This window comes from Panthera tigris, chromosome X (genome assembly GCF_018350195.1).
Source record: "Panthera tigris isolate Pti1 chromosome X, P.tigris_Pti1_mat1.1, whole genome shotgun sequence".
Taxonomy (NCBI): domain Eukaryota; kingdom Metazoa; phylum Chordata; class Mammalia; order Carnivora; family Felidae; genus Panthera; species Panthera tigris.
In genome coordinates, this window is record NC_056677.1 from 83,492,173 (window position 1) to 83,564,261 (window position 72,089).

The following is a 72,089-nucleotide window of genomic DNA, read 5'->3' on the forward strand; positions in this document are numbered from 1 at the left end:
AATAAAGCTGGGGGAAAAAAAAAAAAAACAACCACCATCCTGATTTGTCTCCTAATGTGTTCAAAACTGAAGACTGATTTAATTCACAGTAATTTACATCACATATTCCTCACAATAAATATTCCTACCGGTTTCATCCTCCCCCCCCCACCCCGCAACATACACACATTCACACATGCCTTCCTTCTCTTATTCTTGAACCAAAAGCTCTTCAGGGTGAGTTTGTTTAAGGATAAATAAGAGGGGCACCAAGGTGGCACAGTTGGTTAAGCATCTGACTTTTGGTTTTGGCTCAGATCACGATCTTATGGTTCCTGAGTTCAAGCCCTGCATCAGACTCTGTGTGACAGCTCTGGAACCTGCTTGGGATTCTCTGTCTCCCTCTCTCTCTCTTCTACTCTGCCTCTCTCTCTCTCTATCTCTCTAAATAAATAATCTTAAAAAAGGAGGGGCACCTGGGTGGCTCAGTCAGTTTAGTGGCCACCTCTTGGTTTCAGCTCGGATCATGGTCTCAAAGTTCATGAGTTCAAGACCCGTGTTTGTTCAATCCTGATTAGGATTCTCTCTCCCTCTTTCTCTCTGCCCCTCCCCTGCTCTCTTTCTCTCTAAAAATAAATAAATAAATAAATAAATAAATAAATACTAAACAAGGATAAAGAATAAATATATGTATATATATGTATATATATGTGTGTGTCTGTGTGTATGTACATACATAACTGAGCCATGACAATGAATGAAAAAAGAATATATATATTTATATATTGGAATATTACTCAACCATTAAAAAGAATGAAATCTTGCCATTGCAGGGATGTGGATGGAGCTAGAGAGTGTTATGCTAAGCAAAATATGTTAGTCAGGGAAAGACAAACAGCATATGATTTCACTCATATGTAGAGTTTTTTAAAAAATGAGCAAAGGGAAAGAAGAGAGAGAGGCAAACCAAGAAATAGGTTCTTACCTATTGATAACTGATGGTTACCCGAGGGGAGGTGGTGGGGATTAAGGAGTGCAATTGTGATGAGCACCAGGTGATAAATGGAAGTGTGGAATCAGTATACTGTACACCAACACTAATATTACACTGTATGTTACCTAACTTGAATTTAAATAAAAACTCAGAAAAACCCTCTATCTATATATCAATATCCTATTGGTTCTCTTTTCTGGACAATCTTAATATATGTGTTAAGTGACAAGTAGTTTCTCTGTTCTAGAGTAGCTTGTATTTTCAAACAAAAAGTTTCCCCAGCAACATTTGGCTACTGATAGTTCAGCAAAATATAATTCCTGGGAATTGTAATTAAAAATGCTGTCATGACAATAGCATCAAAAATTATGAATGTACATAATGCATGAGGCACATCCATGTCTACAGATATGCAAGGCCTGCACTGTGAAAAGTGCAAAACATTACTGAGGGAAATTAAGCAAGGCCTAAATAAATGGAGAGACATACTGTATTCAGGGGTCAGAAGACTCAGCATTGTTAAGATGTATATTCTCTCCGAACTTATCTATAGATTCCATGCAATAGCAGTGGAAATACCAGCACACATATTTAAAAGAAATTTACAGTCTTATTCTAAAAGTCATGTGAAATCTAACAGGCCTACTATGAAAATAACATTGAACAATAAGATTTAAGTTGGAGAATAAGCACGACCTCACTTCAAAACTCATTATAACTTGAAAGTAATCAAGGCAGTTGGTATTAGTATGAAGGTAATAATGTTCAAAGGAACAAAATGAAGAGTCCACAAATAGACCCCAACATATATAGACAACAGAATTTTGTGAAAGCTACAAGGGCAGTTCAATGGAGAAAACATATTCTTTTCAACAAATGTTGCTTGGACAAGTGGATCTCCATATACACAAACATCAACTGTGATCCACGTATCACACTATATGCAAAAGTCAACTCAAAATGAATTACAGACCATACTATAAAAGCTAAAAGTTTATAACGTTTAGAGATAAATATAAGAAAATAATCTTGTAATCCCATGTTAGCTAAAGAAATTTTAGGTATGACATTAAAGTCAAAATCAAAACCATGAATGAACAAATTTCAAAACTAGATTTCCTCGAAACAAAAACTTTTGTTTTTCCAAAGACACTATTGAGTGAATGAAAAGAAAATCCACTGAGTAGGAGAAAATATTTGCAAATCATCCATCTGATAAAAGATTTGTATCCTGATTAGAAAATATCACAAAGGAGAAAAAGAAGAAACAGACACTTCAATGAACAATTGGGCAACATATTGAAAAGATACTACCCCCCAAAAGATATACAAATATCACATAAGGATATGAAAGGATGCTGAGCATCATTAGCCATTAGGGAAATGTAACCCACCACACCCCTCTGAGACTAGCTATAATAAAAACACTGACCATACCAAGTCCTGGCTAGGTTGCAGAGAATGGAACTCTCATACACTCTTGATGGCAATGAAAAATGGTGTGACCACTTTGGAAAAGAGTTTAGCACTTTCTTACAATGTTAATTTGATTTCTCCTCTAAGTAAATACACCAGAGTATTAGAAAAATAAACCATATGTCCAAGAAAAAAAACTTACACCTAATGTTCATTGCAGGCTTATTGGCAAGGACCCAAAATGGAAACAACCCAAATATCCATTACCTGGTGAATGGAGAGACCAAATAATGGTGTATACACATAACGGAATATTAATTATATGATAAAAAGAACGACATAGTCATAATGCAACAAATGCATAAATGTAAAAATAATCGGGTTGAACCAAAAACTGATTAAAAATGCACATCTTAGAATTCCATTCACATAAAATTATAGGAACAGAAAACTTATCCATAGTGACAGAAGATTGGTGGTTGCCTGGGAATGAGGTAGGGTGATGTGACAGGGAGGTTGGAGAAAGGTAGATGGAGTCGTTACAAAGGGGTCAAAGAAGCTTTTTGAGGTGATGGATATGTTCATTATCTTGAGGTAGTGTCAAATTCACAGGTATATTTAAATATCAAAGTTTTAAAGCATATACTTTAAATATATGCAATATATTGTATGTCAGCCATACCTCAATGAAGTATTTGACATATATCTATATATTCATAATTATATGATGCAATTAAATAAATCAGGTGAAATATTCTCATGATTATAGTATGAACAGACACACATTATATCTAATCAAACTTGTTCACATTACCCATCACCAAAGTAGAAATAATCATTTGTAATGAAATTTATCTAAATACGTAGAGACAGTTGATGTCCATTTCCTTCTGAAGTACAGAAATAAAATTGTATATATTAGAGAAATAATCATAATGACATTTTAAATAACTCGTAATTATATCAAAAAAGGTTGAATATCATTACAGTTGGGCAAACTCAAGGATAATAAATATTTTTAAAACATTAAAATTTATAGGGGAGTGGGAGGTACAGGTTTCCAGTTATGGAATGAATGTCACAGGAATGAAAGAGACAGTATAGGGAATGTAGTAACAATGGTATTGTCATAGCACTGTATGGTGGCAGGTGGCAGCTATAACTTGAGGTGAACACAGCATAACTTATAGACTGGTCAAATTACTATGTTGTAAACCTAAAACAAATGTAACATTGTGTACCAACTGTACTTTAATTAAAAATATATCTTAAATTCTACTGAGATTTCAAAATAATATTTAGAAAGTTACTGGCTCATTAAAAAATGTATTATATGATGGAAAAAGAACCATGGGCACCAGAGAAGAATCTAGTTCACAATGCCAAATTTGTAGGAAGATCTAACACCTGTACAACCACACCCATCTATGAGATGCTTGGGACTTGCAGACTATTATTTATATGGTGAGAAAAACTTAGGTTTATTTATTGCAAACACATAGTAAAGATCAATTTTTGGACAACTTGTTGTTTGTCATTAAAAAAAAATCATCTCGGGGCGCCTGGGTGGCTCAGTCGATTGAGCGCCGACTTCGGCTCAGGTCACGATCTCGCGGTCGTGAGTTTGAGCCCCGCATCGGGCCCCTGTGCTGACAGCTCAGAGCCCGGAGCCTGTTTCAGATTCTGTGTCTCCCTCTCTCTGACCCTCCCCCATTCATGCTCTGTCTCTCTCTGTCTCAAAAATAAATAAACGTTAAAAAAAATTAAAAAAAAATAATAATCTCTAAGATGGGTTTCAAGTGCTGCTAATGGAATGACATTCCACTTGCTAAATCTCTCCTCCCATCATGAGATCAAAATAGCTTATCTACTTTTAGGCTAGTTTGTGAAGCTTACAGGAGCTATTCCACAACATGCTTTTGTTCATATCTATGAAGTCACTTGAGCCAGGCATTGATCCCACTAGGCATGAGAGGGGTGATGGGATTCCCTGGGGAAAGCTGCTCTTGAATCTGAGTAGAAGCTTCAGCAGCCATCGGGACACAGATCCTTAGAACCTGCCTCCTCAGGCACCTGATATGAGCTGGGCCACCATCATGATGAGCTGTGTAAGGAGACATCTAGCAATCACTATGCTTTACTGGTGTAACTATGTCTTCAGTGCCATGCCAGGCACTTGATTTGTGACAATGGCACTGATACAACTGGGTCATGATCATAACATCCACATGATATAATGGACTTCTCACAGGTCCTTTTGCTTCTCGTTTCCTAACCTAACCCCTAACAAAAAAGAAGAAAAGGAATAAGAAGTAGCCTGAATTCAGATAGACGTTCATGATCCCACAGAAACCACAAGGCCATGATCTTGTTCATGTGTATCGTTCAGAAATCTTGTGGGTGAGGCATTCTCATCCCCATTTTACACAGGGAGAAGCTGGGGCTCAGAGCCCTTACCTGTCTTCCCTCCCGTGCCCCTGCTTTTAGAGGAAAGCAGCTCCGGGACACCCCTGGAGCTGGACCGCACTCTTACAGGCGCCTAATGAGACCCCAATAGCTTTACCTCCGAGACAGCCTGGGCAAAGCGCTTCAAAGCATGAAAGGAGCGACTAGGGTCTGGATCCCTTTGTGTCCCACACCCCAGATGGTTCAGCCTCCGCCAGTGGAGACCCATGCCCTCAGTGAGTCCCAAACAACAGAAGGCGGGGCCCTGCAATCCCCACCACAGCGTGTGTGTTTTCATAACAAGTCATCACAATCGCCATGATGATGTCAGGTCTATGGCAACTAGTATGTGTAAGGTGGCTCTCCACATGGAAATGCTTCTGCACACCCAACCAGCCCCTGACTTTTGCTGAAAGCAGATAGCTTTGCTCTTCAGGTCACCATGTGAAAAAGCATAGTAATTAGAGGTTCTAGTCTAGGACTCGGGCAACTGGCAGAGCTCTGCCCAAGTCGATGGGACAAAGAATGTCCTTGTCCTCAGGAACTTTGTTTCAAAGAGACAGTAGGGGAGTATTATCAGTACCCAGAGCTCCAGGGCAGTATACTAGGGTTCTTAGAGATGAGCCAGTCCTTGGAAAGTGAACATGTGAAATCAAGGCCATGCTAAGCAGTTACCCATCTGTGCCAGAAAACAAAGATACTGTCTATAATCACATGACTGAATCATCTAGATACATACACAAAAATGGCATTTAAGGATTCTCAGAGTTAATTTAGAGAGGCAAGCCTAAACCATTACAGCCAGGAGACAGAAACCCAGTCAATTGAGCCATATGTTTCTTTCTCCTGGGGAATTCTCATCCTCCATTCTGAATATTTTCTTCCAGGTGTAGGAACATCCATGATCAAACACACCTAATCTCTCTGTACACTCACTCCTCTATCAAGAGAATCACTTACCTGATTAGTGAGGTTGGAATGACAAATGAGTTGCACAGCCCAGTCCTCTGCCTTCAAAATACTTGTAGGAAGCTGTGCTTATGTAGCACGTTTTTGTCTGCCCTCAGGGGTGGGTCTAAAATACATCCACAGCTCTTCTCCTCTCTGTCTTGCTGGATACCAAACTATTCCTATGGTCTCGCTCAAAAATGCTTGGGACTCTAAGATCCCCCAAACACACTTTTTCTCTACATCTGGTCTTTAAAACAACTATGAAATATGACAAAAGAAAAAGAAGTGAAATAATTGACTTTACTCCTTATTAAAGTGATGTTTGAGAATGTGGCTTAGATTTGCCACAGCACAGTGGGTGTCCTATTAGTGAACCCCAGAATTGGACAGACCTTTCTAATCAGCAGTGCTGCACAAGGACAATCAGAAAGGTCAAGGACTGCAATAAATATGTGTCTACTATCTCATGAAACTGTCCTGTGTATGTGGCTTCCTTGCAGGCCTATCCCTGCAGCACAAGAAAGAAATTTAGTACATCTTTTTTTGAGAAATGTTCTTAAAATTTATAATAGTCCTTGTTCTGACTGTGTACTCACTTGGAGGAAATGGCTTGCCAAGTGTCTCATGAGGTAGTTTGAGGGAATGCTTTCTCATTCCCTTAAAAAGCATGCTTGTAGTGTAGGCTCATTGTATGGAAGGGGATTGAAATAAATTTCTAAATTCCAGGAGTAGGATGAAAATGATACATCATTAAAATTCATCCTCAAATCCCTTTAAGAAACAGTTAGGAAAATGATTAAAATCCATAGCTACACATAAATCCACACACAGACTACTAAAGAGGCATCAGGCAACTAAAGATAAAATGTGTAAGAGAATAATAGCATATCTCAGGTAGGGATACATATATATGTAATAAAACCATAAATAAATGTATTAAAATAGAAAATCCATATTCTTGTGAATGGTGACATCTGGATAAGGAGGAAGCTAACGCAGTTTATTTAATAAGATAGAAAAATGTGTTATATTATTTTTATAATTTCAGTCTAAAATATTTTCCAACAAGTAATGATTCTATGAGCTTTAATTCTGATTTTTTTAAATGTTTCATATTAATGGGGCGCCTGGGTGGCTCAGTCGGTTAAGCGTCCGACTTTGCCTCAGGTCATGATCTCACGATTTGTGAGTTCGAGCCCCACATCAGGCTCTGTGCTGACAGCTCAGAGCCTGGAGCCTGCTTCGGATTCTGTGTCTCCTTCTCTCTCTGCCCCTCCCCAACTTGTGCTCTGTCTCTCTATGTCTCTCAAAAAATAAATAAATGTAAAAAAAAATTAGAAAAAAAAGTTTCATATTAATTTACAAATTGTAGAAAAATATTTAAGTCCATAATGGAATATATACTTACTCAGCAATCCTCCTTTTTTAGTAACTAAAAAAAGTATCATACTTTTGAATTTCTTCACATTACATTTTCTATGGGTGCAGCTATAGTGTACATTCATTACATGATACATATGTACTGTGTGTCACATATGACTCAACATTTGCTAAAGACCATGAAACCAGTATTAAATTTTGCCAAGTTGACAAACAAGGCTCATTCCCCCTCACCCCCCCCCCAAAAAAAATACCTGTCCCTAACCACTAGGTTTCACAGTATTTTTTTCTGTTTTAGGGCTGAGGCCAGCTTAGGAGAATTACTATACGTGGAACTATAAGCAAGGATCAAATTGATATCTGGGCCCCAGGTCTCCTGAAATCACTCTGTTGTATAGTAGACTCAACTTCACACTTACTTATTTTGTACTGTCTCCTTTCTGGGGATCATTGGGAGGCTGCTATTCCAATGTCAAAAAGGGAAGAAAAAAAGAAGATGAGAAATCACAACAAATAAAAGGTAGCAATATCTGATAAGAGATTAATATAAAAACCCCAAAACAATACAATTTAAAAATGGACAGAGGATCTGAATAGACAGTATTCTCAGGAGACATTCAGATGGTCAACAATATGTGAAAAAATACCCATCATTAAAAAATAATCAGAGAAATGAAAAATAAAACTACTATGAGCTTCATCCCTCATGTGAGAGAGCGCCAATCATCAAAACGAAATAACAAGTGTTAGAGAATGTGGAGAAAAGTGAATCCTTGTGTCCTATTGGTGGGAATGGAAATTGGTGCAGCCACTATGGAAAACATTAGAGAGCTATCTCAAAAAATTAAAAAAAAAAACTCTCATATAATCTAGCAATTCCACTTCTGGGTATTAATCTGATGAAAACAAAAACACCAACTTGAAAAGCTATATGCACTCTCATGCTAATTGCCACATTACTAACAATAGTCAAGATATGGAAGCAAACTAAATGTGAATCAATGACTGAATGGATTAAAAAATGTGGTGTGTATATACAATGGAATATTATACTTTTTTTAGTTTCAAGTTTTTATTTAAATTCCAGTTAGTTAACATACAGTAGATTAATAGTTTCAGATGTAGAATTTATTGATTCATTCACATACAACACCCTGAGCTCATCACAACCAGTGCCCTCCTTAATATCCATCACCCATTTAACCCATCTGTCCAGCCCTTTACCTCCAGAAATCCTCAATTTATTCTCTATAGTTAAGGTCTGTTTTTTGTTTTGCCTCTCTCATTTTCCCCCTTTGTTCATCTGTTTCATTTCTTATTTATTTATTTATTTATTTATTTATTTATTTAAAAAATTTTTTTAACGTTCTTATTTATTTTTGAGACAGGGAGAGACAGAGCATGAACAGGGTAGGGTCAGAGAGAGGGAGACACAGAATCTGAAACAGGCTCCAGGCTCTGAGCTGTCAGCACAGAGCCCGACGCGGGGCTCGAACACACGGACCGCAAGAGATCATGACCTGAGCCGAAGTCGGCCGCTTAACCGACTGAGCCATCCAGGCGCCCCATCTGTTTCATTTCTTAAATTTCACATGTGAGTGAAATCATATGGTATTTGTCTATCTCTGACTGACTTATTTCGCTTAATAGTGTCTAGTCCCATTCACGTAGTTGCAAATACCAAGATTTCTTTCCTTTTTATGGTTGAGTAACATTCAATTGTATATGTGGAACACATCTTTTTATTTAAATTTTATTTAAATTCTTGTTAAGAATTATATTCAAATTATTGTTAAAAATTGTTAAATTCTTGTAAGATATAGTGTAGTATTGGTTTCAGGAGTAGAGTTTAGTGATTCCTCACTTACATATGATGCGCAGTGCTCATCAACACAAGTGTCCTCCTTAATACTCATCACTCATTTAGCCCATTCACCTTCGCCTCCCCTCCATCAATGCTCAGTTTGTTCTCTATAGATCAGAGTCTTTTATGGTTTGCCTCTCTCTCTTTTTACCCCTTTCCCTATTTTCACCTGTTGTATTTCTTATATTCCACATGTGAGTGAAATGATATAGTACTTGCCATTTTCTGATTAACTTATTTCACTCACCATGATGCATTCTAACTCCATCCACATCATTGCAAATAACAAGATTTCATTCTATTATGTGCCTGAGTAATATGCCGATGTATGTGTGTACGTATATATACATATATACCACATCTTCCTTACCCATTCCTCAGTCAATGGACATTTGGGCTCTTTCCATAATTAGGCTATTGTTGATAATGCTGCTATAAGCATTGGGGTGCACGTATCCCTTTGAATCAGTACTTTTGTATCCTGTGGGTAAATACCTAGTAATGCCATTATGGGGTTGTAGGCTAGTTCTCTTTTTAACGTTTTGAGGAACCTCCATACTGTTTTCCAGAGCGGCTGCACCAGTTTCCATTCCCACCAACAGTGCAAAGGGTACTCCTTTCTCTGCATCCTCACCAACATCTATTGTTTCCATAGTTGTTAATTTTAGCCATCCTGACAGGTGTGAGGGGGTATCTCATTATACTTTTTATTTGTATTTCCCTGATGATGAGTGATGGTGAGCATCTTTTCATTTGTATGTTAGCCATCTGGATGTCTTCTTTGGAAAAATGTCTATTCATGTCTCCTGCCCATTTCCTATTATTATTTTTTTTTTTGAGGGAGGGATGTTAAGTTGTATAAGTTCTTTGTAGATTTTGGATACTAACCCTTTATCAGATATGTAATTTGCAAATATCTTCTTCATTCTGAATGTAGCCTCTTAGTTTTGTTGATGGTTTCCTTCACTGAGCAGAAGCTTTTATCTTGATGCAGTCCCAATAGCTCATTTCTGCTTTTGTTTCTTTGCCTCCAGGGATGTGTCTAGTAAGACATTGTTATGGCTGAGGTTAAAGAGGTTGCTGCCTGTTTTCTCCTCTAGGACTTTGAAGGTTTGTCTTACAGTTAAGTCTTTCATCTATTTTGAATTTATTTTTGTATACAGGGTAAGGAAGTGGTCCAGTTTCATTCTTCTGCATGTTGCCGTCCGGTTTACCCAACACCATTTGTTGAAGAGATTGTCTTTTACCCATCAGATATTCTTTTCTCTTTGTTGAAGATCAGTGGGTCCATTTCTGGGTTTTGTATTCTGTTCCATTGATCCATATGTCTGTTTTTGTGCCAGTAATGATGACTACAGCTTTGTAATATAACTTGAAGTCTGGGATCGTGATGCTTCCAGCTTTGCTTTCCTTTGTCAAGATTGCTTTGGCTATATGGGGTCTTTTGTCACTCCAATGAAATTGTAGGATGTTTTGTTCTAGCTCTGTGTAAAACGTTGGTGGTATTTTGATAGTGATTGCATTAAATGTGTAGATGCATTTCCTGCATCTATTGGGAGGATCACATGGTTCTTACCCTTTCTTTTAGTACCGTGGTGTATCATGTTGATTGATTTGTGAATACTGAACCAGCTTTGTGGCCCAGGAATAAATCCCCCCTGATCGTGGTGAATGATTCTTTTAATGTACTGTTGGATTCAATTTGCCAGTATTTAGTGAGGATTTTTGCATTCATGTTCATCTGAGATATCGGCCTGTGGTTCTCTTTTTCAGTGGATTCTTTGGTTTTATAATCAGTGTAATGCTGGTTTTGTAGAATGAGTTTGGAAGTTTTCCTTCCATATCTATTTTTTGGGATAGTTTGGGAAAAATAGCTATTAATTCTTCATTAAATCTTTGGTAGAATTCCCCTGAGAATCCATCTGACCCTGGACATACATTTGTTGGGAGATTTTTGATTACTTATTCAATTTCTTTCCTAGTTAGCAATCTGTTCAATTTTTCTATTTCTTCCTGTTTAAGTTTTATTAGTTTATATGTTTCTAGGAATTTATCCATGTCCTCCAGATTGGCCAATTTGTTGACATAATTTTTCATAATATTCTCTTATAATCATTTGTAGCTCTGTGATGTTTGTTGTGATTTCTCCTCTCTCATTCGTGATTTTATTTATTTGAGTCCTTTCTCTTTTCTTTTTGATAAGTCTGGCTGAGGTTGAACAATTTTATTAATTCTTTCAAAGAACTGGCTCCTAGTAGGTTTTCTTTGTTTCTATATCATTTATTTATTCTCTAATCATTATTATTTCCCTTATTCTTCTGGCTTTAGGCTTCATCTGTTGTTCCTTTTCTAGCTTCTATACGTGTAAGCTTAGGATGTGTATTTGAGATTTTTTCTTGCTTCTTGAGGCAAGTCTGTATTGCTGTATTCTTCCCTCTAATGACTGTTTTCACTACATCCCAAAGGTTTGAACTGTCATGTTTTCATTTTCATTTTCATTTTGTTTCCATGTCTTTTTAAAATTTCTTTTTTAACTTCCCGGCTGACCCATTGATTGTTTCTTAGGATGATCTTTAGCTTCTATGTATTTGTGGTCTTTCTAAATTTTTTCTTATGATTGACTTCAAATTTCATAGTGCTGTGATTGGAGGATATGCATGGTATCATCTCAATATTTTTGTACTGTTTAAGCCTGATTTATGACTTAGTATGTGCTCTTCTCTGGAGAATGTTCCATGTGCACTTGAAAGAATGTGAATTCTTCTGTTTTAGGATGGCATGTTCTGAATATATCTCTTAAGTCCTTCTGGTCCAGTGTGTCATTTAAAGCCATTGTTTCCTTGTTTACTTTCCACTGAGATGATAAGTGGGGTGTTAGGGTCCACTACTATTATTGCATTATTAGCCATGAGTTCCTTTATGTTTGTTATTGACTGATTTATATATTTTTTGTGCTTCCACATTGTGGGAATAAATTTTTACAATTGTTAGGTATTCTTAGAAGATCTTCTTAGAAGATCTTATGATGGGTCTTATATTTTTTCAGTCCATTCTGACACCCCATGTCTTTTTATTTGAGTATTCAGTCCATTTACATTCAGAGTAATTATTGATAGATATGAATTTAGTGCCATTTTATTACTTATTTTTTCATTGTTTCTGGAGATTTTCTCTGGTCCTTCCTCATCTTTGTAGCTTTTGGTCTTTCTTTTCCACTGAAAGAGTCCCCTTTAATATTTCTTACAGGACTACTATAGTGCTCATGAACTTTTGTAGTTTTTGTTTGTCTGGGAAACTTGTTGTCTCTCCTTCTATTCTGAATGATAGACTTTCTGGGTGGAATATTCCTGGCTGTAGTTTTGTTTCTTTTCTTTTTTTCTTTTTTTTTTTTTCATGTAGCATAGCGAATATAACATGTCACTCCCTTCTGACATGCCAAATTTCTGTGGAGAGATCTGTTGCTAAGGTAATTTGTCTTCCTTTGTACATTAGAGACTTCTTTGTCTTCTGCTTTTAGAATTTTTTCTGTATCTCGATGTTTTGTAAATTTCACTACAATAAATCTCAGTATTGGCCTACGTTTGTTGGTTTTTTGGGGGAGTCCTCTGTGCCTCCTGGATTTGGATGTCTGTTTCCTTACCCATATTAGGAAAGTTTCCAGCCATTATTTCTTCAAATAAATCTTCTGCCTCCTTTTCCCTGTCTTCTTCTGGGACTTCTAGGATAAAAAATGTTATTACACTTTATGGAGTCACTGAGTTCCCTAAGTTTATATTTGTGATCCAATATTTTTCGCTCCCTTTTCGTTTCACTCTCATTATTTTCCATACTTTATCTTCTGTATCACTTATTTGTCCTTTTGCTTCTTCCATCCTCACAGTCATTATACGTAGTTGTTTTCAAATCTCAGTAATTGCAATTTTCATTATGGCATGACTAATTTCTAAGTCTTTTATCTCTTCAGTGAAGGCATCCCTGACGTCTTCTATCCTTTTCTGAGCCAAGCTAGTATCCTGATGATTGTTGCTTTAAATTCTGGATCAGGATTATTATATCAGTTTCAAGTAGATCTCTGGCTGTGACCTTTCCTTGTTCTTTCTTTTGGGATGAATTCCTCCATGTTGGCATTTTGTCTAGGTCTCGGCCTTCCTCTGTGTGTTAGAAAAACCTCTTGTGTTTCCTGATTTTGAGAGTAATGGCTTTATTATGAAAAGGTCATGTACTGTCCAGGGCCTCAGTCTTCAGGAAGTGTCTCGTGTATGCTGTGGGCACTCTGCTGCTGTATTTTGGTTGCTCTTTCCCTCAAGTAATTTTTCTGCAGAATTTATTCTTCCCTGCCTGGGGGAGTGTTTTGACTTTGTCCAGAATGTGGTTTTAAATAGGTGTGCACTGGTCTGCTTGTTAAAAGAGTCCTGGTGCTATTTCCATTAGAGCTGAAGATTAACAGCACTATGGTCAGTAGATGTGATGCATGTGGGGGTGGGGGGTTTGTTATGCTTTTCTGGAGGAGAGGCACACTTCCCTGGTTGTCAGGCACAATTGTCCAATAAAAGAAACACCAGCAGAGTGCAGGGGGTGGGACTGGGTTTAAACAGTTTAGGCCACCAGTGTTGGCATTGTGCTGCTTCCTGAAATTAGTTTATGCTAACGGGTGGAGGAGGAAAATCGGGCCAAGAAACTTCCTAGCCCATGGAGAGGGGATTTCGCGCCCGCTGCTATCCAGGAAGACCTCCTTGAAGAGCAAATAACCTCCCTTTAGTTGTCCCAGGTGTCCTTCAGATCGTTGCCTTCACCCTGTCTGTGTCCAGGCCACCTGCCAGCCCAGCAGCTCAATGCACCTTGGGCTCTATCCTAGGCACGCCGGCTGAGTTTTAAAACCGCAAACTTTAGGGACCTGGCATGGTGGAGACCCACACTGGTCCTTTGATGGAAGGTCTTGCCATGCTGGGCTGATAAAGGTTTGTCCCTGAAAGGAAGTCACACTAAAGTGCAGGTTTGTGGATTTTGGAATAAAGCACAGCAAAGAGCCAATGACCAGATTAATTACCCTCAGCACGTGTTTCTGCACCTATGCTGAGGGTCAGGGGAGGGAAATGGTGCCTGCCAAGTCTTTTGTCCCCAGAGACGCAATGCCACCTCTTTCAAATGCACTATAAGGGGAAACTGTTTCTCCAGTGAGTCTCAGGTGATCCACTGATCATGCCCTCTGCCCCTGGGATTGCCTGCTTGCCTTCTCTACAGGAACACTGCAGTTCCCTCAGGGCTTTGTCCCAGCTGCATCCTGGATCTCTAACTCAAGTTTTTGAGCCCTGCTAGTGGGAAATACTCACAAAAGTTAGTCTCTCTCATTTTCCAAGTCAATGGGTTTGGGGAAGTGTTTTCCTTGTGCGGTTCCCTGTGTGCTCCTCTCTCTCTCTCTGTCTCCTCTCTCCTCAACCAGGAATCCCTCCCTTCCACAGTACCTGGCATCTGTTTCTCCCCCAAACCATGTCTCTGCACCTCCTACCTTTCATGATGTGGTCTCTTCTTTCCCTCTAGTTGTGTGTTTTTGTTTTTTTTTTCTGTCAGTCCTCAGATCAATGTCTTGGGTATTTGGAATGATTTGATATTTATCTAGCTGTTTTCAAGGAACAAGGCAAGCTTTGCGTACTTCTACTACTCTGCCATCTTGACCCTTCTGTTGAATGTTATTTAATTATAAAAAAGAGTGAAACCTTGGTTTTTGTGACAACATGGGTGGACTTTAAGGATGATAAATGAAGTAAGTCAGACAGAGAAAAACAAATACCATATGATCTCACTCAGATGTGGGATCCAAAAAGGAAAAACAACTAAAAAAAGAAAAGAAAAAAAAACCCGAGGGTACTGGTATAGAGAAGACATTGCTCCTAGCCTGAGGAAATGGCTAAGGGGTGAGAAAAATTGGTGAAAGGTGTCGAAAGGTACAAACTTTATGCATTAAACAATTGATGGGGATGCCATACACAGCGTGGTGACTGTAGCAAAGAATACTGTATTACATATTTAAAAGTTGTTAAGACGGGCACCTGGTGGCTCAGTCAGTTAAGCGTCTGCCTTCCGCTCGCGTCATGATCTCACGGTTTGTGAGTTCGAGCCCCACATATGTCTCTGTGCTGACAGCTCAGAGCCTGGAGCCTATTCGGATTCTGTGTCTCCATCTGTCTCTGCCCCTCCCCCACTCCTCATGTGTGTGCTCTCTCTCTCTCTCAAAAGTAAATAAACATTTAAAAAAATTTTTAAAAAGCTGTTAAGAGAGTTAGTCTTAAATGACCTCATCTCTCTCTCTCTCTCTCTCTCTCTCTCACACACACACACACACACACACACACACACACACAATTTATAACTGTGTACTGTGATGATGATCATTTCATGATATAGGTGTAAATATTTTATTTTAAATTATTATTTTGCACACACACACACACACACACACTCAAAATAATGAGAGAATGACCTGTCTCTTCTTCCTCACCATAATCTGATAACTTGTCACAAAAAAATGGCAAAGCTAATTCAGCACTGTAAATATGTGTACATTTCCTTTCATGCTGAATCAAAGCCCAACTTTCTCTGTGAGTTGCTCATGGTTATGTCATCCCTCTTGTTGTGAGGAGAACAGAGGAGTGACCATACATATATGTGTTGAAGTTTTACAGTATTATGTGTCAGATATATTCTATTGGCTTGTATATTTCCCCTCACAATAGCTCTGGGAAGTAAGTACCAATCTACCCTTTTTACAGATGAGTCACTATGGAGTCACAGAAATCTATGTAGAGGCATCTTTTTCATTTTCTATAGGCTATATTTTTCTAACTAAAAATATGTAATTTTTAGAAAGAGAAACAAACATTTTCTTCAAACCAGATTATGAAATAATAACTTATTGTGACCCCCATGAGAACATACACACACACACACACACACACACACACACACGTGGGAGATGCAGGAGAGAAGCATCAAAAGGAAAGACTTCAAAAGGGAAGGGCTGGAGAAGGTGCAAGGCCTTAGGACATGTTTACACAGCTGAACGTGGCTGCTGCTCATAAGGAATGCCTAGAGCCATTAACATTGTCCAGGGATGGATCCTCCCTCACACCTGAGCCTTCCTAGTCTTATAGGAACCAATTAACTCAAACTTCAACCTTGAAAAGCTAAACCATTAGATTGATTAACACACTTGCTTAGTTGACTTTATGCACGTCGTCTTTAGCAATCATCCTAATAAAAAGAGTCTTCATTCTGGAGTCGGGGCCTCATTCTGACTCGAGTGTGAGGACCTTCACTTAATTGCACTTTGCGGACTCATTTTTTTGCGACTCCGGCCATACTCCCTGCAACAATTGGCACAGCGAGCAGGGTATGATGCGTCAAACAGTCTTTGAGACTACTTCAGTTTAGATTAGCAGTGGACCAAAGCAGAGCATTAGGACAGGTAAGTCCCGGCTTTGGGATAGTGAAGGATGGGAACTTCCCAGTCTCATGATCATAAAGCTTACTCTAAATTACTTCATACTTTATTGTGAAGTTCAGGAGTAAAAGTGAAAGGAGGAACTTTTGATGAGCTTTAGTACTTGGTTAAAAAAACATTGCTATTGGTTTAATACTTCTGGAAAAAATCTTTTAAACCTTGAACAATGGACATTAATTATGAAAACGCTTAGACGTGCTCATCAAAATGGACATATCATTTCTTTAAAAATTTGGTCTACTTATGAAGATAAAAAGCTTCTGCACAGCAAAGGAAACAACCAACAAAACTAAAAGGCAACCAACGGAATGGGAAAAGATATTTGCAAATGACACATCGGACAAAGGGCTAGTATCCAAAATCTATAAAGAGCTCATCAAACTCCACACCAGAAAAACAAATAACCCAGTGAAGAAATGGGCAGAAAACATGAATAGACACTTCTCTAAAGAAGACATACGGATGGCCAACAGGCACATGAAAAGATGTTCAACGTCGCTCCTTATCAGGGAAATACAAATCAAAACCACACTCAGATACCACCTCACGCCAGTCAGAGTGGCCAAAATGAAGAAATCAGGAGACTATAGATGCTGGAGAGGATGTGGAGAAACAGGAACCCTCTTGCACTGTTGGTGGGAATGCAAATTGGTGCAGCCGCTCTGGAAAACAGTATGGAGGTTCCTCAGAAAATTAAAAATAGACCTACCCTATGACCCAGCAATAGCACTGCTAGGAATTTATCCAAGGGATACAGGAGTACTGATGCATAGGGGCACCTGTACCCCAATGTTTATAGCGGCACTCTCAACAATAGCCAAATTATGGAAAGAGCCTAAATGTCCAACAACTGATGAATGGATAAAGAAATTGTGGTTTATATACACAATGGAATACTACGTGGCAATGAGAAAAAATGAAATATGGCCTTTTGTAGCAACATGGATGGAACTGGAGAGTGTGATGCTAAGTGAAATAAGCCATACAGAGAAAGACAGATACCATATGGTTTCACTCTTATGTGGATCCTGAGAAACATAACAGAAACCCATGGGGGAGGGGAAGGAAAAAAAAAAAAAAAGAGGTTAGAGTGGGAGAGAGCCAAAGCATTAGAGACTGTTAAAAACTGAGAACAAACTGAGGGTTGATGGGGGGTGGGAGGGAGGGCAGGGTGGGAGGGAGGGCAGGGTGGGTGATGGGTATTGAGGAGGGCACCTTTTGGGATGAGCACTGGGTGTTGTATGGAAACCAATTTGACAGTAAATTTCATATATTAAAAAATAAAAAAAAAAATAAAAAAAATAAAAATATACTGACAAATGAAAAAAAAAAAAATAAAATAAAAATAAAAATTTGGTCTATATGCTCTTTAATTGAGATGGCTTTACAGCCTCTACAGTCTGACTCAGAACAAAATATAAGTTCACCTAAATTAAAAACTCATCAAGAAGAAGGAGATGAGTTGAATTTTACATCTGATAGTTTTGAGGATGAATCTTCATCTAAAGGAATCAAAGCTATAGCGCCTGAGGAAAATACTTTACCAGAATGGCCTCCGCCACCACCCACAAATGATGATTGGAGCCAATTGTCTCTGGCTAGTCTACCTCAGGATATTGATTTTAGGGAATATTGCCAAGCAGCTGCCGAAACTCCTTTTGTTTTGGGGAACTTCCCTTTCTTCTCTGGCCCAACATAGACTGCCTAATTCCACTAATGGAAAACAAAAACCAAACAAAAAAAAATAATACAAAACAAAACAAAATAAAAATCATTATCTGCTCATCTATCTGAGCTGACAGAGTTTAGAACCATGTGAACTCTTTTCTTTGCCCTCTGCGCCTCTGTTGGCCTTCAAGAAGATGTACGCTGTCAAAAGGCAAAGAAAACACTTCCCTTAAACTTTAAATTTCCTCACTGGTTCCACGGGGAAAAATTAACAATGATAAACTTAAGAAAACACAGATAAAATATTATTAAGATAGACATGTCTTTTAAATTATAAGACTTTATTCTACTAAGGTTGAGATAAATGGAATTTTAAAAATATGCTGGTATAGGGTTAAAATTCTGCTTTTCTCTCTGTTCAAAAAACAGAGCTTTCTTGGACTGTTCTCCTCTTGATAAGAGAATGTAGACAAAGTTTTTTTCTTTTCTTCTTGCCAAGAAAAACAAAGCTTTAGGTTACATCTTTATCAAGTCTTTGATTGCTTAGCTAAAACTCAATATTATCGGAACTCAGTTTTGCTAACAACTATATAATGCTATACTTTCACCTTTAGGATCTTTTATTGACACGTTAACTAAATAAATACAATTTTAAGATTTATAATAATTTATAATCCTATTTAGGATATACTTTATGATAACTTCCTAAGGCTATAACAGACTTCCGAGGATTTAAATGGTAAATAAAATGTATTTAATATTTAAATTAATTTATATTTGTGGGATTTGTCTTTCAAGTTATCAACATTAAATATAAAACTTTATTCTACTAAGGTTTATTAAAGGTAAAATAAACTCACGTTATCTCTGTTCCAATCTGTTAACAAAAGAATGACTTAAAGTAATGGTTAACTTTGTTTTCCTCATAGTTTTCATGGGTAATTGTTAAGATAGCTTTCAAAGTCTTTGGTAACCTAAAACATTTAAGTTTTATTTGCATGATAATTTGAGATAAATTCATTGGATATCTAATGATATAAAAAACTAAAACACTAATTCCAAAATATGGGCCTTTGGAAAAAGGCACAATAGACCTTATTTTTGGACGGAATAGTTTTACACTTAAAGGTATTCATGTACATCCTGGTGTTATTGACTGTGATTATGAAAATGAAATTCAAGTTATGATATCGGCCGATAACCCTTATACTATTCAACCAGGAGATTAAATTGCTCAATTACTTATTCTTCCTTATATAGAGGGCCAAAACAATCTTGTTATCAGAACTGGAGGTTTTGGCAGTACTGGAAAACAACTATATTGGCAAACTTTTTGAAAGATCCTCGCGCAGAAATACATCTTAAAAATAATAATAAATCTTTTATAGAATTAATAGACACTGGAGCTGACTTTAGCATCATATCTGAAAAGTTTTGCCTTCATCTTGGCTTGTTGAGAACTATGAGTATTTTCAATTTCAGACATTTATATTATAAAAAAACAAAGACATTCATACTACAAGTATTTCATGTAACAAATAACTTAGATATAATTTCTTGCATGTGTATGGGCTGATAAACGTGTAAACTTTTACATACATAATGAAAAAATTAATGCATAGTCTGTTTTTTGTAGGTGAGCCTTTTACTAATTATTGTAGACTTGACTTTTTCAGGTTTATATTGGACCAAATTCAATAAAATGTATTTTACATGTTGAGTTAGTTAGTACAAACATACATATAGTTATAGCAGAAACCAATATGTAATACTCATGACCCAGTATAAATTTTATTCCATTCACTTTTAGTATACTGCATTATGTAACTGTATTGCATTCCAATTTGGGACGATGGCTCCTTAGGGGGAATAAAAAGAAGTCAACAGTGCTAATTAGTCTGCCATGTGGGACCGCTCCATTCCCACCCCCTCCCCAACCATTCCAAAGGCCTCATCTCCAAATAACATCACACTGAGGATTAGTTTCAACTTGTGAATTTTGGGAGTACATCAACATTCAATCTGTAGCTTAGTGTTGCATCTATTTCTCCTCATAATTCTATCATTTGTTGTCTCAAGTAATTTGATGTTCTTGTGACAGCCATATACATACCAGAGATTGTTATGTCTTCTTGAGGAATTGGCCATTTATCATTATGGAATGCTTATTTTTCACCCTGATAATTTTCCTTACTCTGAAGTCTGCTGGATGTGAAATTAATATTCTTACTGCTGCTTTTTTTTATTACTGTTAGCATAGTATATATTTCTCAATAACTTTATTTTACTGTGTATGTATTTTTATATTAAAGTGGGTTTTTTGTAGGCAACATATAATGAGGTCTTGGTTTTTGAAATATTCTGATATCTTTGTTTTTTTTCTTTCTTTTAAAGAGTGTATTTAGACCATTGATATAAAAGTCATTGATATAATGGGATTCATATATAACCATGTTTGTTACTGTTTTCTCTTTATCACCCTTGTTCTCTATTTCTGTTTTTTCTTCCCCTCTTTTCCTGTGATTGTGATTTTAGATCAACATTTTGTATTTTTCCATTTTTTCTTTTCTGTTAGCATATAATTATACCTTTTTTTTTTCCCCTTTTAAGTGGCTGCCATGGAGCTGGTAATATACATTTACTAATCCATGTCTATTTTCTCTTTTTTTTTATTTATTTTTTAACATTCATTTATTTTTGAGAGAGATATAGAGTTGAGCAGGGGAGGGTCAGAGAGATGAGACACAGAATCCGAAGCAGGCTCTGAGCTGTCAGCACAGAGCCTGATGTGGGGCTCGAATCCACGAACCACGAGATCATGACCTGAACCAAAGTTGGACACTTAACTGACTGAGCCACCCAGGCACCCCCATTTTCAAATAATACTATATTGCTTCACAGATGGAGCAAGTACTTTGAGTGGAAAATTATCCAAATTCCTTCCTCCCATCACTGCTATCAGTGCAGTTATTCATCTCTGTTCACTTATACATAAAAATATTTCAGCACATATATTCATATAAGAGCATATATAATCAAACACATTCTTGATGTTCAAATTTTGAACAAACTGTTTTCTGTTAAATCAATTAAAAAAAAAAAAGAAAAAGGTTCCATACAAATTTTAGGATTGTTTGTCTTAGCTCTGTGAAAAATGCTGTAGGTGTTTTGATCGGGATTGCATTAAATATGTAGATTGCTTTGGGTAGTGCAGACATTTTAACAACATTTACTCTTCCAATCCATGAGCTTGGAACGTCTTTCCAATTCTTTGTGTCATCTTCAATTTCTTTCATCTGTGTTTTATGATTTTCAGAGTACAGGTATTTCACTCCTTTGGTTAGGTTTATTCTTAGGTATCTTATTATTTTTGGTGCATTTGTAAGTAGGATTGATTCCTTAATTTCTCCTTCCACTGCTTTATTATTGGCGTGTTGAAATGCAACAGACTTCTGCACATTAGTTTTGCATCCAACGACTTTACTGAATTAATTTATCACTTCTAACATTTTATTGGAATCTTTCGAGTTTCCTTTTTTAAGTTTATTTTATTTATTTTAAGAAAGAGAGAGAGCGAGCATGTGCAGGTGAGGGGGAAGAGTGGGAGAGAGGGAATCCCAAGCAGGCTCTGCGCTGTCAGTGCAAAGCCTGACACAGGGCTGGAACTCATGAACCATATGATCATGACGTGTTCCGAAATCAAGAGTCTGAAGCTTAACCAACTGAGTCACCCAGGCGTCCCCATGAGGTTTCTATATAGAGTATCATGTCATCTGCAAATAGTGAAAGTTTTACTTATTCCTCACTGATTTTGCTGTCTTTCACATTTCTTTTTGTTGTCTGATTGCTGTGACTAGGACTTCCAGTACTATATTAAATGACAGTGATGAGAGTGGACATCCTGTTGTGTTCCTGTCCATAGAGGAAAAGCTCTCAGGTTTTCCACACTGATGATGATATCAGCTGTGGGTTTTTCATAAATGGCCTCTATTATACTGAGGTATGTTCCCTCTAAACCTACCTTGTTGAGGGTTGTTTTTTTTTTTTTCATGAATAGGTGTTGTGCTTTGTCAGTGCCTTTTCTGTGCCTTTTGAAATTGTAGTATGCGTCCTATCCTTTCTGTTATTGGTGTGATGTATCACATTGATTGATTTGCAAATATTGAACCGCCCTGGCAACCCAGGAATAAATCCCACTTGATCATGGTGAATGATTCTTTTTAATGTACTATTGGATTCGGTTTGTTCATGTTTTGTTGAGGGTTTTTGTATCTGTGTTCATGAGAGATCTCGGCCTGTAGTTCTTTTTTCTTGTGGACTCTTCATCTGGTTTTGGTATCAAGATAATGCTGGACTCATAGAATGCATTCTATTTTTTGGAATAGTTTGAAAAGAATAGGTATTAACTCTTTTTTAAATGTTGGGTAGAATTTGCCTGTGAAGGCATCTGGCCCTGGACTTATGTTTGTGCGCAATTTTTTAAAATATATATGTATTTTAAGTTTATTTCTTTATTTTGACAGAGAGAGAGACAGCACATGAGCATGGGAGGAACAGAGAGACAGGGAGACAGTGAATCCCAAGTAGGCTCCACACTGTAATTTCACAGCCAGGCACGGGCTCGATCTCATGAACCATGCATGAGATCATGACCTGAGTCGAAATCAAGAGTTGGACACTTAACCAACTGAGCCACCCAGGCACCCCTGTTTGTCAGGAGCTTTTTGATTACGGATACAATTTCTTTGCTGTTTATTGATCTGCTTCCCGTTCCTATTACTTCTGTTTCAGTGTTGGTAGTATATATGTTTCTAGGAATTTATCCATTTCTTCCAGGTTGTCCAATTTGTTGGCATATAGTTTTTTCATAATATTCTATTATAATTGCTGGTATTTCTGTCGTGTTGGTTGTGATTTCTCTTCTTACACTAGTGATTTTATCTACTTGAGTCCTTTCTCTTTTCTTTTTGATAAGAATGGTTGTAGGTTTATCGATTATATTAATGCTTTCAGAGAACCATTTCCTGGTTTCATTGATCTGTTCCTTTTTTTTCATTTTCTACATTATTTATTTTGCCATTTTTAATGTTCATTTATTTGTTTTTGAGAGAGAATGTGAGCGAGAGAGGAGCAGAGTGACAGAGAGAGGTAGAATCTCAAACAGTCTTCATGCTCACTGCAGAGCCCCACATGGGTCTCGATCTCAACTGAGAGAGATCATGACCTGAGCCAAAATAGAGATTCAGATGATTAACAGACTGAACCATCCAGGCGCCCCTTTTTTATTTGACATTAATCTTAATTATATCCTTCCTTCTACTGGTTTTAGGCTTTTTTTTTGTTCTCTTCTACCTCCTTTATGTATAAGGTTAGGTTATTTATTTGGGATTTTTCTGGCTTCTTGAGGTAGCCCTCTATTGCTATATACTTTCCTCTTAGGATCACTTCTGCTGAATCCCAAATGTTTTGGACAATTGCATTTCCATTTTCATTTGTTTCCACATATGTATTTTTTTAAATTAATTTTAGTTAGTTAACATGCAGTGCAATATTTGTTTCAGGAGTAGAATTCAGTGGTTCATCACTTACATACAACAGCCATTGGTCATCAAACCAATTGCCCTCCTTAATACCCATCACCCATCTAGACCATCCCCCAACCACCTCCTCTGCAGCAACCTTCAGTATGTTTTCTATCATTAAGAGTCTCTTGTGGCTTGTTTCCCTCTCTTCACGCCCCCCACCTTCCCATATGCTAATCTGTTAGGTTTCTTAAATTCACATGTTAGTGAAATCAAATGGTATTTGTCTTTCTCTGATTGACTTATTTCGCGTAGCATAATACATTCTAGCTCCATCCATGTCGTTGCAAATGGCAAGGTTTCATTGTTTTTGATGTCTGAGCAATATTCCATTGTATGTGTGATATACGCATTTGTCATACACTAGACATTTGGACTCTCTCCATAGTTTGGCTATTGTTTACAATGATGCTATAAACATTGGAGTGCGCGTATCTCTTCAAATCTGTATTTTTTTGTATCCTTTGGGTAAATACATACCAGTGTAATTGCTGTATCATAGGGTAGTTCCATTTTTAGTTATTTTGAGGAAACTCCATACTCCTCTTCACAGTGGTTGCACCAGTTGGCATTCCCACCAGCAGTGCAAGAGCGTTCCCCTTTCTCTGCATCCTCACTAACACATGTTGTTTCCTGTGTTGTTAATTGTAGCCATTCTGACAGGTGTGAAGTGATATCTCAGCACGGTTTTGATTTGCATTTTCCTGATGATGTGTGATGTTGGGCATCTTTACATGTGTCTGTTAGCCACCTGGATGTCTTCTTTGGTAAAGTGTCTGTTCACGTATTCTGCCCATTTCTTAATGGATTTTTGTTTTTGGTGTGTTGAGTTCTTTATAGATTTTGGATACTAACCCTTTATCTGATATGTCATTTGCAAATATTTTCTATGATTCCATTGGCTCTCTTTTGGTTTTTTTTAATTGTTTCTTTCACTATGCAGAAGGTTTTTTTTTTTTTTATCTTAATAATATCCTAATAGGTATCTTGATGAAGTCCCATACTTCATGTTTGCTTTTGTTTCCCTTGCCTCCGGAGATGTGTCTAGTAAGAAGTTGCTAGAGCCAGGGTCAAAAAGTTTCCTGCCTAGGTTCTTCTCTAGGAGTGTGATGGTTTCCTGTCTCACATTTATTGAATGGATGCCAAAAGAAAGCCTGAGTAGTGATACTGATATTGGACGAACTAGACTTTAAAACAAAACAAAGCAAAACAAAAAGAAGGACACTAGATTATAACAAAAGAGAAAACCCAAGAAGATATAAGAATTGTAAATATTTATGCACTCAATACAGAAGCCTCCATATACATAAAACTGTTAATAAAAAACATAAAGGAACTAATAGAAAATAATACAACCATCTAGGGGCATTACCCTCCCCCTCGCCCCCAACACACACACTTACACGAATGAACAGATTATCTATACAGAAAATCAACAAAGAAACAATGGCATTGGACGACACACTGGAACAGGTGGATTTTACATCCGTATTCAGAACATTCCATCCTAAAAGAGCAGAATACACATTCTTTTCAAGTGCACAAAGAACATTCTCTCTCCAGAATAGATCACATTTTAGCCCGAAAACCAGTCTCGACAAATGCAATATCTTCAACATCATACCATGCAACTTTTCTGACCACAATGCTATGAAGCTAGAATTCAACCACAATAAAAAAAAAAAATCTGAGAAGACCACAAATACAGGAAATAATTTGGTTGAGGTGGGGAGATAGTGCCTTGGGGAACTGAGGCAACTTGTAACCCACACCCCCATTGTCTTGAATAACACTCAGAGCCTACTACCTTTTCCAGAGGAGACCTCACTTCCAGACAGAGAGTGGAAAATGAAGTAACACTTGTATGCTTTCAGTCTTGTTTTTCCCATGGGTGCCAATTAGGGGTTCTACTTTGTCTTTGGTCTGTGGTCAGGTTGCTTGGTAGATTTTGGAATTTATTTTGTGTTTGTCTTCTCCCTAGGATGGTAGCCTCACCCATTTAGTCCTCTGAAGGGTCCATTTAGTCCTCTGAGGGGTCCATCAGATGTGGAGGCCCGGACCTACATCCACAGGAGATAGAGGACAGAGGGAGTTCTCAAAGACAAGCACAAGACTGGAACCTAATCTCCACATCTAATTATTTTTCATACATTTTTTTTCACAGGATGGTCACCTCCCCACCTGTTTCTCTTATACCTGATACACCAGTATGACCCATCTCTATCCTCTCTCTTCGATCCACAGAAATACACCCAGTGAAGTTCCTCCTAAACCAGTGGTGGAAGAAACTTCTCCAACTATGACTAAACATTCAGAAGCGATTAGGGAGGGAAACAACAAAACCTCAACTGAGTAAATTGTAAACGTCTAGTTAGCTGTATTAAACAATTAATGAATAAGGCACCATTTCACCAAGCCAACAGAGGGTTGCTCCTAGGAGATGTACAAAATGGAAGGTTTTTATAGAAGGAAGGTGGGACAGGAAAGTGATTAGTAAGAGAAAAATATGGTTACTGCAATGTGGCTTTTCTTTAGAGAAAAGAGATTGCTTCACCTTTTGCAGGGAGGAAGGAGAAGGCCCACATGGCAGTCTAATTATGACTGATTGGAAAATTCCACATTGACTGGTTAAGATTACTTTTCTGGAAGCAGTTGAAACTGAAATTACAATATGTATTAAGCTCCAGTTTGGGGCCATGGTCTAAGAAGAAACCATTTTGGGCCTGCAGTTTTCTTTTCAACAAAAGCAAGGGTGATGTATTTAATTGCATTAAAAAATTACATGCCAAAACAAACAAACAAACAAAAAACATAAGCAACGTACAATCATATTTTAACCTTGCCTCCCTGATGTAACCCTGAAAAATCTTAAATGACACAGTGTGTGTGTGTGTGTGTGTGTTTGTGTGTGCACGCACGCGCGCGTGTTTCTAGAAGATGCAGTCACATGATTAGACACAATCTTTCAGTTTTTTTCACAGATGGATAACTGTTTAACATGGCATTGATTTTCACTGTTCACACTCTAGCTCATCTCCAAGAACTGCAAACTACTTCTCTGGGGTGTGCGCACTGTTAGTACTCCCCTAGTGTCTCTTTCAATCAAACCAAATTCCTGCTGACAGGGTCACTCTATGTTCTATCAACCTGGGCAGAGTTCCAGCAATTGACTGGGTCCCCCCTTAATTACAGTTTTCTCACATGGTGGCCTGAAGAGTAAAAGTGTTTTGCTTTTGGCAAAAGGCCAAGGGCTGGATAACTAAGGGGACACACCTCTAGTGTGCAGGGACCAGCCTGTGCTTCCCGGTTGCCATAGAAATCTGACGTCATTACGGCGACTGTGACGTCTTTTCAGTAGAGACAGACTTGCCCTGACAATAAGAGCAAGTCGCACCTCAGGTGTCTGGGGCTAACCTGAGGGTGTGGGTCCTTGCGGTGGAAGCTGAACCGCCCTGGAGTGTGGGGACACAAAGGAATCTAGGTCCAAGTCGCCTCTTTCCCGCTTTGGAGCTTGGTGTCCGTCTTGCCTGTCTGGTAGGTAAAGCTATTGGGGTCCCGTCTGGCTTCACTTAGTGTGGGTCTTGCTCCAGAAGTATCCTGAAGCTGCTTTCCTCTAAAGGCAAGGGTATGGGAAGGACAACAGGCAGGGACGCTGAGTCCCAGCTTCACCGTCTGTGAAATGGGCGTGAGAATGTTTCATCCACAGGATCGCTGAGAACATTCAGTGATAGACACAAGCCAGCCCCTGGCCCTGTGGTTACTGCGGGACATGAATGCCTATATGAATTTGGGCCATTTCTTATTCTTTCTTAACTTTGTTGTTAAGGGATAGACTAAGAAAGGGGAGGAACAAGGCCCCGAGAGAAGTCCATTATTACATAGTTGTTGTGGTCACGACCCAGTTGTAGCAGGGTCGTTGTCACTAATCTAGTGACTAGCATGGTGCTGGGCAGTACATGATTACATCAGTAAATCATAGTGATTAATCAGTCTCTGTGCCACTCTTGGCAGCAGCGGGGGCGAGGGGGCTGCGGTGGTGGCTCATCTAATACCAGGTACCTGAAGGAGGCAGGCTTTGAGGAGCTGTGTCTTCATGGCTGCTAAAGCTTTTACTATAGATTCAAGGGCAGCAGTCATCAATAGACCCCATAACTTCACATTCTTAATGGGATATGATGTCTGGAACAAGAGGTTATAGATCTAAACAAAGCCATGCTGTGGAATAACTCCTGTGTGGTTCACAAACTAGCCTCAAAGTAGACAAGCTGCTTTGATCTCATCTTGGAAGAAGAGGTTTAGCACGTGGAATTTCATTCCAATAGCAGATACAGGCTGTGTAGCAGCCCTTGTGGCCCATAATAGGGATGCCTGTCTGCCTTTTTGAAAAACAATACATTTTCCAGTTGTAAAAGGAAGGTCGACTTTAATTTGCATTTGCAATAAATAAGCCTAAATTGTTTTCACCATATATGTAATCGTTGGCAAATATGTTATGTCTCCTAGATGGGTGTGGGAATGCGCAGACCATCCTAGCAATTTCACATTGGAAAGTAGATTCTTCCCTGGTGCCCACGGTTGTTCCCATTATATGAAGAAATTCTTTAAAAAGTCAAAAATTTTCCACCTTTTGGTTTAGGATTAAGTGACTAGAATTTAATATTTAAAAAAAATATATTTATCATGCTAGCGTCCATAATATAAAGCAGTTAGTCTTTAATATCATTATGATTATTTCCTAATATACAATATTTTTATTTCTGTACCTCAGAAGAAAATAGGCATCAACTTTTTCTGAATATTTGGGTAAATTTCATTGCAAGTGATTGTATTTTGGTTATTTGATAAGACATAGTGTGGTTCTGTTAACACTATAAGAACATAATCATGGAAATTTTTCACCTGATAAGATTGCATCAGAGAATTATGACCCTGACAGTGTTGAGGAGTACAGATATGGACTGTTATTTTTCTCCTGATTAGACTGTGACTGTGGATTTTGAGAAAGAAAACCACAGAGTTGAAGGGCCCTTCTTGTTAGGTCATATCTGGGAGGGCATGATACCTATGTGACATCATTGGGTCACAGGAAATGTTGATCTTCATTTTAAGGTTAAGGAGATCTTTGCCTAGTTTCTGCAGTGTATAGTTTCTACTTTCACCAACTCTATTCTTTGGAAGTTAATCACTAAGTGTGCACAATGTGAATGTCAGTGATGATGTATTGATATTAAACATTTGCACTTGGCTCAACGATAAACATTTACTAAAATGAATGTGAATTTTATTTATAGTAAAAATTGTATCCCCCAATAACTCTACTACTTATGAAATATTTGAGTTAAAAAACATGGGGAGCTATCAAATTAATCCAGGTTAAGAAAAATCTTTAAACTTCCTCCTTTCTCCCCTCTAGACAATCACTATCCAGAATGAGATGATTATCATTCCTACAGATTCCTTTATTCTTTTACTTCAAATGTGAGCTTCTGTAAACAAAATATAGGATTGTTTTTTTATGTTTTCACTACACATAGACACACACATACACATAAACAGTGGTGTGCTCATCCTCCAAGTTTCTAATTTAACATTGTGTAAGCATGCATATATAGTATATGTGTATGTACAATGTGTATGTACAGTGTGCATATATATAATGTGTATATGTACAGTATATACATGCACACACATATACAGGAAAACTTAATCCTTACCCTCAAGGGAGCATTGTGAGGATTTGAAGGGGAAACTCCCTCTAGATCCCAGCATGAGGAGTTCAAGGGGACACTTCCTCCTAGGTCCCTGTACAGTACTTGTTGCATCACCAGCAATGGCAAGGTTTGCTGTCTTTCCAAATGCTCTGAGCTTTAACAGGGATGAGTTTATTTAATTCATTCATTTCTGCTTTTGTTTTAACTATTCTTTCCACCTTATCACTATAGTTTTAGATTATGATTCCTTATCTTGCTTTTTAATGGAATGTTTAATTCATTTTTTTATTTCTGTTTATATAGGTTTTTAAATTTGTTTTTCTCTAGTTTTATTCAGATATAATTGAGATATAACATTGTGTAAGTTTACAAACTGTAACATAAGGTTTTGATATATATGTATATATATAGGAAAATTATTACTACCATAACTTTTTTAATGTTTATTTATTTTTGAAAGAGAGAGCATGTGTGGGGGAGGGGCAGAGGAAGAGGGGGACAGAGGATCCGAAGTGGGCTCTGTGCTGACAACAGCGAGCCCAGTGCAGTTCTTGAACTCACAAACCATGAAATCATGACCTGAGCCAGGTTGGATGTTCAACCGACTAAGCCACCGAGGCACCCCTCCACCATAACTTTAGTTAATACTGTTGGCTAACATAGTTGTTGTTATTTATGGGTTATTATTATTATTATTTTTTTTTTTATTTTGAGAGAGAAAAAACCAACAGAAGAGGGGCATTGAGAGAGGGAGAGAGAATCCCAAGTAGGCTCCACGCTGTCAGCATAAAGCCCGCCATGGGGCTCAATCTCATGAACCGTGAAGTCATGACCTGAGCTGAAATCGAGTCGGATGCTCAACCGACTGAGCCACCTAGATGCCCCACATAGTTGTTATTTTTGTTTCTTGAGATAAGAACTTTTAAGATCTACTGTTAGCAACTTTCAAGTATACCATACACTATGGTTAACTGTAATCACCATGCTATCCACTACATCCACAGAACTGATTTATCTTTTAACTGGTGGTTTGTACACTTTGACCACCTCTGCCCATTTTCTTTTTTTCTGAATTGAGGTGTAATTGACATATAACCTTACCTTAGATTCCATTGTATACCATAATGATTCTATATTTGTATAGTTTGCAAAATGATGACCACAATAAGTCTAGTTAACATGTCACATACATAGGTACAAAATCTATTTTTCAATGAGAATTTTAAGATGCACTCTCTTAGTAACTTTCAGATATGTAACACAATGTTATTAATTGTTGCCACCATACTAAACATTACAACCCTTTTGATCCCTGTCAACCATTTTTACACTCCTCATCCCTCATATACATATTTAGTCTTTCAAAATATACCCTGGAAGTTGCCTTAGTTAGATACTGATATGTTGTGTTTTCATTATCATTATCCTCACCAAATTCAGGAATTTTAATCTCTTTTTTCATTTAGACCCAAGATTTGTTTAACAGGCTTTGATAGATTAAGTTTTCATGAATGTCTCATGCTCTTCTGAAAAGTAAGTGTCCAGTCTAATAGGGATCACAGTTCACTATAGTCTCTGTCTATAAGATCTGCCCTTGGGATTATGTTGTTTATGTCTTGTCTACAATGACTAAGCGTTTCTCGACTTAACCACTTTTGGACTAAGGGAAGTGTGTTAGAATCATCTATTATTAGTGTGTTTCTTCTTTTTCCCCTTGTACCTACAGTAGTTTTTGTCCTATGAATAATTTTTTCTGTGTAATTGGATATATACGTATTAATATCTCACATATTCCTTGTGAATTTTAGCCTTTACCATTGGAAACTATGTTTTCTTCCCTTTTCAGATCCATTTCGATCTTAATTCTCCTATCTCTAATAACAAGACTAAGACCCCTTATTTCCTGTTATTGGCAATTGCCTGATACATATTTCCTTATTTAAAAAAAATGTTTAAGCAATCTGAATTCCTTTGTTTTAGGGTTATCTCTGGAAAAAAAAGTATAGTTTTAGATTTTCCTACAACAGGCAATTTGAAAATGCTTTTACTAGGTGAGTTAAGCACATTTACATTTACTGATATGATCAAAGACTTTAATCATTTGCGTTTAGTTATGCCAGATTTCTTATAAACTCATGAAATGATAAACTCCTGTTTAAATGATAAAACAATTATAATAGATAGTGTGCTTCATTCCCTCCTTTTTGTTAAGTTTATTTATTTATTTATTTTTGCGAAAGATTATGAGTGGGGGAGGGGCAGAGAGAGGGAGAGAGAATCCCAAGCAGGCTCCACACGGTCAGCACAAAGCCTAACGTGGGGCTTGATCTTGATCTGTGAGATCATGATGTGAGCTGAAATTAGGAGTCTGACGCTTAACCAACTGAGCCACCCAGGCACCCCATTACATTTTTAATTTTTTTAAAGTAATCTCTACACCCAGTATGGGGTTCAAACTCATGACCCCAAGATCAAGAGTTGCACCCTTCATCAACTGAACCAGTTAGGCACCCCCTCCCCTGTCTCTTTTTATTGAGTATTAAGAATGGTTGTTGTTTTGTTCTAGTGGTACTTTTATACTAAGCCCTTAACTACAGTACTTAATATCCTTGACATGGAAGGAAGTCTTACTAAGGAATAGACAAATGGTCCTGGTATGAACACATAATTCACATAGCAAGCAATGTACATACTCATTAAACTTTTAAAAATATGCCATGTTACAATACATAAAGAAAGCAAATTAATATCCTGGGATATCACGCTGAGTGAAAAAGACATGTTGCTTAATAATATGTAAATTTGATAGTTGGGGAAAAGAATATGTGTAAATGAACATATTTTGTAGACCCGCATTCCTGCCTCTAAAATTTGTCTGACACTGGAGTAGTGAGTTAGCCTTTGTGAGCTTGAACTTAGCCATATGTAAAATGGGCACATTGATATTTACCTCAGAGAACTGTTATGAGAAATGAGCAAACCCTTAGAAATCATCTGATAGATAATATTTCAGCAAAAAATGCCTGGTGTCTGCTGTGTTCATCCACCCCCAAAAGACATCTTAAAAACCAACATCTAACAATCCTTCGGACTGAGCAGGACAAAATGAAATGAATATATATTTAAATGACAGATAAGCTTTGGTGGTATTTATTAATTGGATGAATTACCTGAAAATGGTGGAAATGAAGAATCACATCATCATTTCCTTAATTAATTAATTAATTTTTACATTTTCTGTTCTTTTCACCTTCCATTTTGACAATGGAATAGCAAGTTTCCTTTGAGGGGAAAAGAGAGTACAGAATAACAGACTATAAAGATGGGTCTGCCTTACAGCAGACTGAAATCAGAAGAGCTAGGTCCCAAATACCAGATCAGTCCTTGCCTATAGTACTATGGGTAGTCACTTCCCCTGTGCTGACCTCAGCCCTAACACAGAGCAAAGATTGTAAACCCAATGGTTAGGGATGGGCCTTTGGACTCAAACTTGCTTGTCAACTTGGGAAAATTAAATAACCTCTTTAATTATCTTTAGTAAATGTTGAGTCATATGTGAAACCCACATGTAATGAACATACATTACAGATGCATGCATAGAGAGTGTGATGGGATGAAATGCACAAACGTGATATATTTTTTTAAGCTAATGAATGGTAAGAATTGCTGATTAATTATATATTTCATTCTGGATGTACCATGTTTTCCACAATTTTGGAATTAATATGGATCATTTAAAAACAAAATTAAAGCTTATAGAAACAATGCTTGTTATTAAATAACAGAGATTATAAAAATAGTAGAACACACTTCTATATCATTCTATTAAACAATAAAATATTACAGATAGTTGTAACTCATTTGAAGTACTTTTCTGATCACATTAGCTTCCCGCTTATCCAGGGTACAGACTCACAAATTTTTGGATCTTTAGATTTCTAATATATTTCTTTATACTTTTATTACATATGTATATATCCCTACATGAAACATGCTATTATTCCCCTGCATGATTTGTCTGTAGTTGCCTGGCTATAGTCTGCATGTGGGTTTATGTGAAGGTATAAATGTTGAGCATTTCCATAAGTGTTTTATGAAGAGATTTTAGGAGAAATTTTAATGATGTATCTTTTCATCCTACTCCTGGAATTTAGAAATGTATTCCAATCCCTCTCCACAAGATGAGCCTCCACTGCGCTCATGGTTTTAAGGGAATGGGAATATATTCCTTCAAACTGTTCCCTCATACACATGGATAGGCATTTCCTCAGCTTTGTGAGTATGCAATCAGAATAAATAATATTTTTCGTTTTCAGACATTTTCTCAAAAAAAGGTGTCCTAAGTTACATTCTTTTGCTATAGGAATAGCTTTGCAAGGAAGTCACTTTCCTTGACACATAGACAGGACTCCTTCATTAGACAGCAGATACATATACATTGGTAGTCTTTAACTTTTGTGACTGAATCTCCAGCACTGCTGGGTGGAAATGTTTGTCCAAGTCTGGAATTCATTTGCCCCTTCCTTGGGGCAAATCTAAGCCACATTCTCCAACATCAATTTTATAAGAAAGTTGATGCATTTTCCTTCTTTTTCTTTTGTCTTGTTTGGTAGTTGGTTCAGATCCCAGATGTGGAGATGGGGTGTATTTTGGGAGCTCTTAAGGTCAAAAGCTTTTTGGAGTAAGACCATAGTAATAGTTTGGGAACCCGACAGACAGCAAAGTGAAGAGCTGTGGATGTATTTTTAGACCCACACCTTAGGGCAGAGGAAGATATGTGCTTCAAAGGGGCAGCTTGCTACAAGAGTTTTTCAGGAAGAAGCATGGGCTGTGCAATCCATTTGTCCTTCCAAACTCACTAATCAGGTAAGTGATTACATACAGAAATGAGTGTATCGAGAGGTTAAATGTGTTTAGTCGTGGATGTGCCTACACTTGGAAGAAAATATTGGGAGTGGAGGATAAGAATTCCCCTGGAGGAACCAATATGTACTTTAATTGACTGGGTTTCTGACTATTAACTGACTAATCATTTAGGCCTGCCTCACTGAAATAGTTCTGGAACTTCTTAAGTGACATGTTCTATGTATGTATCTAGATGATTCAGTCACAGGATTATAGACAACCTCTTAGTTTTCTGCCACAGATGGCTAACTGTCATGAGCATGGCCTTGATTTTTAAAATTGTTATTTTCATTTCAGTTAGTTAACATGCAGTGCTATATTAGTTTCAGGTGTATAATATAATGATTCAACATTTCCATACATCACCCTGCGCTCATCATGATAAGTGCACTCCTTAATCCCCATCACCTCTTTCACCCATCCCGCCTCCCTCTACCCCTCTGGTAACCATCAGTTTGTTCTCCATAATTAAGAGTCTGTTTCTTGTATCCCTCTCCCTCTCTTATTTTTCCCTTTGCTTGTTTCTTTTGTTTCTTAAATTCCACATATGAATAAGATCATATAGCACTTGTTTCTGACTGACTTATTTCACTTAGCATTATACTTTCTAGCTCCATCCATATCCTTGCAAATGGCAAGATTTCATTCTCTTTGGTGGTTGAATAATATTCCATTTACATATATATCACAATTGATTTATCTATTCACCAATCAATGGGCACTTGGGCAGATTGGCCTTCATTTTATATGTTCACCCTCTGAGGGTTACTTCACTTTAAAGAACCCTAGGCTATCACCATGGGTCTCTATGTATTGATAATAACTGGCCTACTGTCTCCTTTAGGCAAGCAAAATTCCTGGCAGGGACATTCTTTGTTCCATGAATGTGAGCAGAGTTCCTCCAATTGCCCAGGTCCCAGGCTCGTGCTTCTAACTAGTATGCTTCCTAACGTGTTGACCTGATGAGCTAAGGTGTTTGCTTTCAGGCAAATGAGTGGGACTGCATGAGTGTGTAGAGACATCTCCAGTGTAGAGATCCAGCTGATGCATCCCATTTACCGTAGAAACCCGAGGTCAACATGGTGATTGTGATGACTTTTTTACAGAGGCACACCTCCCGTGGTGGGAATCGCAAGGTCCCACCTTTAGGTGTTTGGGATTCAGCTGAGTGTGTGGGTCCTCATAGTGGGAGCTGAACCTCCCTGGGGTGTTGGGAGACAAAGGGTCCAGAAGCAAGTCACCTGTTTCCCACTTTGGAGCTTGGTGCCTGCTGTCTTGTAGTTATAGCCATTGGGGTCCTTATTTACCCCAATGACGGTGGGTCCTGCTCCAGAGGATTTCTGGAGCTGAATTTCTCTAAAGGCAGGGCCACAGGACTTAAGAGATGGGAAAACTCTGACCCCCATCTTCCCCCTATGTCAAATGGGGATGAGAATACTTCACCCACAGGATCACTGAGAACACTCAGTGATACACATGAACAAGCCCCATGGCCCTATGGTTACTGTGGGATCATGAATGCCTATATGGATTCAGGCCTCTTACGCCTTTCCAACTTTGTTATTAAAAAGGAGTAACAGGCTCTGTGAGGAGTCCATTATAACATGTGGTTGTTATCACAAATTAATTATTTCACTATTATACCATGTCAGGCATGGTGGTGGCACATAGTTACACTAATAAATCATAGTGATTGCTGGATCTGTCTCTCCCCATACATGCTGGTGGCCAAGCTCATATCAAGTTCCTGAAGAAGGCAGTGTCTGAGGGTCTGAGTCCTGATGGCTGCTGAAACTTCTACTCCAGGTTCAAGGGCAGCAGTCCTCAGGAGACCCCAATACCTCACAGTTTATATAGTTTCATTTTCTCTTCTTTCTTAGGATATCAGTTGTACTTTTTTGTTTTCCTTTTTAGTTGCTGCCCTCGGGTTTACAATATACATTTACTAATCCAAGTCCACTTTTAAATAATACTATACTACTTCACAGGGAGAGCAAGTACCTTATGATAATAAAATAAGCCTAATTCTTTCCTCCATCCTTTATGTCATTGCTGTTATTCATTTCATTTTGCCTATACATAAGGATATATCAGCATATATATTTATATATAAGCATATGGGATTGAATATGTTTTTGCTGTCTTAATTTCGAACAAACTGTTATCTGTTAGATCTATCAAAAATAAAAATAATTTTTTTTTTATTTTACCTTCATTTATAACTTCTTTAAGGCTTTTTCCTTGCTTTTTTTTTTAAGTTTATTTATTTTGAGAGAGAGAAAGCAGGGAAGAGGGAGAGAGAAAGGATCCCAAGCATGTTTTCCACTGTCAGCACAGAGCCTGACATGGGGCTTGAACTCAAACTGTGAGATCATGACCTGAGCTGAGACCAAGAGTTGGACGCTTAACTGACTAAGCCACCCAGGTGTCCCAAAGGCTTCTCCTTTCTTTATGTGGATTTGAGTTTATGACCTATACTATTGTTGTTCTCTCTAAAGAACTTACCTTAATACCATTTGCAACACATTTTCTCAAAAAAATTTTTTTGAGGAAGTCTTTATTTCTCTGTTGTGAAGGACAATTTAGCAGGTACAGATGTCTAGGTTGGTGGGGCCTTTCTCAACATTTTAAGTATTTCATTCTATTCTCTTGTTGCTTGCATGGCTTTTGAGAAGTCATATATAATTCTTACTTTTCTTTTTCTATAATGCATGGCTTCTGAGAAGTCAGATATAATTCTTACTTTTGCTTCTCTATATATGATGCGTTTTTCCCCTCTCACTGGCTTTGTTCAGGATATTGTCTTTATCTTTGATTTTCTGTACTTTGAAAATGATGTACCAATGTATAATTTTTTGGTATATATCCAGCTTGGATTTCTCTGCTTTTCTTGCAACTGTGGTTCATTTTCTGGTTCAATTTGGGGAACTTCTTAGTCATGTAAAATATGCCTCTGTTCCTTTTTTCCTTCTCTTTCTTGTATTCCTATGACAAGTATGTTACAGCTTTTTTTTTTAAAATCCAAGTTAGTTAACATATATAGTGTAATAATGATTTCAGGAATAGAATTTAGTGATTCATCACTTACATATAACACCCAGTGATCATCCTAACAAGTGTCCTCCTTAATGCCTCTTGCTCATTTAGCCCATCCCCCAACCCAACACCCTGCCAGCAACCCTCAGGTTGTTTTCTGTATTTAAGAGTCTCTTATGGTTTGTCTACCTCTCTGTTTTTATATTATTTCTTCTTCCCTTCCCTTATGTTCATATGTTTTGTTTCTTAAATTCCACATATGAGTGAAATCACATATTTGCCTTTCTCTGACTGACATATTTTGCTTACCATAATACACTCTAATTCCATCCGCGTTGTTGCAAATGGCAAGATTTCATTCTTTTTGATCACCCAGTAATATTCCATTGTATATATACACCACATCTTCTTTATTCATTCATCAGGTGATGGACATTTGAGCTCTTTCCATACCTTGGCTATTGTTGTTGATAGTGCTGCTATAAACATTGGGGTGCATGTGCTCCTTCGAATCAGCATATTTGTATCCTTTGGATAAATACCTACTAGTGCAATTGCTGGCTTGGAGGGTAGTTCTGTTTTTAATTTTCTGAGGAACCTCCATATTGTTTTCCAGAGTGGCTACACCAGTTTTCATTTCCTCCAGCAGTGCAAGAGTGTTCCCTTTTCTCCGCATCCTTGCCAACATCTGTTGTTTCTTGAGTTGTTAATTTTACCCACTCTGACAGGTAAGAGGTGATACCTCATTGTGGTTTTGATTAGCATTTCCCTGATGATAAGTGATGCTGAGCATCTTTTCATGTGTCTTTTAGCCCCCTTTGAAGTCTTTGGAAAAGTGTCTTTTTATGACTCCTTCCCATGTCTTCACTGGATTATTTGTTTTTTTGGGTGTTGAGTTTGATGAATTCTTTATAGATTTTGGACACTAGCCCTTTATCTGATATGTCATTTGCAAATATCGTCTCCCATTCCATCAGTTGCCTTGTAGTTTTGCTGATTGTTTCCTTCGCTCTTTTGTCTTGATGAAGTCCCATAGTTCATTTTAGCTTCTGTTTTCCTTGCTTCTGGACACATATCTAAGTAGGTAGTTGCTGCAACCGAAGTCAAAGAGGTTGCTGCCTGTGTTCTGTAGGATTTTGATGATTTTCATGTCTTACATGTAGGTCTTTCATCCACTATGAGTTTATTTTGGTGTATGGTGGAAGAAAGTGGTCAGGTCATTCTTTTGCATGTCACTGTCCACTTTTCCCTGCAACATTTGCTGAAGAGACTGTCTTTTTTCCATGGGATATTTTTTCCTGCTTTGTTGAATTTAATTGACCTTACATTCATGGGTCCATTTCTGTGTTCTCTCTTCTGTCATATTGATCTGTATGTATGTTTTTGTGCTAGTATTATACTGATTTTTTTATGATTACTGCTTTGTAATACAGCTTGAAGTCTGGAATTGTGATGCCTCCAGGTATGGTTTTCTCTTTCAACATGACTTTGGCTATCCAGGGTCTTTTCTGGTTCCATATAAGTTTTGGAATTGTTTGTTTTAGCTCTGTGAAAATGTTGGTGTTATTTTGATAGGGATTGCATTGAATATATTGATTGGTGGAATCTTTAGGGTTTTCAATGCGTAACATTTTGTCACCCCCAAGTAGTGATACTTTAATTTCCTCATTATCAATTAGGATGCTTTTTGTTTCTTTTCCTTCTCTGATTCCTTCTTTTTCCTTCTCTGATTGTTTCTTTTCCTTCTCTGTAGACTGAAAGTCTACAACTTTCAGTACTATGTTGGATAAAAGAGAGGACATCCTTGTCTTGTTGCTAATCTTAGAGGGAAATCTCTGTTTTTCACCACTGAGTATGTTACCTGTAGGTTTTTTCATATATGGCCCTTATTATTTTGAGGTATGTTCCCTCTAAACCCACTGCGTATTGATATTGTTAACCCCTTCACTTGGCTCAGTGCTAACCATTTGATTATATTTATGTTGAAAACTGTATCCCCTAAAGACTCTGCTACTTATGAAATATTTCAGTTAAAAAGCATTGTGAGCTATGAAACTCATCCAGATTTAGCAACATCTTTACATTTGCTTCTTTCTCCTCTTAGGATAATCAGTATCCAGGATATTGGATTCCCATGCTATTCCCATGCATTCCTTTCTTATTTTACTCAAAATGACAGCGTCCCTAAACAAAATATAGCGTTCTTTTGTATGTTTTCTTTACAAACAGATGCACACACACAGACACACAGACACACACATTTACACATAAACACGGTAGGCATCATCATCCTCCAACTTGCTAATTTAATAAAATTTGTGCAGGGGTACCTGGGTGGTTCAGTCAGCTAAGTGTCCAATTCTTCTTTTTTTAATGTTTGTTTATGTTTGAGGGGTGGGGGAGGGGCAGAGAGCAAGGGAGACACAGAATCCAAAGCAGGCTCCAGGCTCTGAGCTGTCAGCACAGAGCCCAATGCAGGGCTTGAACTCACAAGCCGTGAGCTCATGACCTGAGCCGAAGTCAGATGTTTAACTGACTGAGCCACCCAGGCGCCCCAAGCGTCCAATTCTTGATCTCAGCTCAGATCTTGATCTCAGGGTCATGAGTTCAAGCCCCATGTAGGGCCCCACACTCAATGTGGAGCTTACATTAAAAAAAAAAAAAAAAGACTAAGGAAGTGTATTTAGAGAGATAGAAGAAATTTTGTGACCCAGAAGCTTTAAAAAAAAAATTAATCTGCTCTTTTTCCTTGCTTGCATTGTACTCTCTCTCTCAAATAAAAAAAAATAATAATTAAAAAATTAAAAAGGATAATATTTGTGCACGCATACATTCATATATATGTATTATAAATAATATTGTGTATATATATAATTTATATAGAGAGTATGCCTACATATAATATGTCTGTGTATAGAGTGTTTATAAACACATACACACACAAACAGAAAACCTTATTCTCAAGGGAGTGTTATGAGAAGTTCAAGGGGAGCCTCCCTCAAGATCCCAGCACACTATTGGGGGCATCACCCATAATACCAAACTTCGTGACCTTTGTATTCCAACAGCTCTGAACATTAACTGGGATGTTGTTTCTTAACTCATTTATTTCTTCTTTACCTCTTACTATCCTTTCCAACTCATTCTTGTTTAGGTTGTGATGCTTTATTTTACTCTTTGTAATTAATGCTTATTTATTTTCATTTTTGTAGATATAGTTATTTATTTTTTCCTCTAGTTTTATTGAGATATATTTGAAATAAAACATTGTATAAGTTTAAGAAGTACAACATAATGATTTGATACATGTATGTATTGCAAAATGATTACCACAATCAGTTTAGTTAATGTTCATCACTTCATCCAGTTACAATTTTCATTTCTTGTGATAAAAACATTAAGATCTATTCCCTTAGTAAACTTCACATATACAGTACAGCATTCTTAACTATAATAACCATGCTGTATACTACATTTTGAGAACTGATTTATCTTATAACTAGAAGTTTGCCTTTTGACCATATCCACTTTTTTATGAAGTAAAATTGATATATAACATTAATATAGATTTCAGCTGCACACCATAATGATTCAATATTTGTATTTTGCAGAATGATAACCACAATAAATCTAGTTGACATCCATCACCTCCATCTTTACATAAGTGAAGATAAATATCCAGAAGTTGAATTGCTGGATCATATTGTAATTCTATTTTTAGTTTTTTGAGGATCCTTCATAATGTTTTCCATAGTGATTGCACCAATTTACACCTCACTAACAGTACACAAAGGTTCTCTTTTCTCCATATTCTCCAGCACTTGTTACCGCTTGTCTTTATGATAATAGGCATTCTAACATGTGGGAAGTGGAAGCAATATCTCGTTGTGGTTTTGTTTTTAATTTCAACATTATAAAAGCCATATATGGAAAACCCACAGCTAACACCATGCTACTTGTTAAAAACTAAAAACTTTTTCTTTGAGATCAGAAACAACACAAGGATGTCCACACTCGCCACTTTTATTCAACATAGTACTGGAAGTCCTAACCACAGCAATCAGACAACAAAAAGAAATGAAATTCATCCAAATTGGTAAGAAAAAAGTAAGACTTTTCACTATTTGTACATAACATGATATTATATATATAGAAAACCCTAAAGACTCCACCAAAAATGTGCTAGAACTCATAAACACATTCAGTCAGTTCCCAAGATACAAAATCAATATATAGAAATCAATGCATTTCTATACACTATTAATGATGTAACAGAAAAAGAAATTAAGAAGACCATTCCATTTACAATTGCTCAGAAAGAATACAATATCTAGGAATCAACTTAAGCAAGGAGGTGAAAAACCTGTACTGTGAAAACTAGAAAACATTGATGAAAGAAATTGAAGACAACACAAAGAAGTGGAAAGACATTCCATGCTCTTGGACTAGAATAACAAATATTGTTAAAATGTTCATGCTATCCAAAGAAACCTACAGATTTAATTCAATACCTATACAAATACCAATGGTATTTTTTATAGAACTAGAACATCCTGTTTTCTGTTAGAAGAAAATTTGAGATGACTCTGTGTGTGTGTGTGTGTGTGTGTGTGTGTGTGTGTTTCCATATTCCCTCTAGCTCTACCACCTCCAGTACACACTCAAAAGTTGCAGTTTAAACTCAGTTCCAGAGCTGTACCTCCAATCTCAGCTTTAGATATCCCAGAAAATATGTTTTGTTTATATCCTAGAAAAGTGATGTATACAAAAGTATTCTTCCAGCTAAGTGAAAATCCAGAAAGCTGGTTGATCCCATGGTGTCAAGCTCCCAGCCTCCATCTTCTCTTCCCATTTATGAGGCCCATTAGTCCGAGACTCTTAGAGCTGACATTCTGGATCTGACCACTGGGCAGCATTTCCATTTTTCTTATTATTTTTTTCTTAATGAAAAAAAATTTTCAACAAGTAAAAAAAAAAAAAAACGAAACAATTTACTATTTCACCAATTCTGCTTGGAACATTCATAGGTATATTAAAGCAGATCCATTTTGTGTTCACCCCAAGCTACATCCTATTCCCTGACTTATCTGTTCCCTCATAACTGTCAGCTGATGTGCAGTGTGGACTGTACAATGCTTCCCTACCAGACAACAGGATGTTCACCTCCATCATCCCACACTTGTACAGGCTGCCATGACCTACTCCCAGTTCGTCTGCCATCCCCTGTCCATAACATGGACACAGCTGCTCAGACCCTGCTCTGATGCCCCATGCTCTGAGTTAGCTACCCCCTGTTCTGTTCTACATTGCCCCTTAGCATATCTGCCACTGACTGCCAAGGCATGCCCCTGTCACCTGGTGTTTTTCATCTGCAGGCCCGGGAGTATGTGGTTTCACAATCGTAATTTACACCTAACAGGTTTTTTTTTCCCAGACAAAATTAGAATTATTCTGCATAAGTTCAAATCCTGGATTTGGGGAGATTACTGATTTGTCTTTACTCCTTGCTGACACTTTTTGGAAACGGTTTGATGATGCTGGCGCTTTGGTGCCACCTTGTGACCGAATCCTGAATTGCAGCTTGAATATCACAAGACAGAAAAGTGGGAGGGAGCAGCTGTGACCCAAATCCCCCAGACAGAGATTTCTGGAATTCAGAATGGAGCAGGGGGATTCTTTGTGTACAGCATATTGATGGGCTGTCTCTGGACACTTTATTTAAGTGGAATCATACAATATGTGGCTTTTGGCATATTCGGCTTCTTTCACTTGGCTTAATGTTTTCAGGGTTCATCCATGTTACAGCATGTATCGGTACTTCATTCCTTTTAATTGCCATATAATATGTCATTATTTTTTTGATTCATTAATGGTGAATATTTGGGTTCTTTCTTATTTTGCTAATATAAATAATGGTGTGTACATCATACCCAATTTGATGATGGTGGTGTATTGTTCTCACCTTCTGACAAAAGTATGAACTGCAGCTTGGACATGGTGGGGCAAGAAATTGAGAGTAAGAGGCTATGACTTAAACCCACAAGACAGAGCTTTCTGGAAGTCAGGATGGAACGGGGGGAATTCCTTGGACACAGCTATATTGATGGTCTTTCTCTGCATATTTTGTATAAATGGAATCATACAATAAGTGTTTTTTTTTTTGCATATTTGGCCTTTTTCACTTGGTAATGTTTCCAAGGGTCATTGATGTTGTAGCATATATCAGTACTTCGTTCCTTTGTTTGCCCAATAATATACATCATTTCTTCACTCATACATTAATTGGCTGACATGTGGATTGCTTCCACTTTTGCTATTACAAGTGATGATGCTACATATATTCATGTTCAAGATTTTATGTAGACATATATTGTCATCTCTCCTGCCTGTGAACCAAGGACTGGAATTGCAGGGTCCTATGGTAACTCTCTGTTGAAGAACTTGCAGAGCTTCCAGACTATTACTATGACCCTGAGAGTGTTGAAGAGTGCAAGGATAGTCTGTTATTTTTTTCTCCTGATTACATTGTGGTTATGGGTTTTGAGAAAGAAAACCAGAGTTCGAGTGCCCTTCTCATCACCTCACATTTAAGAAGACATGAGACCCACTTGACATCACTAGGTCATTGGGGATGTTGGCCCTTATCTCAGAGTGAAGGCTGTTTTTGTCTAGTTTCCCCAGTGTACAGTAACTATTTTCCATTCACCGACTCAAGAAATGAGTCACTAAGTCTACCTTGTCCTCAGGAGTGAGAGGCAGAATTAAGATTCAGCACATGGAGAAAAGGCATCTACATATATTATTTGGAATTATTTGATAAAGACAGTTTGTTTTCTGTGATCCATGTTTTTATTAATTGATACATTTATTTATATCAGTATAGATTCAGGTATACTTATTTTGTTTTTGTTTTTTTTAATAGAAAGATTCCAGAAGAAACTCTAGCATGATTTGTATGCTACAGAAATCAGTACAATTTAACACTAACTGCAAGAGTTCCCTAACTCTACCATTATATACCATCACCAGTGTGTGATCTAAACATGACATATTAGACAATGCTTTTAGAAAATATATTTATCAACAACAGAGTTTGGAACAACATTATAATTTCACATAATTTTATCCCATACCTAGCTTTCTTTAGAAAGAAATGAAATCAGTCCTGAAAGCGGTTATTGAAGTGAACAGAAAATATTATTGCTAACATGCACAAAACACATTTGCAAAATCCTTTTTAATGAAGGAAAAGTCGAGCTATGTTGGAGAAAATGTGTGCTTCATTTGAGAGGCCAGTGTCTAAAGCATAGCTTTTCAGTTATCTGACTCTGACTCTATTGAAACTAACTAAACTCTAGCCTGTACATAACTGATCTCACTGCAATGAAGTCCTTGTGTATACCCAGGCAATTTATTCTGTCCTGGGAGACAGAAGTTTTTCCTCTGGGTGGAACACATGTTTGTCTTAATTTGAACTACCATTTAAATCTTCCTGATCTATACATGTTCAAAGACTGAGTTGTAGAATTGGCAAGTGTAATTTCTGTGGAAGCATGGGGGAATAGCACCCATTAGATGAGGGATGGAGACTAAATTAAATGGTATGTGAAGGCAATGTGAATTAAGTATGGAAAATTCTTCAAAGAATATTGTTGCATGTATATGTAAAAAAAAAAAAGTGAGTAAGGAGATGTGGAGAGGGGCCCAGGGCATTAAACCATATTTATAAGTTATGAATTATAGGAGACTTGAATGAACAGGCTGAAATTTTAATGGGAATGACCATCTCTTATTAGATTTAACATCTGAATTTACCACACTACCCTTTTCACACATTACTTCTTTGTTTCCATTCTGGAAAAGCCTAAAACTTAACCAGAGGGATGATGTAGAGTTTGATCTTAATGCCTGTTAAACAGATGAGAGGATGGATAGATGGATATACAAGGTGTCAAACATGTGCTTTAAAGTCATACATTATCACTATCCCAGGGGAAGAGAGAGGTCTTGACCCAGCTGTCTGAAACCTTGGTTTTGGGTAGCTGAAAGGATGCAGTTTCCCAGGACTCTACAACTGATGGTGAAAGAACAGAGGCAGTTCCATTGTGAAGGAGGGTCTTGAGAGTGTCTTTTGCCAGAGAAAGGTGACTTCATTGTGAAGACTCTGAGGACATTTTAATAGAGACAAAGCTGCCTGGAGAGGAGAGCAGGTCTCACTTTCAGCTCTTTGGGATTCAGTTGGTAGAGTGAGTCCCCAGGATTCAGGGGCTGCACCACCCTGGAGTGTGAGGATGCAAAGGGATCTCAGATCAAAGTTGCCTCTTTCTTGTTTGGGGATGCAGTGCTCCAGCTTTCCCCTAGGTAAAGCCGTTGAGGGTCCTGTCCTGCCCCAGTAAGTGTGGGTCCTGCTCCAGGAGTGTCCTGGAGCTGCTTTCCTCTAAAGGCAGGGGCGCAGAAAGCAAGATAGGTAACGACTCTTTCTGAGCCCCAGATTTTCCCTCTATAAAATGGGGATGAGAATGCTTCACCCACAGGACCTTTGAGAAAGTTCAGTGATACACATAAGCAAGCCCATAGACCCATGGTTGCTGTGGGGTCATGAATGCCTTATGAATTCAGTCCACTTCTTATTTCTTTTCAACTTTGTTCTTAGGGGATACATGAGGAAAATATAACAAGGCCCTATTGTGAAGCCCATTGAAACATACTGTTTTTTTTTTTTTTATGACCAACAGTCAATTATATGAATGTCATTATCTGTAACCTAGTACTTTGCATGGTGCCAAGCACATCATTACTCCATAAATGATACTGATATCTAGGTCTCTCTCCCTGTACAGGTCTTCATGGATGTGGCCAACCTCCCATCAGGTGTTGGAAGGAGTCAGATTCTGAGGACCTGTGTCTTGAGGTCTGCTGTAGCTTCTACTCCAGATTCAAAGGCAGCAGTCCTCAGGAGTTCCTGACAGTTTACGTCCCTGTGAGATATGATGCCTGGCTCAAGTGAGGTCAGAGATCTAACAATAGCATGTTGTGAAATAGGTCCTTGAGGTTCACAAACTAGCCTAAAAGTAGAGAAGTTGTTTTGGTTTAATCATGCAAGAAGAGGTTTTAGGACGTGAAATTTTATTTCTTCAGAAGCTACATGCTCTATGTAGCCCATGAGGCTCATATTAAAGAAGTCCTTCTTTGTCTAAAAGCAACAATTGTTCAGCTTGACAACAACTTGATATTTAACATGCACTTGCAATTAATATGCATATATTTTTCTGACCATAAAGAATGAATCCTATGTTCTATCAGAAGGATGTGAAATATGTAGTTAATTAAAAGGATTGCTAGCAATTTGAAATCCTAAAATGGATTTTTTTACTGGTAACCATGGTTTTATCCATTCTATAAAGAAAATTTTTATGAAATCCTGTCATTTTCATGGTGTTAGTTTAGAATGTCAATTTCAAGAATTTAGAATTTTATACAGTAATATCTTCCTATGTGTTTGCCCTATTATTATGATACCCAGAATTGTCAATGATAATGAGCAAGTATTCTTAAACACCATTATGATTATATTCTTATGACACCATATTTTCAGTTCTGTACTCACCCACCACCCACTCCCTCACCATGTCTTATCCCCAGGCACCCAGTGATCTTTGTGTAAATGGGTTAATGATTTCCTGTAATTAATGTAAAAGTAATCATATAGTTGCATTTTATTTTCTTCTGGCTTGTTTCATGCAGATTATTTATTTATGTATTTACTTCTTTTAAAGGGTCTAAAGTATCTTTTATTTGACATGAATATATGAAATATTCTTTATGTACACTTGGGAAACACTTTTTTTGAGTATTTAATACCTACTATCTTCTAGAAGAAAATTCGTGTTTGGGAATCATTTAGACAACCAGTTCTTTTGTAGATCACTAAATTACTAATTTTGTGTATACTGATATAGAAAAACTTCCAGAATTATCTCCAAATTTAGCATTTTGATAAATACTTCAAAATATGTTGGAGCTAATAATTCTCCAAACAAGGACAATAAATATTTTCCTCTGCTATAAAGCAAAATTTTGTGCTTAGATGATGATGAATACCAAACATAGAAATGGGTTGCTTTTGTTTCCTACATAAATATTTAACTGCAAGAATAAGAAGGCTAGTAGGACAATAATAATCATGAACATTTTTAATATCAGATTTTTATATTATAGGATGTTATTTAACACATAAATTTAGGGATAATTTCTTGGATGTATATGGGCTGATAAATATGTAAATATTTGTCCTACATAATGAAAAATTTTATATATTGTTTTATATGTGTTAAAGTATTACATTACTATGTATAGGATACTATTGATTTATTTGTTCATTTCTCCCCACAGTGGCTCTGTGAGATAAATATCAACCTGCCCATTTGAGAGATGACCCACTACACGGATAGATATATCTACATAGGGGCATTGTTTTCATTTTCTGCATGTTATTTTTTCCCATGAAAAGACAGAATTTTAAGATACACAAAAACTTTTCTTCAAGGCAGATTATGAAACAGTAACTTTAGTGTGACCCTAAATCTCTTTGAAATTTCATATGTGTATAAATGAATGACAGCACATATTACATAGTTTTACTTCCTATTTATACCTACATGTATATCACATGTTTATTAAATGTGAATTGGATATGTACTGTGAGCCAGGCACAGTCTAAATCCACATCTATATCCACATCTTTCCTGTCTTGATATCTAGACTGCATATCTGGAAATGTCCACAGGCAGTAAGATGGATGTTAGTGCTCATCCCGTGGGGTGGTGAAATATGACTTCAAATGGACTCCATTCCAAGAAAGTTTAGCCCAAGCTTCACCCTGTGTCTTGCAAACCTGGCAAATAATGGAAACCAGGAAATAATGTGGTAGATCAGGAAGAGGTTTTATCTTGGGAAACTGAAGCAACTTTTACCCTCACCTGCATTCTTCTGAGGAGCACTAAGAGGCTATGACCTTCTCCTGAGGAGACCTCACTCCCACATAGTGAAGAATGAGGTAACACTTGTGAGGTTTCAGTCTTGGTTCTTGCACCTTTTGTGCAAACTAGATGTTTTACATTCTCTATAGTCTGCAGCCAGGTTATTTGGTCAATTTTGGAATAGATTTTGTGTTTATCTTATTCCCAGGAGGGTGGTCTCTCTTACTTAGTTACGTGAGTGGTCCATCTGAAGTGACATGGAGTTTCTACTTCGTTTAAATCCTCATCTCCCAGTTGTGGGAGCCTGGACCCACATAAAGTTCTCAAAGACAAGCACAAGACCAGGATCCTGATCAACATCTAATTCTCTTGACTTAGTCACATGATATTCACAGAATTTTTACAAGATGGTCACTTCTCCAACTGTTCCTCTTATGCCTGACACCCCAATATGATCCATCCTTCTCTTGTCTCTCTCCTGTCCACAGAAGTACGCCCAGTGAAATTCTTCTTGTAACCTAGTAGTGCAAGATAATTTTTTAGCCATGGCTAAAACTCCAGCAGCAATTAGGAAAAGAGTGATGCGTTTAATTTCATTTAAACATTACATGGCAATGGGGCACCTGGGTAGCTTAGTCCGTTAAGTGTCTGACTTCAGTTCAAGTCATGATCTCATGGTTCGTGAGTTCAAGCCTTGTGTTGGGCTCTCTGCTGACAGCACAGAGCCCACTTCAAATCTTCCATTTCCATCTCTCTCTGCACCTCCCTCTCTCTCAAAAAAAAAAAAATAAAATAAACATAAAAAATACATGGCAGGGAAAACTTCATGGGGAAGATGGTGGCATAGGAGGATGCTGGGCTCACCTTGTCCTGCTGGTCGCTTAGATTCCACCCACATTGGCCTAAATAACCCAGAAAACTGCCAGAAGACTAGTAGAACAGACTCTCTGGAGCCAAGCTTAGACAAGAGGCCCATGGAAGAGGGTAGGAAGGGCGGAAAAGCAGTGCATGCTACAGGGACTGGCGGGAGGGAGCCAGGGCGGTGGAAGGGCAGCCCACCCAGCAAAGCAGAGCCCCGAAGTCTGGTTTGCAAAAACAGAGGGGCTGGACTATGTGAGTTCTGACAGCCAGCGGGACTTAACATCTGGAATGTTAAAAGTCAACAGCTCTGCTCTTGGACACCGGGGAAGGCGAGAGGACACAGGGAGGGAGAGTTGTTGAGTCCCGGAAGGACAGAACTCAGTGGGGGAACAAAAGCACTGGAAAGCACCATTACCTTCTCCCATCCCCCAACCAAAATTCCAAAGGGAACCAGTTCCCGTCACCGAACTTGCTTGCACTGCGCAAATGCCCAACGCTGAGCTTCTGTGGATCCATCCTTCTAATGGGACTGCCTCCCTCCCAGTGCTGCAGGGCCCCTCCTGCAGGGAGCCACTGATGGCAAAGCGAGCTAAGTCTGCCCCTCCCACCCCTGTGCACCTTGCGGATCCACCCTGGCTAATACGCCCTTGGCCATATCACCTCGAAGTAGCACCACAAGCCTGGCAGTGTGCAAGTAGCCTAGACAGGGGCCACACCACTCCACAGTGAGTCCTGCCCCTGGGAGAGAGGAAGATAAATTACACACCAGTCTGACTGTGGCCCCATTGGTGGGCTGGGGGCAGACATCAGGTCTGACTGAGGCCCTGTGCACCAACACAAGTTACTCTGGACAGCACATGGGAAGTGTCCTGCAGTTTGGAGCTACCACAAGGACTACCCAAAATGATGAAATGGAAGAATTCTCCTTAAAAGAAACTCCAGGAAGTAGCAACAGCTAACAAAATGATCAAAACGATTTAAGCAAAATAACGGAACAAGAATTTAGAATAATAGTAATAAAATTAATTGCTGGACTTGAGAAAAACATAGAGGACAGCAGAGAATCTATTGCTACAGAGATCAAGGGACTAAGAAATAGTCATGAGGAACTAAAAAATGCTATAAATTAGGTGCAAAATAAAATGGAGGTGGCCAATGCACGGATTGAAGAGGCAGAGGAGAGAATAGGTGAATTAGAATATAAAATTATGGAAAAAGAGGAGGCTGAGAAAAAGAGAGTTAAAAAAATCCAGGAGTATGAGGGGAGAATTACAGAACTAAGTGATGCAATCAAACGGAACAATATCTGTATTATAGGAAAAAATACATAGCAAAACCAAAGAATAATAAAAACAAAACAGAAGCAAAGTAAAATAAAATAGTAGAAAATGTAATACTTTAGGCCTGCCTCCCTAAAACAGCTTTAAGGTTTCTTAAATGACATTTTTGTTTATGTATCTAGATCATTCAATCACCTACTTAGAAGCAGTTTTTAGTGTTCTGCCACAAATAGCTGACAGCCTAGCATGGCCTTGATTTTACATGTTCACCCTCCAAGGCCTAGCTCCTCTCTAAGAACTCTATGATATCTCCCTGGGGTTCTGTGTACTAATAACATGGCCCTAGTGTCTCTTTAATGCAAATTAAATTCCTGAAGACAGACATTTTTTGTTCCATCAACCTGGACAGAGGTTCACCCATTTCCCTGGTCCCAGTCTATAGGGTTTAATTACAGTTCTTTCTCATGTGGTGTCCTGAAGAGCAAGGATGTTTTGCTTTTGGCAAAAGCCAGAGTTCAGATGGCTGGGAGGATGCAGTTCTGGTGTGGAGACCTGCCTGGGTGTGCACTTCTAATAGAGACTTGAAGTCAGTGGTCTTCAGAGGAACAGAATCAATAGGATGTTGTTATATTGGTGGAGATTTATTTTACAAAAATGACTCTAAGATTGCAGACCTGGCAGAATCTGAAGGGGGGTGGCCAAGCCGGCTGAAGACTCAGCAAAGAGTTACAGTTGGAGTCTGAAGGCAGTCAACTGGAGAATCATTGTTCTCCAATTGTTGATATTGTAGTTGAAGTGAAAGCCAGTCTCCTGGCAAGAGTCTGAAAAGAGAAACCTACAGTATGTGGCATTTAGAAAGACATCAAAATGTTAGCTGCCTGTTCCAGCTTTGCTTTCTTCATTTTGTCAGTGTGCTGCCTCTGACACGAACATCATTGCACGACTACCAGACAGAATACTTGGATATGGGACAGCAAGCCATGATGCTCTCACACTTCCACAAATCCAGAAATTCAGTGTCACTGCTGTGAGCAGGAGGGAACTGTAGGATGAAGCTGGAGAAGAGGCATAGCATCATTTCACAGCTTCCAGTGACCTCAATGGGGACAGGCAAACACTTGTTCACTGCTTTCCCCTGCATTTCATGTTCTCTCCTTTCGTCTAACTTTACTGTCTACTCCACATGCTGCCTGATTCTCTGACTCTCAATTCTAGTTACACAAGAGCAAAGGGTGTTGCCTCTCAGCCCAAGAAACAGGAGTTGATAGAGAAGAATGAGGTGTGATGTTCAGTCTGCTAGATAATTTGCTGGAACAAAAGTAACGTGATCAGAGTCCCGTCATTGGGACCATGTAGTTAAGTCACTACATTTCCTGCAGTGTGTTCTATACAATGGATGTGTTGATACTTACAGAACTATTGTGAAGAGAAATTAATAAAGCAACAGAAAGTATCTGACAAGTATCAGCCTCTCCTGTGTTCTCCCCTAACAAAGGAGGTAACTGGACCATGAACAAAGCATAGAAATCATTGGGATTTAAACCATCAGGAAAGGACATGTATACATATTTTTTCATGGATTAGCTTTGGTGCCAGTTTTTGTAGATGAGTTATGTAATGGTCATAAGTAAGAGAAAGCAAATCAGCACTCGTTATGTTTTGTATGTATGTGTACAACATAATAATTTGACATTTATATCTACATTACAAGATGATCACCACAATTAGTCTAGTAAATATCCATCACCTTAATAGTTACAAATTATTTATTCTTGTCATGGAGATTGTCTGGGTCCGTGCTTTTAGCAGCTTTTAAATATGGAATAGGGAATTATTTATTGCAGTAATCCTGTTGCACATGACATCCACATGACTTATTTATTGAGTAACTAGAAGTTTTACCTTTGACCTCCATCATCTGTGTTTCCTGCTCCTCATCAACTGCCTCAGACATCCACCAATCTTTTCTCTATCCATGAACTTTTTTTCTTAGTTTGTTTCATTTATTTATTTTAATGTTTATTATTTATTTTTGAGAGAGAGACAGCGTGAGCGAAGGAGGGGCAGAGAGAGAGAGTGAGACACAGAATCTGAAGGAGGCTCCAGACTCTGAGCTGTCAGCACAGAGCCACACGTGGGGCTTGAACCCACAAACTGTGAGTTCAAAGTTGGTGGCTTAACTGTGCCACCCAGGCACCCCTATAAATTTTTATTTTGATCACCTAATGCTCATCACAAGTGCAAGCCTTGATACTAACCACTTATTTCACCCACCCCACACCCACCACCCCCCTGATAACCATCAGTTTGTTCTTAGTTAAAAGTGTCTTCTTGGTTTCTCTCATTTTCCTTTCCTTTGATTGTTTTGTTTTTTAAATTCCACATATAACTGAAATCATAAGGTATTTGTCTTTCTCTGACTGACTTATTTCGCTTAGCATTGTAACTCTCTAGCTCCATCCATTTCATTGCAAGGTTTAATTATTTTTGTGGCTGAATAATATTCCATTGTGTATATATAACACATCTGCTTTATCCATTTATCTATCAATAGATATTTGGACTGCTTCCATAATTTAGCTATTGTAAATAATGCTGCTATAAACATACAAATGCACGTATACCTTTGAATAGTGCTTTTTGTATTTTTGGGGTAGATACCCAGCAGTGTGATTACTGAATCATATGTTAGTTCTATTTTTAACTTTTTGAGGAAACCCCATACGGTTTTCCACAATGGCTACACTAGTTTTCATTCCCAATAACCATTCAGAAGGGTTCCTTTCTCCCTACTTCTTCTCCAACAATTGTATCTTGTTTTTTTTTTTTTTTAGCCATTCTTACAGGTATGAAGTGATATCTTATTGTATTTTTGATTTGCACTTCCATGATAATGAGTGATATTGAGCATCTATGCATGTGTCTATTGGCCATCTGTATGTCTTCTTTGGAGAAATGACTGTTCATGTCTTACACCCATTTTTTAACTGGATTATTTCTTTTTGGGTGTTGACTCATATAAGTTCTTTGTATATTTTGGATACTATTCAGATATGTCATTTCCAATTTCTTCTCCCATTCCATAGCTTGCCTTTTAGTTTTGTTGATTGTTTTTGTTGTTGTTGTTTGTTGTGGAGAGCTTTTTATGTTGACCTAGTCCCAATAGTTTATTTTTGCTTATACGTCCCTTGCCTCAGGAGACATATCTAGAAAAACGTTGTTGCAGCTGATGTCAGACACATCATTGCTTGTTCTCTCTTCTAGGATTTTTATGGTTTCAGGTCTCACATTTAGGTCTTTAATCAATTTTGAATTTTTTTTGTATGGTGAAAGAAAGTGGTCCAGTTCCATTCTTTGCATGTCACTGACCAGAATTCCCAACACCATTTGTTGAAGAGGCTGCCTTTTTTTCCCCATTAGATATTCTTTCCTCCTTTGTCAAAGATTAGTTGATGATATAATTGTGGGTTTATTGCTGTATTTTCTATTCTGTTCTATTGATCTATGTGTCTATTTTTGTGCCAGTACCATCCTGTTTTGATTACTACAGTTTTGTAATATAACCATGAATAGATGTTGTGCTTTGTCCAATGCTTTTTCTGCATATATTGAAATGATTATACATTTTTATCCTTTCTCTTATTGTTGTGATGCACCAGCTTGATTGATTTGCAAATATTGAACCACACTGGCAACCCAGGAATAAATCCCACTTGATTGTGGTAAATGATTTTTTGAATGCATTGTTGGGTTTGGTTTGCTAATATTTTGTTCAGAATTTTTACATCTATGTTCATCAGAGATATTGGCCTGTAGTTCTTTGTTTTTTGTGGTGTCTTTCTCTGGTTTTGGTGTCAGGGTGTTATTGGCCTTATGGAATGATTTGGAAGTTTTTATTCTATTTTTTTTTGGAATAGTTTAAGAGGGACAGGTATTAACTCTTCTTTAAACGTTTGGTAGAATTCGTCTGTGAAGCATCTGTTCCTGGACTTTTGTTTGTGGGAGCTTTTTGATTAATGATCCAATCTCCTTGCTGTTAATTGGTCAGTTCAAATTTTTTTTCTTTGTTCAGTTTTGGCAGGTTATACGTTGCTAGGAATTTATCCATTTCTTCTATGTTGTCTTATTTCTTGGCACATAGTTTTTCATAATCTCTTACCAATTCCTTATTTCTGTTATTGGTTGTGACATCTCTTTTGTTTCAGATTTTATTCATTTGAGTTATTTATTTCTCTCTCATGAGTCTGCCTCGAGTTTTATCAATTTTGTTGATCTTTTCGAAGAACCAGCTCTTGGTGTCCTGGACCTTTCCTCTTTTTTGTTTGTTTGTTTGTTTGTTTGTTTTAGTTTCCATATCATTTATGTCTGCTCTAATCTTTATTATTTACTTCTGCTGTTTTTGTTTTTTGTTTTTTGTTTTTTCTTCATTTTCTAGCTCCTTTAAGGTATAAGGCTAGGTTGTATTTGAGACTTTTCTTGCTTCTTGAGATAGGACTGTATTTCTACTAAGTTCCCTCTTAGAACAGGTTTTGTTGTATCTTTGTTGTATCCCAAAGATTTTTGGGATACAGTTTTTGAAAACAACAGTGTTTTCATTTTCATTTGTTTCCATGTACTTGTTGATTTCTCCTTTGAGTTCTTTGTTGACCCATTCATTGTTTTGTATCATGATGTTTAATCTCCATATATATGTGCCCTTTTCAGATTTTTTTGTGGTTCATTGTTAGTTTCATCATGTTGAGGTCAGAAAAAATGCATGGTATGACTTTGATCTTTGTGAATTTGTTGAGGTTTGTTTTGTTACCTAATATATGATCAATTCTGGAGAATATTCCATGTGTACTTGAACAGAAAGTGTATTCTATTTTAAGAGGGAATGTTTTGAATGTATCTCTTAAGTCCTTTTATTCCTGTGTGTGGTTCAAAACCATTGTTTGCTTGTTTATTTTGTTTAGATAATCTGTCCATGGATGTAAATGTGTGTTAAAGCCCCCTGCTCTTATTATATTACTTTTTGATTACTTCCATTATGTTTTTTTAACTTTTATGGATTCATGTGCTTCTATTTTGGGTGCATAAATATTTGCAATGGTTATGTCTTCCTGTCAGATTAACACCATTTATTATTATAGAGTGTCATTCTTTGTCTCTTTTCACAGACTTTGTTTTAAAGTGGATAAGTATTGCTACTCCAGCTTTCTTTTAACATCATTTGCATGATAAATGTTTCTCCATGCTTTCACCTGCAATCTGCATGGGTCTTTAATTCTGAAATGAGTCTCTTGTAGGCAGCATATGGATTGGTCTTGTTTTTATCCACTCTGACACCCGATGTCTTTTGAATGGAGCATTCAGTCCATTTTCATTCAAAGGAATTATTGGTAAATAAGTGTTTATTTTCATTTTGTTACTTGTGTTATAGTTGTTTTTGTAGACTTTTTCTGATTCTTTTTTCTCTTTTTATCTTTTATGATTATTGGTTTTCTTTAACGATATACTTGGATTCCTTACTCAATTTTTTGCATATCTACTACTTTTTTTGATATGTGGTTGCTATTTGGTTTGTATATAACATCTTCTACATATAGCAATCTATTTTTTTAAGGTGTATTAATTTTGAGAGAGAGAAAGAAAGAGTGAAAGCCTGGGAGGGACAGAAAGGGAGGCACAGAATCCAAAGCAGGCCCCAGGCTTTGAGCTTCAGCACAGAGCCTGACACGGGGCTCAAACAAATGAACCATGAGGCCATGACCTGTGCCAAAGTCAGATATTTATCCAAATGAGCCACCCAGGTGCCCCTATAGGAGTTTATATTAAACTGATTGTCACTGAATTTTGAACTCATTGTTTATTCCTTTCCCCTTAATAACTCAGATATTTGGTGTGTTATTTTACATCCTTTTATTTTGTGAATCCCTTGACATATTTTTACTGAAGTATTTATTTTTACTGCTTTTGTGTGTGTGTGTGTGTGTGTGTGTGTGTGTGTGTTTCATACACTTAAGGTTTTTCCATTCCATTCATTCTCCTTTAGCATTTCTTTTAGGCTCTGGTTTAGTGGTCATGGACTCCTTTAGCATTTTTTTGTCTCTGAAACTTTTATCTCTCTATTCTGAATGATAGTTTTACTGGGTATTATATTCTTGGCTGCAGACTTTTCCCTTTCAGCACTTTGAATATCTGCCACTCCCTTCTAGCCTGCAATGTTTCTGATGAAAAATCTGTTGACGGTCTTATGGGATTTCCTTTGTATGTGACACTCTCTTTTTTCCTGTTGTGACTTTTAAAATTATTTTTTTATCATTATGTTTTGTCTTTTTAATAAGTATGTGTCTTGGTATGGACCTCCTTCAATTGAATTTGTTGGGGATCCCTGTGCCTCCTGAATCTGGATGTATCTCTTTCTCTCTCTCTCTCTCTCTCTCTCTTTTTATACTGGGAATCTAATTTATTTTTAGCACTAATCTAAGGATACAAAGATATGGAATGAAATGGACTCAATACTAATTAAAAAATTGATGATCCCTATGGTGTGTGTCTAGAAGTATTAGTGAACTGTAAGTTAGCCTATTAAAATCTAAACAAAAAATAATACCCACATCATACATGCTTACAAAACTTTCTCTAGGTTCAATTCCCCTCAACTATCTAATACTGAATTTACAAAGTCATACTAGGCAAAACTCTACTCTCATATGTGACCTCATAATATTCATCTTCCTTCTTTTGTTCTTGATTTTACATAAAATTAGAATATCTATTTACAAAAATGTAGCAGTTTGTCAATTAGATCTAGGGATATCTAACCTAGAGTTTTTCCAAAGGTGGAAATAAAAGGTTGAAAATTAAAAAAAAAAAAAAAACAGCAAAGCAAGACTGTATGTTAGGATATTGTGGACACAATCAATTACTCACAAAATTCTAATCAACCAGTCTCCTCATAGGTATTTGCTATAGATACAGTCTATGTTCTTTGGGAAGGAAATTGGATAATTTAACTCAGGCCCTTTGAAAACCAATCAGGTTACCTATACAGTAAGGTAAACATGACCAGAAAAATTCCCATTTAAACTCTGGTGAACTACCTTGGAAATAACCAGATTCTTTAAATTTAAATATTTGCTAGTTAACATTCAGTGCATTACTGGTTTCAAGAGGAGAGGTCAGTGATTCATCACTTACATACAAGACCCAGTGCTCATCACAATAAATACAAGACCCACTGCTTATCACAACAGGTACTCTCCTTAATACCCATCACCCATCTAGCACAACTCCCACCCACCTCCTTCCACCAATCCCTCAGTTTGTTCTCTAATGTTAAGTCTCTGGTTTGTTTTCATCTCTTCACTTTCACCACCTTTCCATACGTTCATCTGTTTTGTTTCTTTAATTCCACACATGAGTGAAATCATATGATGCTTGCTTTCTCTGATTGACTTATTTTGCTTAGCATAATACATTCTAGCTCCATCCATGTTGTTGCAAATGGCAAGATTTCAGTCTTTTTGAGTGCTGAGTAATTTCCCATTCTATACTTGTATATACCACATCTTCTTTATCCATTCATCAGTCAATGCACATTTGGGCTCTCTCCATAGTTTGGCTATTGTTGATAATGCTGCTGTAAACATTGGGGTGCATGTACCTCTTTGAAACTATTTTTTGTATCCTTTGGGTAAATACCTAATAGTGTAATTGTTGGATCCTAGAGTAGTTCTATTTTTAGTTATTTGAGGAACCTCCATACTGTTCTCCAGAGGGGCTGCATCAGTTTGCATTCCCACCAACAGTTCAAAAGTTCCCCTTTCTCCACATCCTCACCAACATTTGTTGTTTCTTATGTTGTTAATTTTAACAATTCTGACAGATGTGAGGTGGTATCTCATTTTGGTTTTGATTTGTATTTTTATTTCCCTGATGGTGAGTGATGTTGAACATCTTTTCATGTGTTAGCCATTTGGATGTCTTCTTTGGAAAAGTGTCTATTCATGTCTTCTGCCCATTTTTTTTAACTGGGCTATTTGTTTCAGGGCTATTTGTTGAGCTTGATATGTTCTTTATAGATTTTGGATACTAACCCTTTATAGATATGTCCTTTACAAATATCTTCCCCCATTCCATATACTGCCTTTTAGTTTTGTTGATTGTTTCCTTCACCGTGCAGTAGTTTTTGTTTTTGTTTTTGTTTTACCTTGGTAAAGTCCCAATAGTTCATATTTGCTTTTGTTTCCCTTGCCTTTAGCGATATGTCTAGTAAGAAGTTGCTGTGGCCAAGGTCAAAGAGGTTGTTGCCTGTGTTCTCTTCTAGGACTTTGATGGTTTCATGTTTCTCCTAAATGAGTCTTTCATCCATTTTGAATTTATCTTTGTATATGGTGTAAGAAAATAGTACAGTTTTATTCTTCTGCATGTCAACATCCAGTTTTACAAACATCATTTGTTGAAGAGATGTCTTTTTTTTCTATTGGATATTCTTTCTTGCTTTGTTAAAGTTTGGTTGACCATATAGTTGTGGGACCATTTCTGGATTTTCTATTTTGTTCCATTAATTTTTGTGTCCTTTTTTGTGCCTGTACCATACTGTCTTGATGACTGCAGCTTTGTAATATAGCTAAAAATGAGGATCATGATGCTTCCAGTTTTGTATTTTTTGTTCAGTATTATGTTGGCTATTTGGTGTCTTTTGTGGCTCCAATAAAATTTTAGTATTGTTGTCCTACCTCTTTGAAATATTCTGGTTTCATGGGGATTTTGATAAGGATTGCATTAAATGTGTAGATTGCTTTCACAATCAGTATAGACATTTTAACAATGTTTATTCTTCCAATCCCTGAGTGTGGGATGCTTTTAAATTTCTTTGTGTCTTCTTCAATTTATTTCATAAGTGATTTCTAGTTTGCAGAGTAAAGATATTTTACATCTTTGGTTAGGCTTATTCCTGGGTATCTTATAGTTTTTGGTGCTATTGCAAAAGGACTTGATTCCTTGATTTATTTTTCTGCTGCTTCATTATTGGTATGTAGAAATGCAATAGATTGCTGCATGTTGATTTATATCCTGCAACTTTGTTGAATTCATATATAAGTTCTAGCAATTTTTGATGGAATCTTTCAGGTATTCTACACAGAATGTCATGTCATCTGCAAATAGTGAATGTTTGACTTCTTCCTTTGTGATTTGCATGACTTTAATTTCTTTTTGTTGTCTGATTGCTGAAACTAAGATTTCTAGTACTATGTTAAATAGTGATGGTGAGAGTGGGCATCTTTGTCTTATTCCCAGCCATAAGGGAAGGGTTTTCTATTTTTCCCCATTGAGGATGGTACTAGCTGTGAGTCTTTCATATATGGCCTTTATGATGTTGAGATATGTTCCATGTATCCTTATTTTGTTGAAGGTTTTTATCAAGAATGGATGCTTATTTTGTTAAATGCTTTTTCTGCAACTATTGAGAGAATCATATGGTTCTTATCCTCTCCTTCATTAATGTGGAATGTCATGTTGATTGATTTGCAAATATTGAACAAACCCTGCTGCCCAGGAATAAATCTCACATGATCATGGTAAATAATTCATTTAATATACTGTTGAATTTGACTTGCTAGTATCTAGTTGAGAATTTTCATCCAGGCTCATCAGGGAGATTGGCCTGTAAATCTCCTTTTTAGTAGTTTTTTTTTTTTCTGGTGGCCTTGTAGAATGATTTGGGAAGTTTTCCTTCTATTTCTATTTTTTCAAGCCGTTTGAGAAGAATAGGTATTAACTGTTCTTTAAATGTCTGGTAGAATTCCCTTGGATTCCTGGAGGGCATGTTGGGGGTGGGTTAAATGGGTGGTGATCATTAAGGAGGGCAATTTTTGGGATGAGCACTGGGCGTCATATGTGAGAGATGAATCACTGGGTTCTATTCTTGAAGCCCAGAGTATACTACGTTACCTAACTTAAACTTGAATTACAAAAAAAAAGGGGGGGGGGATATTAAGTCCATGAGATACATGTTTTTTCAAATTTTTTTAAATATAATTTGTTGTCAAGTTAGCTAACATGCAGTGAATACAGTGTGTTCTTGGCTTCAGGAGTACATTGCCATGATTAATTGCTTACATACAACACCCAGTGCTCATCCCAACAAGTGTCCTCTTCAATGTCCATCACCCATTTTCCTCTTTCCTCTGCCACCCTCATCAACTCTCAGTTTGTTCTGTGTATTTAAGAGCATTTTATGGTTTGTCTCCCTCTCTGTTTGAAACTATTTTTTTCTCTTTTCCTTCCCCCATGGTCCTCTGTTAAGTTTTTCAAATTCCACATATGAGTGAAAACATATGATATCGGTCTTTCTCTGACTGACTTATTTCACTTAGCATATAGAAAACAGTGTGGAGTTTCCTCAAAAAATTAAAAACAAAATTACCCTACAACCCAGCAATAGCACTACTAGGAATTTATCCAAAGCATACAAGAATGCTATTCATAGGAGCACATGTACCCTAATGTTTATGGCAGTACTATCAACAATAGCCAAATTATGGGAAGAGCCCAAATGTCCATCAACTGATGAATGGATAAAGATGTGGTTTATATATCCATGAGATATCATTTAAAAAATTCCCTTGGAAAACCACCTGGCCCAGGACTCTTGTTTGTTGGGAGATTTTTGAGTAGTGATTCAATTTCTTTGCTCATTAATTGGTCTGTTCAAATTTCCTATTTCTTCCTGTTTCAGTACATTATTTATGAGAAGCTACTTTGATCTCATCTTCGGAGAAGGGGTTTAGTAAGTAGAATTGTATTCCACCAGCAGGTACACACTATGTAGTAGGGCTTGAGACCCATCTCAGTGATGCTTTTTTACTGAAAAGCAATAAATTGTTCATTTGCAGAAAGTGTTTGGTTTGTATATACATTTGCTATAAACATAACTAATGTGAAGCTACAGAAAAAAAGGATATGCAAATGCCACATATTGTATCATTCCATTTTTATGAAATATTGAGAGAAAGACCATCAATATGCTTTACCAAAAAAAAAAAAATCTCACCTTTACATCCTGACTTGAAGAAAGCTCCTTCTGGTGGGTTTGGATCACATCCCCTTCATCCCACTTGCTTTCACCACAATGTTCAAGCAGAAGTTCAGGCTTTTACAAAAGATGACACTGAAGTATCACCATCATCAAGCTTCTCTTCTATGAAGAGTCTGCAAGGACTAGAAAAATAACAATCTCCCCAAAACCCAGGCTTTGCACCAAAATAGAATGATTCTAATTCTGTCTGAACAACAACAACAACAACAACAACAAAAAACCCTTGTAGATATAAAGGAAGAGTTTCAGCTATGTGAAAAACCATACTCCATGGCCTTCAGACATTGAAACACGTCTTGGCAGTCTGTGGCAGGTATTACAAAAGTGGTCCAGGTCGGACAGGGGATAGGTGAGTGAGAGAAAATAGGGCACTGGAGCAAGGTCTGGGCAGCTATTGTGTCCTGTGTCATGGACAGGGAATGATAGACAGGAATGGGAGGAAGTCTGGGAAGCCTGTACAAGGCAGGGAGTGATGGAGGGTGAACACCCTGTTCTCTGGTAAGGATCCTCTGAGCAGTTCACACTGTATATCTGCTGACAGTGATGATAATGACAGTAATACAACTGGGTCATGATCATAAAAACCACATGTTATAACAGACTTCTTGCAGGTGTTCTTTCTTCTTTCTCTGCCTTATCCTCGTTTTACAGAGAGGGAAGCTGGGACTCAGAGAGTGTCATTATGTTTGTTACCTCTGTAACCCCTGCCTTAGAGGAAAGAGACTCCAGGACAGGCTTGGAACAGGACCCACACTCACTGGAGCTGGGTGGGACCCCAGTGGGCTTTCCTACAGGACAGATAGGGCACCAAGCCCCAAAGCAAGAGAATGGTGACTTGGATATGGATTCCTTTGGTCTCGTTACTCCCCAGAAAGGTCCCAAACACCTAGGTCTGGACATAGCAATCCTGCCAGGGCATGTATGTCTCTATAAAAAGCTGTAATTGGTATGTTGACATCACGTTTCTATGGAACCACAATGCTTAGGCTACTTCTCTACCTGTAAATGCCTCTGTATACTCATACATTCTTTGCCCTTTTGCTGAAAACAAAACAGTGTCCTTTAGGTCACCATGTGAGAAAGCATAGTAATTAGAGGTACTAGATTGGGACCCAGGAAATTGGTAGAACTTTGCCCAGGTTGATGAAACAAAGAATGTGCTTGTCACAAATTTTGTTTGTTTTCAAGAGACATTGTAGAAGTATGATCAGTACACAGAGCCCCAGATAGATATCCTAGGGTCCTTGGAGATGAACTAACCCTTGGAGAGTCAACAGAGAAAGTCAAGGCCATGCTGAACCAGTAAGCCATCTGTGGTAGACAACTAAGAGATTGTCTATAATCAAGTGACTGAATGATCTAGATAACATACAAAAAAATATCATCTAAGTAGTCTGAGGGTTATTTTAAGGAAGCAGACAAACTTTTACAGTTAGTAAGCAGAAAAGTAGTCAGTTGAACCACATGTTAATTTTTCATAGGTAATTCTTATCCTCCATTCTCAATATTTTCTTCCAGGAGTAAGGACATTCAAGACCAAGCACATCTAAGTCTCCATAAACTCACTCAACTCTCAGGAGAATCACATACCTGATTACTGAGGTTGGAAGGACAAATGGGCTGCATGGTCCAGGCCTCTCCCTTCAAATCTCTCGTAGCTGGCTGCCCTTAAGGAACACCTCTTATTCTCTGCCCTCAGAGGTGGGTCTAAAATACATCCATATCTCTTCTCCACTTTCTAGGTCTTGCTGGATTTGAAACTATTCCTATAACCCTGCTCTAAAATATTTGGACCTTTAAGAACCTCCAACATACACCCTTTCTCCACATCTGAGCTCTGAAAAAACTAATAGGACCAAAGAATAAGAAGAAAAATGCATTGACTTTATTATTTATAAAGGTAATGTTGGAGAATGTGGCTTAGATTTGCCACAAGACAGATGGGCTTCCTATTAATGAACTCCAGAATTGGACAGACCTTTCCACCCAGTAGTGTTTGTTGCCCAGGGACTGTTAGAAAAGTCAAGTAACTGCAATGCATATGTTTCAGATCTCTGATGGAGTCTTCTCTATGTGTGCTCAAAAAAAGTGGCTTCCTTAAAAGGCTACCCTTGTAGCAGATGAGAATACTTCTTTTGAGAAAACTTCTCAAAATGAATAATATTTTTGTTCTAATTGCATATTAATTGAGCCACCTTCTGAGGAAATAGCTTTCCATGTTCCTCAGGGAGTAGTGTGAAGGAATACCCTTTCATTTCTGTAAAAAGTATGATTGCAGTGAAGGCTTATCTTGTGAAAGGGGATTGGAACACATTTATAAATTTCTGGAATAGGATGAAATTCATGCATCATTAAAATTTCTCTTTAGATCCTGTCAAGAAAATGTAAGGAAATATTCAAAATCTCTACCTATGCATAAAAACACAAACTACAGCCAGGTAACTATAGATAAAACATGCAAAAGAATTCTAGCATATTTCATTTAGGGATATATATAGAATAAAACTATAAAGAAATGTATTAGAATGACAAATTCAAATTTTTGTGAATGATAATCCCTAGATAAGAAAGAGGCCAATGCATTCAGAAAAGTACTTCAATTGACAGCTATATGTAATATTTTATTTTTTAATAGGAAACTACAGAACTGTGTTTTATTACATTTAGAATTTCTAAAATGTTTTATAACCAGCAATGTTTCTATGAGCTTAATTCTGATTTCAAAATGAGTCATATTAATTTAGAAATTGTAGAAAAATAGTTAACTCCAGAATGAAATATATAACTAATCAAAAATTCTGCCATTCATTAAAGAAAAAGAGTATCATGTTTTTCCATTTCCTCCCATTACATTCTCTATCTATATTTATAATGTATATAAATTGCATGTGGTTTCACATATGACTCAACATTTGCTAAAGATCATGAGACTTGTTATTACATTTTCCAAAGTTGACAAACCACTCTGTGTACCTAACCATTGGGGTTACAGTCATATTTCTGTATTAGGGCTTAGGCCAGCACAAGGGAAGTGACTACCCATTGTCTTGTAGTCAAGGACCAATCTGGTATTTGGAATTAATGTCTCTTTTAGAGTCTGTTGTACAGCAGACCCATCTGGAGATCTGTTATTCTGCACTATCTCTTTTCTGTTGCTGAAAGGAAAGTTGCTATTATTCTAGGGTTAAAATAGAAGGTAAAAAGAACAAAGAATGTAAACAAAGAAAGAGGTGATCTCTGGCTTCTTCCTTTCCACCATTTTCAGGGAATTAATTCTATCAGGAAATATTACCAAAGCTAATCCATCACATAAATATGTATTCATTTCATTTCTTCTGCACAATTCAAAGGATCTCTTCAAAGTGATCATTTGTAAAGACATCTCCTTTATGATATAGCAGATACCATACATATATTTGCTGAAATATTATGTATCAGATGTTTTTTAAAGGTTTGTTCATTTCTCATAACAGCTCTGAGGTAAATATCACTATGCCCTTTTTAGAGATGAATAAGTTCAAGCTCACAAAAGGTAACTCACTACTCCAGTTTCACATCCATCTTTAGAGGCAGAATGCAGGTCTTTAAAATATGTTCATTTGTATATATATTTTTTCTGTTTCATATATTAATGTCAAATAAAAGATAATTTAGAACTATAATATAAATAAATGAATAAATGGCTGGACGTGACAAGCCAGATGAATATGAAATGCAAGCTGTATGATTCTACTGACAAAGTTACAGGAGTTCAAAACTAATCTGTTGAGAAAATGTGAGTTGGTGTTTGGGGGCAGGGCACAGGGAGGGAAATAATGGTCCAGAGTACAAAACTGAAAAAGTGATGGTGCAGGCATATAATCATACTGATATTTGACAATTTCTGATTTGTACAAGGGACATTGCTAGGAATCATAATAGGGAAAACACATTGATAATTATTTTTTAATGTTTATTTATTTATTTTTTAAAGAGAGAGCACAAGTGGGGAAGGGACAGAACGAGAGGGAGAGACAGAATCAAAATCAGGCTCCAGGCTCTGAGCTGTCAGCACAGAGCCTGATGCGGGGCTCAAACTTACAAACCATGGAGATCATGGAGACCATGGAGATCATGACCTGAGCCAAAGTCAGCTGCCTAACTGACTGAGCCACCCAGGTGCCCCTGATAATTATTACTATAAAAATTCCAGTCTTATAAGTGACATTTTTAAGTAACACATGAAAATTTTCAGGCTTTTAAAATTTTTCTTTATAGGCTGGATAAAACCAAAATTGCAGAAAGAATCCATGTTAAAATCTCAAATACTAGGAACCCTTCCAAATAACTTCATATTTTCACATCCTTCTGGGAAAACATAGTATCCGTTAATTATAATTTATACAGTCAGAGAAGCATATGTATATTCGTTGTAAGTGCATATTAAAGATGGGAGGCATTTCAAGGGTGGAAGATCTATCTGACCTGTGCAGTTGCTATAGAAACCTGATGTCATTGTGGCTACACTGAGAACTATTTAATAGAGACAGAAAAACCCTGGCGAAAAGAGCAGGTCCTAAATTCAGGTGTTTGCAACTCGGTACAGTGGGTCTTTGTGGTGAGGGCTGAACCTCCATGTGGTGTGGGAAGACCAAAGGATCCCAATCCGAGTTGCCTCTTTCTTGCTTTGGGGTTCAGTGCCCTGGAAGTCTCATAGGTAAATTCATTGAGGTTCCACAGAGCCCCAGTGAGTGTGATTTCTACTCCAGGGATGTCCTGGAAATGCCTTCCTGTAAAGGCAGGAGCGCAGAAAGACATGCAATGACTCTTTCTGAGACCCAGCTTTCCCCTCTGTAAAATGGGGATGAGAATGCTTCACCCACAGGATGACTGAGGACAGTCTGTGGTACACATGAGCAAGTCCATGGCCCTGTGCTTACTGTGGGATCATGAATGCCTATATGAATTCAGGCCACTTCTTACTCCTTTTCAACTCTTTTGATAGGCAATAGAAGAGGAAAAGAGAAGAAAAGGACCCTCTGAGAAGTGTATTATAGCATGTAGTTGTTATGACTCTAACCCAGTTGTATCAGTATCATTATCACTAACCTAGTGCCTAGCATGGTGCCAGGCACATAGTTACTCCAGTAAAACATAATAACTGATTGATCTCTCTCTCCTTGTGCAGTTCTTCATGTCAGTTACCAAGTTTATATCAGGTGCCTAAAAGAGGAAGTTTTTGAAGTTTCTACTCCAGATTGAAGGGCAGCAGTCCTCAGGTGACTCCAGCACCTCACATCCCTGGTGGGATACGATGCCTGGCTCGAGTTCATAGATCTGAACAAAAGAATAATGTGGAATATCTCATGTGATGTTCACAAAATAACCTAGAGAATCTACTTGATCTTATCATGGGACAAGTAGTTTAGCAGGTGGAATTTCATCCCTTCAGCAGCTGTATGGTCTGTAGTAGCCCTTGAGGTCCATCTTAGAGAAGTCCTTTTTTTTTTTTTTTATCTGAATGGAAGGAATGAAACAGCTTGACAAAAATTTGGTTTTTAACGTGCATTTGCAATAAATACGCATATATTTTTCTGACTGCATAAATTGAAATTAATGACTCCTTCATTCCCTCAGAAGGATGTAAAAGTATGTAGTTAGTTAGGAGAGTTCCTAGGAATTGAGATTGTAGCCTCAATTCTTTTCTGCTAACCATGGTTATTTATTCTATAATGAGAAATTTTTAAGAGCTTAAAATTTTCCACATGCTAGTTAAAAATGTTAGTTATGGTACCAATGTTAGAATCATCTTTATGAGTGTGTTTCTTCCTTGTAACTAATGTATTTTTTCTCTATGAATACTTCCGGTGTGAGATTGGGTATACAAGTACTGTATTAACATCTCATATCCTCATTAAGAATTTTAGCCTTTAGCATAAGAAATTGCGTTTTATTCTTTTCAGATTCATTTTGTTCTCAATTTTGCTCACTAATATCAAGGTTAAAACCCCTCATTTCTTGTTCCCAAATGCCTGAGATATATTTCCTTTTTATAAAAATTTTAACCTAATTATTTTGTGTTATGCAAATGTCTGAAAATAAGTATACTTTTGGAATTTCTTTTAATAGGCAATTTGAAATTTTTTTCTTTTACTCAGTAATTCAGGAACAATTTATGGTAACTGATATGATCAATGTATTTGATCATTCATGTTCAATTCTGCCACATTGTTTATAAACTTATGAAATGATATATTCTTACACTAGATTGTGTGTTTCATTTGCTATCTCTTTAGTATTCAGAATTTTTCTTGATTTGTTCTAGTGGTATTTTTATACTAAATCCTTAACTAACCTACTTAATATACTTGGTACGGAATGAAGTCTTAGTAATAAATAGATAAAAAGTCAAATGATATGAACAGAAAACTCACCATAACCAATATACACACTAATTAAAATTTTAAACCTATGCCAAGTTACATACATAAAAGAATGCACATTAATATTTGGAGCTATCATAGTGAATGAAATAGGCAAGTAGCAAAAAATATGCATAATGTATTAATTAGGGGAAAGCAAGATATGTAAATGAACATGTGTGACACTGGAGTAATGAGTTACCCTTTGTGAGCTTGAACTTGCTCATTTGTAAAATGGGCATATTGATATTTACCTAGAGAGCTGTTATGAGAAATGAGCAAACATTTAGAAATTCTCTGATACATAAAATTTCAGGAAATACAGTATGGGCTTTGCTGTATTCCTCCACCCACAAAAGAGATGTCTTAAAAGTTAACATCTCACAGAGACCATTTGTATTGAATCATAGGAAAGGAAATATGTATATATAACAGGTAAGCTTTTGTGATTATTTCTTCATAGGATGAAATACATGATGCTAATGTAAGTGAAGTTGCAAAGGATGACCTCTTTATTTTTTTGAATGTTCTTTCTGATCATTTTACCTTTAATTTTGACACGGGGACAGGAACCTTCCTTTGAGGCACAGAAAGGAGACAGTACAGAATCATATATCAAGATGGGTGTTCTGTACAACATACTAAAATCAGGAGATGTGAATCGCAAATGGATCTTTGTCTATAGTGCCATGGATAGTCACTTCGCCTGTGCCAGCCTCACCCTAACACAGAGAAAAGATTGCATTTCCCAATGTTTAGGGTTGGGGACTTTGAGCCACAGTTGCTTGTCTACTTCAGAATATCTAATAACTGGTTTTGTGATCTTTAGCAAATGTTGAGTCACATGTGAAGCTCACATGTAATGAATTTACATTATAGATGCATGAATTCAGAATACAATGGGAGGAAATGCACAAATATGATACACTTTTTAAACAATAACAAATGGTAAGATTGCTTCTTAATTATATATTTCATTTTGGACCTATTTTTTCCACAATCTCTAAATTAATATGAATGAATTTTAAAATATAATTAATTCTCATAGGAACATTACTTGTTATAAAATATTTTAGATAGAAAGTATAAAAATAATGTAACACACTTCTATAATTTCCATTTAAATAATAAAATATTACATATTACATATAGAGCTGTATCTCGCTTGAAGTTCTTTTCTCACTGCATATTTATCTAGGGTAATAACCACTAATTGACTTCAGATTTTTCATTATTAATAGATTTTTATAGTTTTATTACATATGTATATATACCTACATTAAATGTACTATTATCTTGCATGTTTTATCTATAGTTGTCTGGTTATAGTGTGTATGTGGGGGTAATGTGTGGGTAGAAGGGTGGGTATAAGATTTTGAACATTTCCTTAATTCTCCATTGAAGAGATTTCAGGAACAGTTTTAATGTTTTGTCATTTTTATCCTACTCTGGAATTTAAAAACTTGTTCCAATCCCCTTCCACAAAATGAGCCTCCATTGCAATCATACTTTGTCAAGGAGTGAGAGGTATTGCTACATACCACTCCATGAAACACATGGAAAGCTGGTTCCTCAGAAGGTGGCTTGATACCAATCAGAACAAGGGATATTTATTCATTTTTGAGAAGTCTTCTCACAGAATGTGTCCTGAAATACTTTCTCCTGCTACACAGATAGCCTTGCAAGGAAGCCACTTTTCTTGAGTACACATATCCAGGACTCCATCAGAGAGTAGATACATATGCATAGCAGCCCTTGACCTTTCTGACTGTCCCTGTACAGCATTGCTGGGTGGAAAGTTCTGTCCATTGTGGAATTCATTAATAGGAAGTCCAGCTGCCTGTGGAAAATCTAAACAACATTGTTCAACATCACCTTTATAAGGAATAAAGTCAGTGTAATTTTCTCCTTACTGTTTTGTCCTATATCTTACTTGGTTCAGAGCCCAGATGTGGAGAAAGGATGTGTTTTTGGAGTTCTTAAAATCCCAAGCCTTTTGGAGTAAGACCACAGTAGTTTAGAATCCAGCAAGATATAGAAGGGGAAAAGAGCTGTGGATGTATGTTGCAGAGAGTAGTGGATCTATGTTGCAGAGAGTATGGCCGGAGTCACAAAAGATGAGTCCACAAACAAAATGCAGTTAAGTGAAGGTCCTCATACTCAAGTGGGAATGAGGTCCAGACTCCAGAATGAAGCTTCTTTTTATTAGGATAATTGCTAAAGACTGCGTGCATAAAGTCAGCTAAGCAAGTGTGTTAATCAATATAAAGGTTTAGCTTTTCTTTTCTTTCCTTTTTTGGTCATGGGTTTATATTTATTTATATTTTTATATGAAATTTATTGTCAAGTTTGTTTCCATACAACACCCAGTGCTCATCCTAACAGGTGCCCTCCTCACTGCCCATCACCCACTTTCCCCTCCCTCCCACCCATCAACCCTCAGTTTATTCTCAGTTTTTAAGAGTCTCTTCTGGTTTGCCTCCTTCCCTCTATGAAACTTTTTTTCCCCTTCCCCTCCCCCATGTTCTTCTGTTAAGTTTCTCAGGACCCACATAAGAGTGAAAACATATGGTATCTTTCTCTGTATGACCTATTTCACCTAGCATAACAGTCTCCAGTTCCATCCACGTTGCTAAAAAAAGGCCATATTTCATTCTTTCTCATTGCCAAGTAGTATTCCATTGTATATATAAACCACAACTTCTTTATCCACTCATCAGTTGATGGACATTAAGGTTCTTTCCATAATTTGGCTATTGTTGAAAGTGCTGCTATAAACATTGGAGTACAAGTGCCCTTATGCATCAGCACTCCTGTATCCCTTGGGTAAATTACTAGCACTGCTATTGCTGGGTCTTAGGGTAGTTCTATTTTTAAGTTTGTGAGGAAACTCCACACTGTTTTCCTGAGTGGCTGCACCAGTTTGCATTCCCACCAACAGTGCAAGAGGGTTCCCGTTTCTCCACATCCTCGCCAGCATCTATAGTCTCCTTATTTGTTCATTTTAACCACTCTGAGTGGCATGAGGTGATATCTCAGTGGGGTTTTGATTTGTATTTCCCTGATGAGGAGTGACGTTGGGCATCTCTTCATGTGGCTGTTGGCCATCTGGATGTCTTCTTTAGAGAAGTGTCTATTCGTGTCTTCTGTCCATTTCTTCACTGGATTGTTTTTTGGGTGTGGATTTTGGTGGGTTCTTTATAGATTTTGGATACTAGCACTTTGTCTGATATGTCATTTGCAAATATCTTTTCCATTCCATTGGTTGCCTTTTAGTTTTGTTGATTGTTTCCTTTGCAGTGCAGAAGCTTTTTATCTTCATGAGGTCCCAATAGTTCATTTTTGCTTTTAATTCTCTTGCCTTTGGAGATGTGTCAAATAAGAAATCGCTGCAGATGAGGACAGAGAGGTTTTTTCCTGCATCCTCCTCTAGGATTCTGATGGTTTCCTGTCTCATGTTCAGGTATTTCATCCATTTTGAGTTTATTTTTTGTGAAAGGTGTGAGAAAGTGGTCTAGTTTCATCCTTCTGCATGTTGCTGTCCACTTCTCCCAGCACCATTTGTTAAAGAGCGTGTCTTTTTTCCATTGGATGTTCTTTCCTGCTTTGTCAAAGATTAGCTGGCCACACATTTGTGGGTGCAATTATGGAGTCTCTATTCTCGTCCATTGGTCTATGTGTCTGTTTTTGTGCCAATACCATGCTGTCTTGATGATGACAGCTTTGTAGTAGAAGCTAAAGGCTGGGATTGTGTTGCCTCCTGCTTTGGTCTTCTTCAAAATTACTTTGGCTATTCGGGGCCTTTTGTGGTTCCATAGAAATTTTAGGATTGCTTGTTCTATCTTTGAGAAGAATGCTAGTGCAATTTTGATTGGGATTGCATTGAATGTGTAGGCTGTTATGGGTATTATTGATATTTTAACAATATTTATTCTTCTAATCCATGAGCACAGAATGTTTTTCCATTTCTTTGTATCTTCTTCAATTTCCTTCATAAGCTTTCCATAGTTTTCAGCATACTGATCTTTTACATCTTTGGTTAGGTTTATTCCT

At 37.3% G+C, this 72,089-nt stretch overlaps 2 long non-coding RNA genes across 2 annotated transcripts in view; one reads left to right on the forward strand and one right to left on the reverse strand.

Moving 5' to 3' along the window:
- Nucleotides 1-5,058, reverse strand: part of LOC122235532 — a 13,184-nt gene extending 8,126 nt beyond the window's left edge. Inside the window, exons 1-2 of the long non-coding RNA XR_006213587.1 lie at nucleotides 4,953-5,058; nucleotides 1-7 (exon numbers count right to left, since the gene is read on the reverse strand). The exon at nucleotides 1-7 is cut by the window's left edge and continues 94 nt beyond it. This is a non-coding gene — a long non-coding RNA (uncharacterized LOC122235532). The remainder of the gene's footprint in view (nucleotides 8-4,952) is intronic.
- A 22,112-nt stretch (nucleotides 5,059-27,170) lies between these two features.
- LOC122235388 lies at nucleotides 27,171-48,036 on the forward strand. Its single transcript, XR_006213453.1, has 3 exons — nucleotides 27,171-27,311; nucleotides 46,270-46,437; nucleotides 47,822-48,036. It is a non-coding gene; the product is annotated as an uncharacterized LOC122235388 (long non-coding RNA).
- Nucleotides 48,037-72,089: the final 24,053 nt, after the last annotated feature.